At 25.2% G+C, this 72089-nt stretch overlaps 3 protein-coding genes across 3 annotated transcripts in view; all 3 read left to right on the forward strand.

Annotated features, from left to right (window-relative positions):
* The first annotated feature begins 19844 nt into the window (after positions 1–19844).
* On the forward strand, positions 19845–42134 carry LOC145836599 (muscarinic acetylcholine receptor M2-like). Its single transcript, XM_082944390.1, has 8 exons — positions 19845–20082; positions 21133–21277; positions 24773–24959; positions 25240–25340; positions 25450–26083; positions 41020–41181; positions 41824–41943; positions 42003–42134. The coding sequence occupies exons 1-8, from the start codon at positions 19845–19847 to the stop codon at positions 42132–42134; spliced, it is 1719 nt and encodes a 572-aa protein (XP_082800516.1).
* Positions 42135–48753: 6619 nt separating this feature from the next.
* Positions 48754–57791, forward strand: LOC145836074 (cytochrome c oxidase subunit 6A, mitochondrial-like). Its single transcript, XM_082943873.1, has 3 exons — positions 48754–48868; positions 56073–56212; positions 57481–57791. The coding sequence occupies exons 1-3, from the start codon at positions 48760–48762 to the stop codon at positions 57577–57579; spliced, it is 348 nt and encodes a 115-aa protein (XP_082799999.1). The 5' UTR covers positions 48754–48759; the 3' UTR covers positions 57580–57791.
* A 12636-nt stretch (positions 57792–70427) lies between these two features.
* Positions 70428–72089, forward strand: part of LOC145836086 (adipocyte plasma membrane-associated protein-like) — a 7740-nt gene continuing 6078 nt past the window's right edge. The window contains exons 1-2 of the mRNA XM_082943887.1: positions 70428–70703; positions 71064–71236. Coding sequence (XP_082800013.1) covers positions 70438–70703; positions 71064–71236 — 439 coding nt within the window. The 5' untranslated portion in view covers positions 70428–70437. The remainder of the gene's footprint in view (positions 70704–71063; positions 71237–72089) is intronic.

The raw sequence follows: 72089 nt of genomic DNA on the forward strand, positions 1-72089 counted from the left end.
TGCACTCGTGCAATTTTGTTCTCGTGCAGTTTAGTAACCTTGTGCAATTTAGTAACCTCGTGCAGTTTTGTCTTCGTGCAATTTAGACCCGTTCTCGTGAATACATGCTATGATTATAAATACAGACATATAAAAACCAAATTAACAATAATATAAAGTAGCAACTAAAATTAGCTAATGGTATTTAAGCTAAGTTTTAATAAATACTTTGTTCAGGTATATGATATTTGTTTATATAAACAATGTATAAAGATAAAAGTTTTTTTATAAACCTAGCTAGTCTTAATACTAATAAAAAATCAACAGTTTTAAATTAAGTAAATAACCTTTTTTAATAAGCTAATACTGTATTCTGCTAACAAATTGGAAGAATAAGTAAAATAGTTGAATTATAAAAATCAGAGAAATATCGTTAGTTAAACAATATACTCGCACATGTGAGAAAACCTTTTAATTTTTTAATGAGTCTTGTTTGTCTGAATTTTAAGAGTTTAAATTAAAGTTTAATACATTATCTTTGATAAAATCAAAAGTGTAAGATTAATAGCTGTTTTGGTTTGATAGAAATTGCCGAAAGTAAATAAATAAATAAACAAAAGACAAAACTAATTGCCATTTATAAATAAAACTATCGTTGTTTTTTGTTAAAATAAAGTTTCTAAAAAGTCGAAACTATTTACACTGGTCACTGGCCAGTTTAGTTCTAACAAGTTGAATTGTTTTTAAATTTGATTACAGCATTACTCTTAACGCCAGCTACCAGTTAAACATGTTTAACTACAACGTCACCATCAGTTCGTTAAGCTATTTTTTTTACAAATAATAAGTATATATAAACTTATTTATACATGAAAACGAAAAAAATTTAAAAACTTGTATGTTAAATTTATGTTAAAAAAACTAAGACTAAATATTAGCAATTTTTCTACACTTTTACTTAGAAATATTTATTTTCAATAATGTATTAGTAGTAGTTCGGTTATTATTTTTATTAGTTATAAGTTTTACCCCTTAAAATGATGTGAAACTATATTTGGGTAGTTAAGTTTAAAAAATAATGATTTATACCGAGTTTTATTAGAAGCACTGAGTTCAATAAGCTGTTTAATCTCTTTTTTGACTTCTTAGCGCACATTTTTAATTTTTAAAATCTTAAACTTATTTTGTTTTGTATTCTTATATATGAATCACTATAAGACTAATAATTTTCTATTGAACGAAAAAAAGAGCTCAAATATTTGGTCCAATGACCTGGTTTACGAAAAAACCTTTCGGTTATTGAGTCATACACCAGGATATAGTTTAAAGTCATGTCCAGGACAATTACTAATAAAACAATCAGTTAAACAAAATAAAAAATGAAAGAAAACAAAATAAATAAAATAAAATAAAACTGAACTGTTATATAATGAACAATGAACTTTACCGCAAGATCAACAACAACAGCATCCGAGACAATCCTACGACCGGTTTCGTCCTTATTAGGACTCATCAGGCAGGAATAGTCGCGAGAAACTGCTATTGTGATCTTAAACAAGCGGGCTTAAGTACGAAGTACTGAAGCGATCGCTTCAGTACTTCGTACTTAAGCCCGCTTGTTTAAGATCACAATAGCGGTTTCTCGCGACTATTCCTGCCTGATGAGTCCTAATAAGGACGAAACCGGTCGTAGGATTGTCTCGGATGCTGTTGTTGTTGATCTTGCGGTAAAGTTCATTGTTTATTATCGATTGCATAAAACATCTCAACTTCGTTGATGATGGCCGAAATGAATACTGGCTGTTATATAATGAAAATAAAAATTTACCTATTTGGACGATAGGTATAGTGCCTCAAGACATGTATGATGCTAAGATTATAACCTTTTATAAAAAAGGGTTCCAGGTCGGACTGCAATAACCAGCGGGGAATTTCTCTTCTTGCGATTGCTGGAAAAATTTTTGCAAGATTAGTTCTTTCTCGGCTTTAGAAGCTGACTGAAAGAGTATACCCTGAGTCTTAATGTGGACTTACGACTAAATGATCTACCACAGACGTGGTATTCTCTGTACACAGTCACAAGAGAAATGTAATGAAGAAAACATGCCTTTTTACATTTCTTTTGTTGACTTCACTAAAGCCTTTGACCACACCTTCCACCTACAATGCCTTCGTCGCATCCTTATAATTGCATAGCAACAAAAGATCACCAACGAGGAAGTTTTGAGATGTATTAGTCTTACCAACATGTACTTAACCATCAGTCAGTGCAGGCTTCGCTGGCTCAGTCATGTTCTGAGGATGGGTGAAAAGCGAATCCCAAAGTCTCTGTTGTATAGCGAGTTGGTCGTTGGCAGACGCAACCAAGGTCGCCTAAAACTACGTTTAAGCTTACTGATAAGTGGGGGTCGCTCGCAAACGACCACCTCTAAATGGCAATCTACTGTACATAAAAGACCGAAGTACAGGAAAAACAATACCGTTAAGAAACCGAAAAGACGAAGAAATAAAATCAAATGAAATTTACTTAGTTTTATTTTATTTATCAATATCTTATTCTGTTTATTAGTTGTTTGTTTTATTTACTATATAACTGTGTTTATAACTTATTACTATTTTTCAGAAGCTTTTGCACAACAGTATTGCCAATTTAGACTGGTAGCGAAATATTATTATTATTTTTGTTTTCCACAACTCTAGATATTTAATAGAAAAAAGCAACAGTTTTTTTTGAAAAACCTCTATATTTAAAAAATTATTTAAATAATGTATAGATTATGCTTTTCTATAAGTCTAATTTAATCTTTCCAAGCTTTACTTCTAAGTAATACGTTAGTATTTTAATGCAAATAAAAATTTTTAGTTTAATAAACAGAAAAAAAAAACAGTGTTGTAACATGTAAAATACGTTTTATTTTTATCAAATTTTCTTAAAAATGTGATATATGTTAAAATAATTTTATATTTAATCAATTATAGTATTTAAATCTTAAATTTAAGTCGATTAAATCAAAAATAAAAATTAAATTAAAATAAAATCAAACTCAAAATTTTTGTTAATTGACTTCTTTTTTTTTCAGAACTTTTCTCCTTTAATATTTAATAATAAATATTGATCATTTATTAAATTTCTCTTACTTCTATGGTAAAGTTATAAACAAACCTAAAAAATCAAATGATAAATATTCAAAAAAAAAAAACCTAAACAATATAATCATAGTTTAAATATGTTTTACAAGCTTAGTTAGTTTGTTATTAATGTAGCAATTAAGAAAAATTCGACTGTTTTGTTTTAATATCTAGCATTAATTTTTTTCTAAATTTAAATTGTATTTTTTTTTTCATAAAAACAGTAGATATCTTGAATTGTTTTTGTTATAGTTTAGATTTTTTGATAGACAAGCAGACGTCGACGGTATTTTTTTATTTAATAAGTTTTATTTAGTAACATTAGTAAGAACTACGTTTCTACGTAATTTTATTAACGTCCATTTTTTGTTAAGAGCTTAAAATTTTCTGAAAAGTTTAAAATATAATGAATATATCTCATAATTTTTAAACTCGTTTAATTTGTTTTTTACTGTTTTTTTTTTGTTATTCAAGTAATTCATACAACGATTTTTTTCAAAAGCTTTAATTAACTTTACTGTTTTTTAAGTAATCCTAATTTTTGATATTTTAATGCGTGTATTAAAACTTTTAACTGAATAAAGGTATATGCTTTAAAAAAATATGTTTTTCAAGTAGCTTATCTGAAATAAGTATGTTATAAATGTTATGTTTAGAAAATATTCTTACCGTAAAATAACGTTTACAAAATTATGTTTATTAATTTTTGAAACTTTTTCTTTACAGTTTTGTATTCATTCTACTAACTTAGTAATTAAAATGTGAACAAAAACTTTATCTTTATGTTTTATGTGGTTATTTTAAACAATTACAACTAAATAAAAAATATTGCAAAACTTTAAAATTAGTATTTACTAACTATATTGTATTACTATTCAAAAACTTTTTTTTTTATCTTGTTAGGTCAAAACTAAACAAACTGTATGCAAATTATTAATTAAACTTTTCTCTTTTTTTATATATACAAGGGGATTAAGAATGCCAACTAAATTATACATAATAAGTTTCGTTACTTTCATTATTATACTTCCTTTTTTTTTAATGTAAAAACTATTAAAATGTTTATACATAAAAAAAAATTAACGGTAACGATTGTTTAAATCAACATTTTACCTAAAAAAACATTAAACGATGAAGATAACAGCTACTATATTTGTTAATCTTTGCAAAGAATACACTCGTACATTCCTTACAAGTTTTAGAGTTTTCAAAGTTTTAATTAAGCTTATGTAGCTGTTAGGTTATACTGCAAGAAAAAAAAATTAAGCAAATAATTAACACGATTTTTAATATTTGTAGATGGCTAATGTTTGCTATTATTTCTAAATAATTTTAAACAAAAAAATAATTATAAGCCTTTTTGACACCTTGTTTAATTATTTTACAAAGGATGCCTTATGATTAAATTTTTAATTTTTTTATATATAAGGTCTGCGATGTTTTGTCAACTATTTAATAAATCAACAAATCAACAATAAATAGTATATGCGTTTACCGTAAGCACTTTTGCTATTATCTGTGATTGCTAATAGTTTAAGGTTCTCACTAAATATGTTTCAAAATTAAAATTTATCTTTGTAGCGTTTAAAAGTAATATGTAGTCTACATTATATGCTTATTTTAGATATAAACAAAGTAAGCGTTTGTTACGGTTAAATCGCTAAGAAAAAATGTTTAGTACTCTATAAGTCAAAATTATTTTATTTTAGTTTGAAGTATAAAACTAATACAAAAATTACAAATGATAAATTTTTCAAATCAATTTGAAAATTAAAATATAACATGTTACACTAGTATTAAGTTTTAAAATTAAAGTCTTAAACTTCAACTATTCAAACAATCAGTTTTTGAATTAAGTTGATTAATGTAACTTAAGTGATTAAACGAAGTTAAACAAAACATGAGAACATTTATGTTAAAAGTTTATTTATATCATAAACTAAATCGTCTACAAAAAAAAAATTCTGTAAAGTTTAACTACTAAAAAATTTACAACCGTACAAAATAGGTTTGATAAAACTGTTTTCGTTATTTCAATGCTTAGTAAAAAAAAATAAATTTCTCTAGAAGTTACAAAGGATATACATTTAATAAAAATTTATATTTGAGTTGTGTCAAAAAACTTTTGTTAAGTTTAATTTATTAGTTTTAGAATATGTCACAAAAAAGTGTTTGTTGATGTTCAAATAGAAATAATTCTATTCTTTGAATAAAACTTAAGTTAATGCTACGAAGAGTACGTATATGTTAAAAATAAAAGATAACAAAACTCAGAATTTATATTTATACATAAATTCATGAATAGTTTTAAAATTTATACATAAGTTTATAAAAGTATTTATGTTGTTAAGAATAAAGGATTGTAAACTTCACTTTAGTGTTTAAAAAGCTAATTAATTGTGTTTAGCTTTCAAAAATTATGCATTTGAAGCTATTCTAAAAACTAAGAAATTTACTACTCCTCTAAAACATTACATTAGTCAATGGTTAACAAAAATAGAAAATTTTTTTTTTTGAAAGCTGTTAACTTCTGTAGTATATTGGCACGCATAAGTTATAAACAAAAAATTTCAATAAAGTTATTATACTAAAACGTCTATTTGTTCGATTCGTTAACGCTTGATTGACTTAAATCATAAAAGTTATAAAGTTTTAATAATACGATTAAACTACAAAAACTAAAAGTGTGGTAAGTTTAATTATAACTAGAATACCCTTAGATTTATATTAATATATAGAATTAAACTTACCTTAGATATATTAAACTGTAATTTTAAACCTTAGATATATTAAACTGTAACTAAACTTATAACTTGAATAGTTAGCTATAAACTGTCCTGGACAAGACGTTAAAAGGTATCCGTGGTGTACGACTCGATAATTAAAAGGTTTTTCGTACACCAAATCCTTAAATCATACTTTTTGAGCGCTTTTTTTGTCGTTCAAAAAACTATTATTGTATTATTTTATATATATGTTTATGAGGTTAACACACAAAGATTAAATTTGTCTATGAAATAATGTTTTTATAGGCTTAAAATATTATTTACTAGAAAGTTGTTAACTCAAATTTTTCAAATTTAAGCTTTGTTTTCTTAAGTAAAACATAAAGTAGGTTTACAAAGAACCAAATCACAGTCTAGGTGCAAAGTATACATTAAGTATGTATACTGTATATGTATTGTTTTAATTACACATTAATTTGTTGTTTAAATAAAAATATCTGTAAAACTTTTGATTTTGATAAAACTTGTAAATGAGTATGCGAAAATATTTTTTTACTTAAATAGTACGAGCTAAAACTTAAGAAACTGAACTTAAAATAGTATTTTATACCGTCTGATCTTTTACTAAAACCACAAAGGATAAAATACTTTTTAATCAGTATTTAATACAAACTGAAAAATATATATGATTATATGCCTAATAAAAAATTAGTATTTCGTAAAAACGTGCTAAATTTTTTAAATTAAATTTAGTAAGGTTGCTTATCAATTGAAACAAAAACTTTTTGCTTGTCTAAAGCAAACACTCAAGCCCATAACTAAACAAAGAAAGTTCAATTTCAAGATCAAAAATAATAAATTTAAAATAAATACACACTTTACCAAAATAATATGGGTACTTTTTCATTTTAAGTTAATAACATCCTATATAAAACTTAAAAATTATTTTGAGAGAAGTAAGTTTTGTTGTTTTCCTCGGTTTTCAAACTTTGTATATATATTGAATGAAGATACAATTGTCGTTCGACATTTCGCTTTAATAAAAAAGTAGCGTGAATAACAGTATAAATTCAGTGTTAACGTAGCTTTTTTGTTGTTGAACATTCTGTTATTATAACTTGTAAAGTTTCATTTACGGCAGGATATAAAGTAATTTAAAGTGTTTTGTACATATGCTCAAAGAAAAATACAGTTAAAGAAGTAACAAAAGACAAAAACAGTTTTAGTTGGTAATATTTAAAGTATTCTAATAAAACTGAGCTAAAGTTACAAATTTTGTTTTCAAAATGTCATCAAGAAATAATTCAACGTTGAAAACAAGAGATTCAACAAATATTTCGACATTCAGTGATGACAGTGGAAATATTAGACCAGTTACATCAACAACAAACACTACTGTGAAAGTAAATAAGTTTTTCAATATAAAAATGTTATAAATTTAATTTTTCTTTAGTTTAGTTTTCAAAAGTTTAATTTATTTAGTTGGTTCTAATTATATCAGCATTAAGCTAAAGAAGTGTAAAAAAACATATTAAGGATCGATATTACAACGTTGTACAAACAGTACTAAATTATTACATAAGTTTAATAATAAGTTATAAATTACAAAAAAAACTACTAAACTTAAACGTTACAAAGACGCATATATAATAACTTTTTAATATTTAGTCGTAAAAATCTAAACTTCCTTCGAAAAATAGTATTTAGTTTTAAACTTTTATTTAACATTATATTTATAATTGTTAAACATGACTTTTTTAATATTAAGTACTTTTAAAATGTCAATGTAAAGTTTAAGTTCAGTAAAAATTAACTTTTGTTTAAAAACTTAAGATCAGAATAGTTTTAAAACTTGACACTATAAATTACTTTTTATAAAAGTTTTTGTGCTTAATTTGAAAAAAAAAATGTTTGTTTTAGTAATCCCGGTTAAAGTAATTCTATTATCAAACTGACAGAAGGTAATCCATGTAAACATTTTAAGGTAATTTTTGTAAGTTTGTTTTTATAAGGTACCGAAGTAAAAACAAAACTCCTGAGAAACTAGGTAAAGTTAGATTACTACAAATAAGAATTTTCATTAATTTTAAAACCTGTTGTTAAACATTAAAAAACTAGATTTTTAAGAACTATCTTTTTACGTGCAGCTAAATATTTGTTTGTGTCATATAAGTTTTATTTGCTTCTTGAATTAAGTTTCATAGCAGAGTTTTTAAAAATAAATTATCATACTACAATTTCTTTGTAATTCCGTTTTGTTTTTATACTATTGAAAAATTAAATGATGTATAAACAATAAATAGCTACTTTTTTAGTTAAACCTTTGTAAAGCTTGTGTGTAAAATAGACTAACTACTTAAAAATAAGTATTAAAAAAGTTTTACAACTTAGTAAAAAATGTTAATTTATAGAAAAGGTAATATTTAATCGAGTAATTTTCTTCGTGTTTTAAAATGATTGAATACAATTAAAACTATCTGATTATACTTAAACTCTAAAGTAAGTTCTTAATTTTGAAAGGATTTTATACAACCTTAAAATAGATTTTTATTACTTTGTTGTGAAAGTCTGTCTTTTGAATCTGTTTCAGAAGTTGTTATTTAATAAAATATGTATTAAAAGTCAATATAAAAGTTTTGTTTAAACAAAATTTAACTTTATATATTAAAAAAATATTTAATAACGAATTGTGAAACAAATTTATTATTTAGGTAGTTACGAAAAATAACTGTGCAAAAATAATTTTAATGTACTTTAATAGATGGTTATGTATAATTTTATTGCACACTAATACTTTTTTACGAGTAATATTACATCATTAAAACTGTTCTACTTTATTATTGGACATTTCTTCTGTAGTTTAACTTTATCAAATTTTGTTGATTTATGTTCAAAATATATAGCTAAACTATTTTTTGAGTTATGCACATAAGGTTAACTATATACTGTTAATGCCGACACAATTTTTAATCTTAAATCTTTTTACATGAACACTTACAAATACGTTTCCAGAAATATATAAAAAAGAGAAAGGATTCATTTCCTCCGTGGAAATCAATTGTTCAGTGGCCAGATAAAAAAGAAAAAATTCGCTTAGAACATTCTTTTATTCTAGATGGAAATGCTATCGACAATTTACAGGTGGTTAAGTCAAAAAAATGTTACAAAATTCTATAGCTAACTCTTCACCAAGTTTTATACTTTGAAAAAATACACACCTGCAAAACAAATTACTATTTTTTAAGAAGTCTTTAAAAAAACTTCAACTACAAACTTTTTAAACGTTTATTACTAACACGCTGATTTCTTCAAAACTAAAAATGTGTTACAGTTTGCTTCTATAGTCTACGATTACAAATGCCAGTATTTTTGTGAAAGATAGTCAGTATACAATACACTCTATGAAATTAATCAATTTTTTTACAAAAATACCCTTAGGTGAGTTACGGCGGTATACAGCCAAAACTTGGATCAGCGATACCTCCGTACAATGCTCATTACGATGATCAAGTAAAAAACTTTTTCAAAAACAAAGGTGTAAAAGCAAACCTTCGAAAAACTGGACAAGTTATATTTTAGCCATTATTTATAATTATTGTACGTAAACTAAATAACTAATATGATATATTTTGTTCTAAATGTAAAACAAGCTGGCTATGCTCTGTTGTCTTTTTTTTTAATTTTGAAAAGAAAATATTTTAACAAAAACAAATAAAATTACTGCTATATGTTACAGTTTTACCACAACAGTTTTTTGTTTAGTTTACATGCACTTTTAAACATTAAAAAACTTTATTGTTATAGATTAAAGAAAAAAGTGAGTCAATAGAGGGAAAATACGTTGATAATTTTCATCAAAACGGATGGAAAAATGATTATTTGACACGTAGAAATATTCATGGGGCAGGTAGTATACTTAAATTTTTTTAGTTTCTAGTTTTAACTGTAAGATGGTTTTAAATAGTTCTTTGTTAATTTTTACAAACTTTATTTTAAAATTATTCTTATTTAATATTCTTTTAGAATTAGAGAAAAAAATAACTTTGTACTTTTAAATGTCATTTTCTAACCAAGTTTTTATCCAAGTATTTTCAGCTACGAGAAAATTGTTAACTAATATAACAAAAAAAAACATTTACAAGCATTAGTTTTACAACTATACCCAGGATATAAACGAATATTGAGAATGTATTTTATCAAAACGTTGAACTTAAAGTTGAATAAAATACATTAAGAAAAATTTTAGCCTTATAGAGTAATACCAAAGTACATTTTTTAAAACTATGAAGTTAATGTTTACTTATTATTTCATGGAAAAACACTACAAAAAAATTACAATTTTACAAGTTGTTTTTAGCCATTTTATTTTTCCAAAGTTACATTATCTAGCACTCTAGCAACTACTTTTTTGTAGAAACAACTACTAGATAGTTTAAACTAGATAGTTCAAGTGACAAATTTAAATCTAAAATAAGATTGCTAACTTTTTTTTTTAACTTATTAACTTTTAAAACTTTGCAGATTTTATTTTTTCAACTACATAGTTATTGTAATAATAAAGTTTTTTGAAGCGATAAACTTTTTTCATTAAAAATGTTCTGGTATTTTTTAAAGTATATATTTCAAATTATAATCAATTAATTGAAAAAAACAAGTAACTAAGATTACATGTCTAATATTCAGGTCATGCAAGAGAACTAGTAGAGGGTCACAGCAGGTTTATGAAAGGAATTAAATATATTGCTGGGTATAATGGTGAAAATGGATACAGAACTAACGTACCAAGCTTAAGGAATAAACCTACTCCGTTTGGATATACTGACTTGACTTATGCTTTTTGATTATCGACATTTTAATTTGTTTAACATATTTTTTTGTTTGAATTGAGCGAAAATAAACTGGTAACTCCAATATATTAAAAGTAATGCTTGAATGTTTTATTTTCTAAGCTATTTCTTTGATGATTATAAATTTTAAAAAGTTTTGCGTTTGAAGTTAATTTTTCTAGTAGTGTAATTAAATTTCTGTTTTTGGGAATATAATGCTAACAAATAAAGCTTTTTATTAGAACTTTTCCTAAATGTAGACTGAAAGCTTTTGATTGTAAACTAGTTTTATATTCATAACATTAATATCTATAAGTAGCTACTTTAAAATGACTTTTGTGAAAACAGCTTTTTCTTTTGTTTAAATACTGCTTTTGCAAAAACTTAAGACGATGATTCCTTAATGAAAATAATATTCCAAAAAAGTAGTAAAGATATAAAAATTACCTTTTGTTTTTGTTTGTAAAACTGAAGTAGTTTTTTAACCACTCGATAAATAATAATTTAATTTTTTTTTTAAACGGGATGGACCACAAGACTTTTAACTTATTCAAAAAAATATATCTTAGCAAATACTAATTATTAAAAACTGTTTAAATTTATAACTAAGGAATTTAAAGAAATTTTTCTATGTTGTGTTGTTCCTTTTTTACTAGGAATATAATAATGGCATTAAAGCTATTAACCGAGGCACGCAGCGTTTTCTGGGAATTTTTTAGCTTATTACCTAAAAAGAGATTAGTTTAAAGCATCAAAACTTGGATGAACATTAAAAGAAACATTGCTTTTAGCATAGACAGACCACAATAAAATATCCATTAGATTCAAATTAGGCTTACTCAAAAATATACAAAATGATGTTCTGGTCAGTTTTAAACTTTATGGAGGTCTTAGATTAGGAGTCAGCAAACTGCGTCCCGCTGGCAAAATGCAGCTTTCAAAGCTAAAATATGCGGACCGCGAGGTTTATTTAGCCCAAAACATACCTTTTTAAAAACATTAATAGAAAAAATGTTGTGATAAAAGTATTTTATTAGGCTCTTAATTTAATAACTAGTCATTACTAGTGCTCCATTGTTGCCTAGTTTATCACATTTTAAGTTTAAAATAATGTTTTATGTTGATTACTACAAATATTTTGAAACAACTGCGGCCTGGAAGACTTTTACGGTGAGGCCCGCAAGCAAGTCCTTCTAGGAAAATTTGCCCTGAATTATAAAAGGCTACCCTGTTTTAGGTTGTTCCACATCTTGTTTTAAGGTAAAAAACTCATCTTTAAAAAAAATTTTTGGTTTCAAAAGCTGAAACTACATTAATGTAGAGGTCTGTGTTGATTTTAATTCCCAGTTAAACAAAAATCCACAGGTGACTTAAAAGATTGCGAAACTGTAACCAACACCATGATTTAAAACGGTAGTCTCTTCTAATAGAATTATAAACGATTGCTGAAAGTTTACGTACACTATTTCATTCTGATTATATTAATAGGTGTTCCAGTTTTGAATACTTAAGAAATTAGTTTATCGCTCAACATTAAAAGTCTTTTAATGTTAAGAAATAACCTTTGCTCTGTTTTTTACTGTAAGACAGGTGTGAGGTTTTATCGCTAAGTATTTTTTAGGAAAGGGATTTAAAATATTTTTAGTGACTTTTATTATTAAGCTCACACTCTCATCTTACTTTTTCTCGATTTCTACAAAATATATATTTTTTGTATTTAATTTTTATTTTATTTGATCAAGTAGTGATTAAACTTCCACTCCTATGAAGGTCTTCAGATGTACCAAGTTCTTTTTTTGGATTTTTATTTAACTTATTTTTGATAAGCGAAAAGATAAAATACTTCTGCTACTTTGCGTAGAAACAAACATTAGTAATATTTGTATAAAGTAAAACAGTCCGAAGAAGTTTTAGTTCACTCTGTATACTAACTTTCATACAGGAATATATAGTCAGTAAATTAAAGTTTTTTTTAATCTTATAAAATACTTTTAAAGTCATTTTAAATTAGATATATTGTATACATTTATATCAAAAAAGTACTACGTATAGTTATTTTAAGCTAAAATATATTTCTTTAACTTTAGTAAAAAAACTAAACACGAAAATAACTTAACAAGAAGATGCTTTGTTTTTGATAATTTTTATATGATTACAGTAATAAAAGTATCGAATTATAAATTTTTAGTTTATATTTAATCATTATAGACATCTAATAGTTTTATAACAGTCCGATTTAACATCATATATTGTATATATTGTTAACCATTAATCTATAGTAAATGTGCTCATTTTTAGTAAACACACGTATGCACCTACTTAAGCTTTTATTTTTTCCTTACAGTATTTTATTTTTTACAGAGCTGCGTTAAAGTTAACTTTTTAGCACACCGAAACATTTGTTATTAAAATAATAAAAAAGTTACTGGGAATTTTTTTTTTATATACTTTAATGAACTTGCTTCGTTAGGATCTCTATTAGCAAACGAATAACTTTAAATTTCGTATATTTACTAATTTGTTTATATATATATATATATATATAATACTATTATATGTTTTGGTTTTAAGAAAACAAATAGAGAGTTCTCAACTACTGGAGGAAAAATAATGAATTTATTCTTTCAAGAATTTATTTTAGAAATTAAATTTCGGTCAAAGACCTCGTCAGTGCTTAAATAAAACTAAAAAGATATGTGACAATCATGGAAAACAGCATTTAAACAATTAAATTAAAACCGAATTTTTACTTAAAGAACTAAACAAATCAAATTTTAATATTAAGATTGAGTTTAGGTAAAGTTTAAATTTTAGTTGAGTTTTAAAATCAATATAACAATAATAAAAGCTGAATGTAGCTTTCTTTTTTCTTGCAGTTAATTTATAAAGTAAACATTGCTTAAGCAAAAATGTAATTAATGAAGTGAGCTTAAAATTGAGGTGCATTTTAGTGTAGCTTATTTTAATAGTGACGTAACTATTAAAAATTTAAACAATCTTGTGCTTGCAATAGCTATAAAAATTTAAAATCCTGCCCAAATGCTTTATATAAAAACTGATAGTTAAAACAAATTTTTACCTTAAACCAAATTAAGTTAAATTATAACACTAAGATTAAATTTGTGGCAAAGTTTAAATTTTAGTTAAGTTTTAAAATCAAAGAACAACACAAATACAATAACCTCTCGCATCTTTACGCACTCTCGTTTCGTTACGCATTTTAGAATTCTTTAAGTTCATAATATATATTTTTTTTTAGTATTGCTCAAATTAGGTTTATTGTATATTTTTAATTTAAAATATATTTTTAAATGCTAACTCACCTCTGTATATCTTTAGACTTTGTTTACTTATGTTCGTTGACTAGTTAATGAACACTTAGTTAAACCTCAGTATATTAGAAATTTTGTTAACAAAAAGAGATTCAATTTAAGTTTTTCTTTATGTGGGCAAAGGTCAAATTAAAAAAATTGTAGTAACATAAACAATTTTTATTAAACATTTTTTTATATCTTATATATTTTTGTTCAAAAGAAGAAATCCGTTACAGCACCAAATGCATATTTTTGTAAAAGAATATAGAAACAGATTTCAATATATACATCACACCATTTCTTAATTGTAAACAAATGCTTAATTATAAACTGAATTTGCTAAGTACAATAGAATATAAATGTTACGTATCAAATAAGTCACATATAAATAAAGATTAAGATAAAATCTACTTGATATTAAAATTATAAAAAAAATTCTACAAGTATTATTATTTTATATAAATTTAAATCCTTTTTTTTAATAGATGTATAGTTTTATCTTTTGTTTTCATATTTATAAGTAAACAAGTTGTTAAAAGTGGTAAAGTCCCAGTCTGCATTTAACTAGAAGCAATATCAAAAAACAGGAACTATAGTAAGTATCCTTGGTACCTCTCGTATCTTTACGCACTTTTTCTGTGGACACAATGTGCGTAAATAAGCGAGAGGTTACTGTAATGTAAAAAATGGGTATGTAGATTTCTATTCTCTTCTATTTGATTTTCAAAGTAAATATTACTCAAAAAATGTAGTTGATAGTAATAAGTGAGCTTAAGTTAAGATGCATTTTAATTAAGGTGATTTTTATTGTGACTTGAATATTGAAAATTTAAGTAATTTTGTGCTTGTAATAGTTACAAAAATTTGAAATTTTACTTTAATAATTTTATAAAAAAACCTTTAGCTTTAAGAAATAATAGCTACACAAAAATTAAAAGCATGCATAAAACTTGTATTACGGGTAACTTAAGTTTTGAAGTGGAGTTTTCGGAAGTGCGGGCAGGAATAAAAGAGCTCGTACCGTTTGTTTAGATTGTCCCTTCTGTCTGCTTTAGCGATTGCGACCTTTTCTAATAATCAAGTACTGCAAATGCTTTGTGGGTTTTTGGCTTTGCCAATATGGTGTATAATTTCCCAATCTATTGTGTAGTCAGTGTTGTTAATTAAGCTTCCATACATACTTCGATATTTCTGTTCCGTTCTCTTTATAGTTTTTAAAGTCGCTAATATGGTTGTACCATCTTTTTTCGAAAGTGCCACCCGTTGAGCCCAAATAGTTTTTTGTTTCGTTATCCGATCTGATTGTCGCTTTATATACCACATTTTCAACTAAACATTTATTCTTAAGGGGACATTTGTTTTTTTGTTCGACAGTTGCAAAGTGTTTTGTTTTGTTCATCGTTTCTTGTTTTTAAGTATTTTCGATTATGTTTTTGGATTAATTTCTTAATATTGGTCATGCAGCTATATGAAATTTTACAATTAGTTCTGTTTATTATTTTGTTTAACTTGTGGTCTTCTTTAAAATGTTTATCTATTAGTTGCAGAAAAGCTTTACCTATATTGTTTCTTACTGACTGACAATAGGGTGGGTATAATTAATACGGTGACAACACAATGGTTTTTTTTTAACTTTAAAACTAAGTCTAACACGACAACTCTATAATATGCTATTAATAATAATTTAAAAGTGAACATAAAAATTATCCTACATAAAGCATTAAGTTTCTGTTTTTTATCATTATCTTTATTAATATGCTAATAATCTTAAAATGTTTCGCTAATAAACTTTTTTGGTTATTTTTGCTTCAGGAAATCAGCTAAAAAAAGTTTTATACGGAAATTAAGTTACAAGTCTTCTAAACAAAACAGTTTATTTTAACAACCAAGTTTTAAAACAAATTCTATGATTTTGTTCAGATTTTTATATTTTCAATACTAATATTAATGTATTTCAAACTCAATTCTACTCATGAACTATCATTTTTAAAGTTTTACTTTAAAAGCTAAAGCTTCTTAGTCACAATTGTGTAAAAAAGCTAGTATTTTTACTTTTCCGGTAGAAGTACTTGTAAAAGCCTATTACGGAAAACAAGCCTGGTTAATGAACCTCGTATGGATAAAAGCGATCAATAACGCAGAGAAAAGAAACGCTGCTGGACTAAACTTACTTGATTCTTTCATTAAATATTCACTAAAATTTTAAAAAGCCTGTTTAAATCTTAATATAGTTTGTTTTTTAGTTTAAGTAATGTCTTCTTTCCATTGAAATATGTTTTATAAAAACAGTTTAAGCATTTTACTTTTCTAGATCTTTAGTTAGTCTTTGTAATTGATTTTTAATAAGAATTAAGTTCTAAAAATTTCAAACCATATTGTTTAATTCTTTTTTTAAAGCTTTTAAAAAGACTGTAATATGTATATATTTATTTACATATATATATATTTGTTTATTTATAAATGTTGACATATAAACTAGTACACAAAAACAGAGTTAGTTAGACAAGTTACTTATTTTTAGTAGTTTGCTCATTATTTTTTTGTTTAATATGCATAGATTATTTTTCTCTTAGCGATTATGTTTCATATGTTAGAAAACATACTTCGTAAGACTTCTAGAATTTTTATTTTTTTCGAGTTTATGTAACAGATGTTTATGAATAAGTAGTAGTAATATTTAAAAATAAATTTGTTTGTATAACATTTTGTACTTCTAAACTTCATCTATATGTAATGAGTAAATTAAGAATATTAGTAACCCATTGCATCAACTTTATTACATGTAATATTAACTTAAATTTTCAATAAATTTAGATATAAAATGTTAAATCAAGTTTTTTAAATGATATTTTTATATACTTTTTGTTTATAATAAAAATTCAAGTTTAACTATTTTCTTTATGATTTACTTTAAAGTTGACATACTACTACTATTTGTATTAAGTGGTAATACCAATGCATCATACAAATATTTACATACGTTAATCAAAGCATGAATATTTGTATAAAAAATTGTTCGATCTATATTATTTTTAAATTTTATTCAATCTTTTACAAATTTTAAAATTATATATATATACCGAGAAAAATTAAAACTAAGTTGACATATTATTTTTATTTGTATTAAGTGGTAATACCAATCCATCATATAAGTATTTAAATACGTTAGTATTAGCTTGAATATTTTTATAAAAAATTGTTCGATCTTTACTATTTTTAAACTTTATTCGATCTTTTACAAATTTTAAAACTATATATATATACACCGAGAACTACCAAAATTAAAACAAGTTATTAATAGGTGGATTTTTTTTTAACGAATGCGAAAGTATTGTTTTGTTTTATATTTAAAGTAGTCATAAATTTTGAAACTATAACTATTTTTTAAACCTCTGACTATTTTAACTATGTTTTACGATTAATTCTTAAAAACATAATGTTGGAGAAAAAAACTTGTTACTACTGTTTAAACTTAAAACGGATATCAACATCATGAACTATTTATCTGTTTTTAATAAGATTTAAATTTAGATTATTGTATATGGCATATACTATAACAAATATGACATAATACTATATGCATATAAAAATTATAATATTAAGATTTATTAAACGACAAAAAACGTACAAATTATTTAATCCTAGGACATGGTGCACGAAAAACGTTTCGGTTGTCTAGTCTTTCACCATTTGGATACCTTTTAACGTCTTGTCCAAAACTAATAGTTTTTCAATACTTTTTTAGTCACAACAAAAGTTTATCAATAATAGCTATGTTTTTTTTAGATACATATTTTAAAGTCATTTGTTTTAAACCAAACTTTTTTTTGTACTTTTCAGTATTTTGAAAAAAAGTTTTTATTTAATTAAAACTTTTTGTTCTCGTTTTTTTCGTATTAAAAATTGTTATATAAGCAAAATATTTATAAAATATCTAAATACTTATGCTTTTTAATAACTATTACTAATTTAAATTTGTTATATTATATATTTTAGAAGATAATAAACGAGAGAAATTATCTAACTTCAATAAGTACAGTTTCAGATAGTATTAGCCATATTTGAAATGTAAAAACAAAAATTTAATTATACTTAAGGTTCAATAAAAAACAAAAATAATATGAAGCTTTAAAAATTTATCTCTTAACATTTAATTTTAAGTACTTACATTTCATCCTGTAATACTTAACTAACAAATTACTTAAATAAAAAATAGTCATTCAATGGAGTAAAAATGTTAACACAAATTTATGTACAAAAGTTTTTTTCACAGATAACTTAAAACAAAATAATAGTACTCTAAACTTTTGGTTAAAAAACAATTTTACCTTTTATAAATAAACAGTCTATAAAAGTGATTTATGAAAATTAAATGAGCTTTTATTTCTATTATTAAGTTTTTTTTAAATCGTTTTCGAAGCTTAGTTGTTAATTACTAAAAAAGCTTACTATACAAAAAAAAAAGATATAAATATAAACTTCGTAGTATTTTTTAACTTTAAAATTCGATACTTCTACGTATTTCGTAAATAGTTCAAAATATTAATATATTTATTAAGTGCAACACGTTAACTCAAATGTTCACTTAAGCTATAAAAAGTAAGAAAACGAGCTGTTATTGCTAAATGTACTTGCTTGTTTTCACAACAAAATTTTATGTTGTTATACAAATGTAATCAATATTTTTTGTCTGACAATAAAACTATATTTACCTTTTGTAGACTTTAAACTATTGTTACTATATTCATAATGGTTTTTTTAAAGGATAAAAATCATAAACTAGTCATAGAATTTATAAACTTTTTTTTTTTAAATTATAGTTTTCTGATATTTTAATAGTTTGTTATAACTGCAAACGTTTTTTTAAGCTTTAAAATAAGTTTATTACTTTTATATTTAATGTTTTTAATAAATTGTAAAATTATATCAATTTTTTTAATTTGTAAAAATTAATATTTAAAAAAAATCACAGCAATCAATCTTTTAATTTAACTTGTACAAAACACAGAAAAAAATAAGTTTGAAGAAACAATTATTATTGAAATGTTTAAGTTTATTTGAATTATATTTTTACTAGATATAAAACAATTACAATTACATTTGTTTAAAAGCTTCAGCTATTTCTACATACACTATAACTTTGTTGTACATATTTTTAAACTCACCACGTATGTAGCGTTTTGTTTCAAACAAGCTTACAAAATCATACACGATTTAAGAATCTCATGTTCACAAAGACAGATGAAAAAGATAAACAAAAGGAATTTTCTTTATGATCAGTGTAGTGTAGGTATTTATTTTAATTAAAACTGGTAATAAATTAAAAACTAAAATATTAACTATAGCAGTTTATTTTTATCAAGACATATATTTTAAATTATGATTTTAAAAAGCATCAGACTTCAGGCTCAATTTTTATCTTTAAAGTTTTTGAAAGCTATAAAGTCAGTTTTTCATATACAAGTCACATGGAAACAAGAGAAGACAAATAAAAACAAAAAAAGTCATCAAAATACAAGAACATTATTTAAGCAATAACAACCGTGAAATTTTTTAAAGTGATTTTAAAGTATTTTACAAAAGTAAATTTAAGTTTGTGTAGATTTTTTTTTAATTGGCATTGTTATTTTTATGGTTTATTTGAAGTGAGAAAATTGACATATATATAATTTTGTTGATTTTCTGTTAACTTTTTTATGTATTTTATATATTGTAGATATCTAATAAAAAACTAAGTTATTGTTTTTTTTTACTTTCTATATTTATTATAACGAAAATAAATCAGTTTAAAATAAAAATCAAGCTGTAAAATATCAAAGCATAACTTATCTCATTCTTTTAAAGATAACTCCTAAACAATTAAATTTACCATGAATTCGACTGAGGAACCTAGTTTAAATGAACCCGAAGTGAAAAACTTTACAACGCCAGAAGACACATCGTTAACTACTAATCAGGTCTACTTTATATCGACAGTGGCTGTTCTATGCAGCATTATAACTGTATTGGGTAACTTTCTTGTCATACTCTCACTTATCGTCAACCCAACTTTGCGATACTTCAGCAATTTTATAATCCTGAGCCTAGCAGTCAGCGATTTTATCATTGGTAAGAACTTTTACAGCTACTTTAGAAGTTTGAAATAATCTAAATTTCTAAAAGATTTAGGTTTACGACTTTAACAACTATGTATGCTTAAAGATCACGTTTAGCGAACTGTATAAACAAAGCCATATGACATTGGACAATATAAGTTTATAAACAAAACATTGCTCTTTTCATGTGTTTTATACTCTCGTTATTGTTATAGTATCCAAAAATGTAAGCACGACTGACCTAATTGCATTAATTTTTAACACTTTAACTTTTTGTTTAGTAAATAGCATACCTCGCTATTATGCATTATTTTTTTTGTTCAAAACATTTTAATTAAAAAGATAAAACACTTTTTAAAATTTGTAGTTAGTCTCAGAGCCCTATGTATATAAACTTATGTAAAATACAAACTTAAAAACTACTTTTTTAGTACAAAAAACATAAAAATAAGTTCTTTATATGAAGTGAAGCAATATTTAAACGATTTTAAAGGTTTCAATACTATAATTCTTGTTCAAAAAAAAGTTAAATAAAATAAGTAAAGCTTAAGAAATTATATGTTCTTTCAGTAAGGACAATTGGCAAAAAGTAGTTTGTAAAATATTAAAAACTAAAGTTTAGTTAGACACTAAATACTAGTGTTACTTGTTGTTTTACTTAAAAGGCTAATAACTTATTTAAAGGAAAAACATATTTAGGTTTTTGCAACTTCAACGTTGTAATTAAGTTATAACTAAAATTTTAACTTTTTAATGGAATAAATCTGGTCTAAATCTTATGTGGTTGTGAAGGTGTAATAATTTAATATTTTTTAAAAACCTACAATTACAATGCTCCAGGTCTTCATGGTAATTTGTATCTGTGCACGCTAAACTGTGATAAAAAGTTCTGTGCATCTTACTCTTGTCAAGTATGCTTTTTATATGTTCTTCATTATAAACTACTGAATATCTACTGTATGTTTCAAAGAAAATTTTGTGCACAATGTGAAGATAAATGCTTTACTTAATTATACCTGTCAGTTCTATATAAAACTTTTACTGTTTTACTTAAAATCTGTAGGTGCTTTTTCAATGAATGTATTTTTGGTATACAACATCAATGAAAAGTGGACAATGGGTGATTTCATGTGCAAGTTGTGGTTAGTTGTTGACTACACTGCCTCAAACTCATCGGTGATGAACCTTCTTGTTATTTGCGTTGACCGGTTCGTTAAACCATTTTTATATGATTTTTAGTTGTTTTTAAGTTCTAGCTCTAATGCTTTATGAAAAAAAGTTTTGCGAACTTATTAATAGCTAGTTAACTTTGTTGATACATAAATAATGTGAACTTTTAAAACATTATTCAGCTTTATTTACATTTCTTCTTTTAAAATAAAATACTAAAGTGACTTTTCAAACTTAAATTAACACTAAAAGAGTGTTTATTAACTTAAATAGTTACTTTTGCTATTTTTTTCTTATTTCTATAGTTTACTCATACTTGCGTAATCATTTACCATTGAGGATTTACAAGAGTATTTAAAAGCTCATGGTAAAAGCATTTTTAATTAATAATTTACGCGACTTTAAACAAAAATTTAAAGCTGACTTCGCATAACAAACAGTCTACAAGTATTAGAAAAGAACATTTGCACAACTTGTATTAGTTATTTCTTACAACAAATATTGAAAGTTATCATATAAAAGTTCTAAATTAATGAAATTTCAATACTTAATTAAACACATAATAATTTTTAAATAAAGTTCTTAAGAATAGCTAGATAATCCTTATATGTTATGCAATACAATTATTGAATACTTTATATATTAATTTTACTTTGTTTAAAATAAAGTTTTTTGGCAAACATCATAACTTTTTTTAGTTTCTGTATCTAAATGTTATAAAAACTGTATTCAGATTACTCTAGTTTAATTTCATCCAACCATTAAAAATAGTTTAATGTCCTTTATTTCTAAACACTTTATCAGCACTTTATCAAAAAACTATTCTTAAAAGGTTAACATAAAATATTTTTTTATTGACAAATAAATTTTTTCAAGTTTTGTTTGATATTTTTAGATATACTTTTTTCAAACAAAGTATGAAGCTTCATGTTATTACAATTTTAAAATTAATAAAGTTTAAATTTATTGAAGTATCTTTACAGCTCAGCATTGCATAAACTTTTAAACAAACTATAAACAAGTTATTTATCTAAAATGACCTGTTAACAACTTTATTAAATTTAAAAATATTTCATTTTACTTAAGTGGTAGTTATACTGTTTAGTGTGTTTGTTACAATGAATTTAATCGTAAAAAAGTCTTTATGTCCATATTTCACACGGATCCTTTGAACGATAAAACAGTTAGATAAATATCTTTATTATGCTTCCAAAACTAGTTAGCGATCGAAACATCCTCACAATTTTTTCAAAGGTTTAAGTTCTTTAATCTATCAAATTAGAATTACCAAAATGAATTAATAATATTTTATCAAACTTTTTTATTTGGAATTTACTAATTTTTAAGCACTACAACTGTATTTTTACAAAATAAAAAGTTTTCATTCGCTTTTTTGTTTAAAATTAACATTATATTAAGTAATTTGAACTAAAAAACAGCTATTAAGTATTTATTGTTTGTTTTTGAGACTCTTTTTAAGTGTTTAAGTTAAATAAGAAAGTTGAAATTATTTTTCTTAAATGAAATATTGTTCTCACCACGATAAAAACTTTTTTTTTGTCATACGCTTATATAGACAAGCCTATTCAAGTTATAAAACATAAAAACATTGGAACACTAATAGAAAACAATATATACGATGCGATGATTGATATTCTATTATTCTATTAAAAATAAAACATTTATTGTACACATAATTTTACTTTAATTTTGTGTGCTGAAGTTTCATTATTTTGCACCTGTGAATTATGTGTTTTTAAAAGCTATTTAAGATAAGTTTATACTTTTAGACTTTATGAATTTATCTTGTTCTTTTAACGAGTCGAAGCTCTAGTTTACAATCCAACTATATAACTTTACATGCAAGTACGTTTTTCAGCGGTGACCATGACATGACCTATAATTACTGTAAACATGTAAAGTCTAACCAAGCGCGTAGAGTTACGTCAAAAAAGTTTGAAAAATAATTTAAAAAAATAAATTTCGTAAATAGTAAAAATTCTTAACATTGCATATAAATTTATAATATAAGTTATTCAACATAAAACAAGATTGTTGTTATTCAAATTATCGTAGCTTACGAAGTTTTTTGCTATTCACTAAAACAATTCTAGATGCTTGACTTTTATCAAATATAGTCATGATCATCATGATCTAATAAATAATGTTAACATCTAATAATTTAAAATAAATTGTTGTTTAAAATTATTTTATGCAGTCAGTTGTTTTTTGTTTAGATTACTACAAAGCATAATATAACCATTTAACTATAGTTATTACATCTAGAATTTAAAAACTTCAAAATTTTTTGTTTTTCTTTATATCTTTAAAATAAAGGATGAAAACGTTTAAAAAAAATGTTTAAAATTACATAAAGACTATAGTCTATTTATTTTTTCTTTTTTTTTCGTTTTTCATAAATAAAATTTTTAAACAAGCATTTTTAGAAACTTTATACTCAAGACAATTTTAAATTAAATGATACGCAAAGTTTTATGACCTTTAAGTAAACTAAATATTCTTTGTTTGATTTAAAAACTTGAAGAAGGATAAAACTTTGTATTGATCTAAATTAATCGGAACGCATAACAAGGACGTACAAATATTTTTATGATGTAATAAAACTCTTGTACCTTGTACTTCTAAAATTGTTTCAGCTACGCTACAACATCATTTAAGACAAGGTTTGTACTTTAATCAATGCAAGGGATTTAATATTTTATTGAGTAAAACTTTATGTACTGAACTTGTTTTTTATTACGTTGAAACTTTATTATAGTTTACATCACTGCAAATAAAAGTTTATATATTTATCAAATTTCTAAGTATTTATTAGTTTAGTATTATAAAAACTATCGACCGTACTTTTTATAATGCTGTTAAAAGTCTTCTTATTTTTATAGACATCACCGTTATATAACAAACACTTTTTTTAGATAACCTAAAGTGCATATTAAAAAGCCTTTTATACAGGCAGCTTGTTAAATTTTTAAAATTCTCTTTTAGAAGACAATCTAACCTGATTAAAACAATCGTTTATTTTTCTAATTCAAAAAAGCTTAAAACATTTAGTAAATATTACCAACAAAAAATACAATTTCAAATACCTTTTTTGTTTTAAAAATTACAAAATGTGGAACATTTTATGCAAATATAAAGTTAGATGGAAAATTCATTATATAAAATCTCTGAAATATCTTTTAACTTTTAACTACTTCATCGCATGTACTTTTTTTATGTTTGATTCCGGCAGCAAAATTAGTTTGGTTGAACAAGCAAAATAAATTAACATAACATTGTCTTTTGAATTATATTATACTTCAAAAATACAACAATCATCAACATTTTTATCCATTTAAATTACAAAATAAACATAATAAATTTGAAAAAAAATTGAGCGGACAACCAAGAAATTGAAACTTCAGAACCGTGATAAAAACCATAGATATAATAATTATTGATGCTAAAGTTTTGTACGCAACTGAACAAAATTTCTGTATTTACTAAGATAGTACATGTAGCATTTTTTACAGGTACTTTGCAGTAACAAAGCCAGTAAAATACAAAATATGGTCTAGCCGTCGTAAAAATGCTCTTGTCGCAATCATTATCGTATGGTCTATTTCGTTTTTAATGTGGGGACCAACAATTATTTGGTGGAACACCGCCAATTTAATCGAAAATGACAGTGATTGTAAAGTTCCGTTTCTCGATAATAAAGTAGGTAAAACTTTTTTTTAACTATGTTGTTGAAATTTTTTTTTTAATTGTATACTTTTAAGAAATAACATTTTATTACTTATCTTACGTCAAGAGTTCTTTTTTAAATGGCAAGTATGCTTCAAGTAATACTTAGTTATATTGTTTTTATTTAAAAATCTTTAAGTGAATAACTTTTTTTGTTGTATTACAATGAAGTATTACGAAACGTAGACGAAAATTTCTAATTATTTTTCGTTAAAAACTTATTACTTAAGCTTCATTCAATATTAACTTTCAGTTTCTCGGAGTTTTGACGATCTCAGTTGCATTTTACCTTCCCGCTCTAATTATGTGCTTTCTATATTGGCAAGTTATTTCAAAGTTGAGTATGCGCAAAATGTAAGTGTTTGGAATTTTTTAGATACGTTTTGTAAAAACTAACTCTGACTCAGCTAACTTTCATAAAAGTAAGTACTATATTTTTCTTATATATCGTTTTCATTCACAGAAGCACTGCTGGGATTCTTATTGCGGCTCACAAAGCATCTTTAGCAAGTTCAATTCACCATTTTCCTACAGTAACAACAGCTTTACGAGACGAAAGTGTAAACAACAACAGATTGCCAACATCACAATCGAAGCTTAAAATTATGAGAAGTCAAAAGAAAAGTTTAGAAGATAAGATCTCTGGCGATTCAGACTATAACAGCCAAGTTGAAAGCTCGTCCTACAAAGAAGTTAAGGAAAAATGTTCAGTTAAAATAGCTAACAACAATCAATTAATGCGAAATGTATCGCCGTCGGAAAGCAAAAATGGCTCGATGAGTTTGACACGACAAAAAACGCGTACGATTATTACTTCAAGCTGCCAGAGACTGTCGAGAGAGAGACGGATCACACTGCTGCTGAAGTGCGTGCTCACCTGCTTCATAGTGCTGTGGTTGCCTTACAGCCTGATAGCAATCACGAAAGCATTGACCAATATTACACCGAGCAAGATCGCCTGGGTGGTCAGTTATTGGCTGTGCTACTTGAACAGTACAGTGAACCCGTTCTGCTACGGTCTTTGCAACGAAAATTTCCGCGTCACTTTCAAATTCATTTTGACCACCAAGTGGTGGAAAAAGTCAAACAGAGAAAAAGTTAAGCATTTTCGAAAACATACTTAAAAACAAAAAAATATAACAAAAAAGAAAAAGCTTTATTAAAGTAAAACAATTAAAAATGTGTAAGGTAGCTACCACACAAATCTAATCTAATTACCACACTTAGCTATTGATTTTATAACTGCTAAAACTATACTTGTATGTGTTTATATGTAATCTTATACTGAATGATCTTTGAAACATACTGTTATCGATATATCAAAAATTAGCCTTCATACAGTGTACAAGTGGCTTTTTGTTTTTTGGCAAATACAAAAGTTTTTAAATGTTTTTATCTGTTTTATCCTTGTTTAAAACAAAAGCTCTTAAATTAGTTGGTTTAAAATTAAATACGTTTTTTTTTTAGTTTTTAATACTTAATTTTTATGTTAGTTCTACCTGCTTGAACTTGAACTTAACATTTATTTTCATAACTTATGCTTCAATTAAATTTTGTCCAGCTATTTAAACGTTTTATGCTACATAAAACTTAAACAAAATGATAATAGTTTTGTGACTTACAATAAATTGTGAGCAACTATAAAAAAAAGAAAAACCAATTAAGCATTAATGCCTAGGTACTTTTAAAGGAAATTTATGTTTAAAAAATTGTTTCTAAAACCACCTAAAATGGTTTGTGACCAAAAGTTTTGTACACGACAGTATTAAACATTAAATAAATTTCTTATAAAATAATTTAGATTGCATTCTTATTATTTGTTAATCTAAAACGTATTTTGTACTCAGATATAATTTTAATTTTATAATAAATTATGCCAGATAATCACAGAAATTGATGTTTTAAACTTTATAACATTTTGTTTTATTTTGTTTTAAACATTATACTTGAATTTTATGAAGTTTTAGCCTTTAGTTTAATTCTTTAACTTTTTGTTAAAAACAATCAAAATAACTTACAATCAGCTTTCAAAGGCATATTGTTGTTAAAACATTTTGTTAAAATCTTCAAAACTATCATGTTTTTCCTAGTTTTTTAAAATTTATGGTTCGATATAGCAAAAAAAAAAGAAATTATATAGTTGAAATAATTAAATACTAAACTTTAAATTATCATTAGTTTTCTTCTTTTTTATCAGAAATTATCAAAACAACAAAAGTTTGTTTACAGAAAGAAGATCGAGTTATAAAATTTTAAGTTAATGTAATACATAATACAACGAATAATAGTTGTATTTAGATAAAATATATGCTAATATTGTCCACAGTGAAATACTGGTAGAGAGTTCGAAGTTAAAACAGGGTTTTATAGTTTAGATGTTAAAAAATTCTAAGTAAAAGTTTTAGTTTATTAGAATAGATCTTTAATGTTTTGTTTATTTACAAAAAGGAAAAATGATGAGAAACTATTAAATAAGTGCGTGGGATATGTTTTCAAAAATTTTTTTTTTCTTGATTTAAAATTATTAAAACCAAAATAAAAAAATCTTAAAACAAAACTGCTTGGTTAATGCAAAAAATAATGTAAACTTTAAATATTTTACCGATTGACGTAAATGGGATTTTTTTATTGGTTTCCTATTTCTATTTAAAATCGTTGCTTGTAATTTCGCAGAAATAAATATAGTGTTTTACGCTTAAATTTTTATTTATTTGATTTCCAACAGAATGAAACGGTTTTATATAAAATAATTTTCTATGTTTTATTTTTTTTACTTGATTCATTGTTATATAACATCTAAAGCTTAACACATTACAGCATAAAATAATTTGGTCTTAATGAAATTGTAAAAATTAATAATTAAAAACATAGCAGTTATGCTGAAATATAGAAAGGAGGAATGTATCAAAAAAAATATTAAACTTAATAGCATTATTTATAAAAACTTGAAAACAGCTTTTACTTAAATAAATAAACAACAATAGTAACTCGATTATTTACCAAGCAATTCTATATTTGATAAAAATGAAAAACTAGTTGTAACTTTAGGAAACTTTTATTTTGCTCTAGTTTGTTTTATAGTCTAAATAACGCAAATATTATTCCTACTTTGGGCAATGTCAGGTAATCAAGCTCTGACTGAAAGACACATTGTATTTGTTGTAAAAATTATATGAATGATTTTTTTTTCTCAAACATTAGGCTAAGTATAAGTTTTAGTTTGCCATAAGCTTTTTGTCCGATTATCCTAGTGAAAAGATTAATAATTTTTTTATTAAGAAATAGTTAGCTACTTTTGTATTTTTTTAGTTTTACTATAGTAAAAATAATGAAGTAGCAAACATTAATTAAAGAATTTGCACTGCTTTTTTGTATATTAAGCTAGTTACACAAAAGTTTTTTTTTCTTTATTTTAAGTTTTTGAAAATATCTCATTAATTTTAGAGGACTTTCGTAGCTATATAATTTTTAACGATGTACTTAGTTATACTAACCTACAATTTTTTTACGAAAATAAAAACCATTACCTTTATTACATTATTTTAAACTTTGTTTCAAGCTTACTATTTATTTTTTTATTCAACACTTTTACAAGAGTAAAAACTCACTAAACTTTAATGTTTTTATAGATTAAATTAAATTATAAGACTAAGTACTTGTAAACACTTTATACTCTAACTTTATTAAATCTAATACTTTTTTAGCTAATCCTAAATTAACTTCAAGCTTTGAGGTTCGTAATTTTTGTACAATTTTATCACTTCCGATATAAATTTACAATACGAAATTTTAAACTCATTTTTAGTTATCAAAAAACTACTATTTACGTGTTTTTAGTCTACAACCTGTGTCTGTTATAGTTTTGTTTTGTTATTGAATTCCTGAATTTAAAAAATGGAAATATATTTTATAGCTAATTCAAATAAAGTGTGAACACACGTTTTTTATATGTGTATAGTTTTTATGTGGATATTTTAAGCTAAATGGTATTATGTTTTCATTGTAACAATTTATTGTATAGCAACTAATTAACAAGATTTTGATATAGTTTGTTTTAGTTTAAAACATTAATATTAAAGTTGCAACACTTAAATTTAAAAAATTATTATTATTTGTACTTTGAGTCATATAAATGATAAATCAAATATTTGACCTGTAGCAAATTTAGTTATTTTAGAACAGTTATTGATTCATTAACAAAATGCAAGACTGCTTCTCAAACCTTAGAATTCAAAAAAATACATTAGTGGCAGCTCTGTTTGTTTGTTTTAATAAAAATCCGGTTAGATTCTAATGAGTCTAGCTGTATTGTATTGGTTTTAAATAAAAAACCTGGGTTTTTTTTTTATAATTTTCATTTTGCTTCTACAAACTGAAAACTTGAATGTTCTTTTTAAACTCTGTTTTGTATTAATAGTATAATTCAAAGTCTACATTTTTTTTTTAGTTTTAAAGCAGGGTTTACCAAAGTGGGCCATAAGCAGCAAAGAGGCCAAAGGGGTAGACATGAGCAGTAAAGGGGCCACAAGGGCAATGAGGTAATAATTTTAAAATTTCACTAGATATTCTGGAGTTGATGATGAAGAGCAAAAAAAAGGTATTAGGCGTTTTTAATAGTAGTTTTTTTTTTATCTTGTTGAAAGGTGTCATAGCTTTTTTAATTTCTTTAAAAAGAGAAAACTTTGAAAAAAAGTTTGGGAAATCCTGTTTTAGAGTTTAATATCATTTAAACGTTACTGTAGCAGTGGCGTGTTTAGACTGGTTTCTTGGACCCTGTGCTACCCTGAAAAATAAAAACAACAAAAAGTTTTAACAACTCAAAACGTTGTTATGTCGAAACTTTACTTATTTTATTAGATTTGCTTGTGTTTTTTTTCATTTTAAATGTTAAATAAACGAATACATACAACTACAATATGTAAATACTTAGTGTAAACATAAAAAAGTTTAAATTTCAGTGATTTTCTTAACAAATAAAACTAATTTTAAATTAAAGTTCAATAATAATGTCATAACAAGTTTATAATTTTTGAGAGCCCGGTTAACAAAGAAAACTCTTAATTAACATGCATATTTTTTAACTGAAAATGGAAGTAATAGTAAATATATTAAGATTATGCACTATTTTGAACTATATATTGCAGTTTTACAGCCTGTAAAAAAACTGAACATGTCAATTCAACTACTCCTCTTTTTCATCAATCTAGTTAAATTTCACCACTTTCTTTTGATTGGCATTTAAATTCTGTTCAACCAGTTTACTAACATATAATACCTATGGTTATTTAGTTCTTATTTAAAACTTATATAAAAACTTATTAAAACTTATATCTTTATTTAAAGCTTTTTTTAAGTTTTTAAGTAATAGTAAATATCTATTAAAGGTATCTGCACATCTAACAAATAATAGTTAATTAAACTTTGCAGTACGTGTTACCAACTTATTATTTGTTTCCTGTTATATTAAAGTTTAAGCAAATAGTTGATGTCTCATTAACCTGGGTTTTAAATAACTTACATAGTTTTTAAGATTTATTTATACTAATTACTTTATACTCATTACAAATAAAAGTTTCTTTAATATTTGAGTAGACTTTATACTTTTTTTAATGTTTTTGTAGTAAACAACTCTATAAAGCACTATATTATTTGACCAAAAAAAAAAGTGCTACCCCATTAGATACACATAGACACGCCCCTGTATAGTATTTTTCTTTTAACTTTAAAAGATCAATTTAGTTAGTTTTTATCTAAGTTAGTTATGTATAAATCTTATAAACTTATTACATTTTTCACGTTTAACTTTATTTTTTATATCATATAAATATTAAAAAACTTTTTTTAATAATTTTAATCCTACTTCTTACTAAGGTTTGTATAAATTAGGTTTACACTGTTTTATACTTTTGGTTAGTGCCAAACTATAACTCAAGCTATTCACATCATAAAACGTTGCACAGTTCAATAATTTTCGTTTATTGCAAACTTAATCAAATTAGATTTCAATGCTAAAAATTTATTCTTAAAAAAAAAGTTTTTATCAAATTTATTTATCAGTGTATTCGCAAATGAAGAAAGCCTCGTTTTTATTTTCGAATCCACTGTGTTTAAGCTCTGCTGCGCTAAAGTAACCATAAGTAAGAGCAATGTAGTTGTGATCATGGTTTTCATTTATACTTTCTATATGAGGTGGTGATAATGGACTCGCCCATTCAATGGTTGGCACAACTGGTGTATCATCTGGTCTTAACCACGTTTGGCGTACTTCTTTATAACCGAGCCAAAAATAATGTGTCAGGTGCTCTACTGGCAGATCCAAATTTTTTGAGAAATTTCTTGAGTAATAAAAAATAGTATATATATAAATATAAACAAAATATTTGAAATGTTTAAAAACAAGTAAAAAAAATTGTTGATGGTGTTAAAACTTTAAAGGTTAAGTAGATAAGTTTCACAGGGTGCACGACTATTCGAATTCGGACAATTCAAGTTCCAATAATTCAAACTTTTATAATTATGAATTGTTGTTCATATCTCTTTAAATAAAATTTGGAAACAAAAATATTTTGTTATCATAATCTTAATAATTAGATCTACACGATCTTTTTTTCTTGAAACTTAAACTATTTATGAGATGTGGCTAAAACACTTTTTTTAAATATAGTAGTTTTAGTAATTTTTAAAATCCTGTTTTCTTAATTTTTTCTTTCAAATATTTATTTACTACCATAGTATTACTATTTAGACCTACAAAAGTTTTTTTCGAATATATAATACTTTCTAAGATACATATAAAAAAAAATTTTAAGAACTTGATTTGTCCAAACTTGAGTTGTCATGTATCGTTTCACATGATATTTATCTGTTAGTTTTTTCTAACTATTGAGTTATATCTGTTAATATAAAAATATGTTAATCATTTTTCAATGATAACTCATAATCTATTTTCATTAAGCTCCCAACCGTGATTAGCTAGTTGACCATTAGAAAATTTTTTGAACAATATTCCTGAGCATCAGTCCAGTTTTTTAACACCCAAACCACTTTTGAAGTGTAATCTGTAACAGTTAATGAGAATACTTACTTTAATGTTATAATTTCAATATCATGCTTTAATTCTTTGCTACTATTTTCAATATACTATATTTATTACCAGTAAAAAACCACCATTGTTTTTTATGTAAAGCAAAAAGTTTTTAAAGGAAAAATATAACCGTTACTACAAATAGTCAAAACATATTAAATAATAGTCTATAAAAGTTAAAAAAACATGCTTTCAAAAACTGAAGTTTTATTGTTTGGATTACAAAATCTCAAACACCCCAACTCCGATTCAAATCTGTTGTGATTTATTGTTTTATCTTCATCACATCCTCCATAGATAAATTCATTACAGTTCCTAGAATCTTTATCGTAATGCCACATTCGATGAAGTTTTCTGCAGTGACCAGTGTAACTTGGTCTACTGCATATTTCTACATGTTGCTCATCTGTTTTTTAGGTTTTTTTTTCAAAGCAAGTTCTTTTCTTTGAAATCAAAGATTCTTTTCTGATTTTTTATAACTACAAATTCTATGTAGATTTTAAAAAAATAAAACTTATTTCTAATATAAGGAGTATTAGTACTACTATAATCCCTCCTAATTATTTCATTTAGGGTAAGTTAGGCGCACAAAAAACTTTTACTAATCATAATCAATTAAATATTTCTAATAAATTAAAATAACCAAAAATCTCTGGATTTGCTTTGTTTTTAGATATGCAAACTTCTTCAGACTCATAACTAGTTAAGGTAGTTTTTCCACAATATTTTGAATATGTTTTTTCACATTTGTCTTTTTCTACGTTATATTGCCAACTGACATTTTCTCCTTTTAAAAATTTGATGAGGTTGTTTCATGATAATGTAAGTAAAAACCTTGTTAGAAAAAACAATAATTTCTTATTAATGAATATTTTACTTTTTTTGTATGTGTTAACTATTTTATAAACTAAATACTAAACAGTATAATACTTTTTTATAGTTAGTATTTTTACAACAAAAACAAGAAATGTTTAAGTACCTTTAGTTTTATTTTATCTTAATTAAAAATATATGCATATTTAGTTTTTTGAGTTATTAAGCTCTGAATTTTGATGTTTAAGCTCAAAAAGATTTTTTTAAACGAAACTTAGTGATAAAGTATTTAGCTGGAATCGTTTTTGTTTGTCTATTGATTAGATGAGTTGTTTCTAATTTTTTTAACTAAGTAATTATTTCTAAACTTCCAAATTTAAAGCTAAATAAACAATTTACTAAGATCAATAGATGTCCATATAACAGCATCATTTTTCGATGATTTACATCTCACCCAACCAGGCAATTTTTCTTCGGCTTTTACTTTTTTTGTAACAAGTGTCCAACCATTCCGAGCTTAACAATTATTTCTAACTACTTTGTCTTGTTTTTTAATTAGAACATTTATTAAATCAATAGCATTGTTTTAATTGTATTTAAAAACTTTACTTTATTGTATACGAAATTTAAAAGAAAGGTTAAAATTAAAAACAAATATGACAAGTCAAAAATTCTAACATAAGTCTAGTATAGATCAAGTGGTTTAATACTTTTCAAATGTTAAATTAAAGCAGAAATATAAATGGCCAAGTTTACTGTACTTAGATTTTATAAGTTTGATAAACTTTTAAACCATTTGTCCATCTACTAGGTGAAGTAGAACAGTTTTTCTCAACAGCTCCAAGCTTTTTCAAATAATTTCGCTCATTATATGTAAACCGGTTCCACCAAGTTGAATCTTTTAGATTTATTATAATAAAAGAGTTATAGTTGACATCTTCTTTTAAGTACCTAATCATTTCTTTTACCTGTTTTTTTTAACTAATCTTATTTTCAAAAACTACTATTTATTTAATTGAAAAGTTTAACTGTTGATCTGTCGGTTTTATACTTTTTTACACATAAAAAAAGACTTTTTTTTAAACAAAAGCTACATCAACAATATTTACATGAGGTTTTCAAATCTGATTAATAAGAAAACTTTTATCACTGAGCTTATAATGCACAGTACTGTGAACAAGTTAAACACAATTATTACAATTTTTATTTAGAATTTAAAAGTTAATTTTTTTTATATAAAAATAATTAGCATCAAAACTTTACGTGTAGTTTTTTTTTTGGCTTTGCATTGTATTATGTATACCTTTATTTTTGTAATTATTTATTAGATAATCTATATACTATAAACTTTTTTAGTATATGTTAAAGTAACGCAAGTCCTTTACAAGACAATTTACTGTTACGTGGTGTACGACTCGATAACCGAAAAGTTCCTTTGTACACCAGGTCCTTAGACCAAACTTTTTTAGCGCTTTTTTTATCGTTCAATAAAAAATAGTGTTACCGTGTTGTATGACTCGATAACCGAATTACCAGCTTATTTTTTGTCGTTAAACAAGTATTTTTTGCTACTTATTTTCAACTAAATTTGTATTAAATACCACAATGACTTTTCTACTTACTTGGCTTCTATACCTGTATGTGTCAAAACTTTTATGTGTGGTTTCCCCAGTTAAATAGTCGACAACTACAACATGGTGACCTCGAGCCTTTGTGCACAAATTAATATCATTGTTGTTTAAGTATATCATACACAGGTTTTTCGAATAGTAACCAGATGATAAGCTAAATATATCCCATTTACCTGTAAAGTTTTATTAATTGATTTTTTTTTAAACAAATCTAAACTACAACTATCTTTTCAAACAAAAAAATTTAAATGTTTCTTTGCTCTAACGTATTGTATTCCTTAATTTCCAAAGTGTCTTTTTCTCAGTTTCTCAAATTGAAAAATTATATCAAACTTTACTGACTAATCTCAAATATAAGTGTTCCATTAATTTTAAAGTAAAAGTATGAAATTCAGTATTATAATTATATGGTAATTTTTAGTTTTATTTTAAGTTTTGCTAAAAATATTTAATTTACTTTCTCTAGTTGCTAGTATATTTTTGGGTTTTCTACAGAATTGAAAATGTTTGTTTTTTAATAAACGAAAGATCTCTTCAAAGTGGTTGTATAAGACTGTGACTGATTTTTTTAATGGTTCTTACCATTTTTATTTATATTTATCTAAAATTCAATCCTGTCCGGTCTTTAAAATCAAAAGAGGAAGACTACCTTCATCCCATTTTAATTTCTTAATTCTAAAGCTAGAAATTTTTTTAAACTTTTTATGTAGATTTTAAGTTCAATGCATGTCTTCGTTTTTTTGATTACTTTATACAAACCTTAGTTTTTATTTGTCAAAAATTAGTGGTTTTTTGCAGTTAAAGTATATAAGATTTAGCATATTCTATTCAAATGTATATATTTAACTAACGGCTTTCTAGAGTTTCATCTCTTCTAGTTATTGTAGTAATTCCGTTAGCTGTCCTGCGTTGTGCTATTAGAAAACAAACAAGCAGAACTAATATTCTCATGATAATTTTTAAAGCTTTTAAATTGTACAATTTAGATCAAGATTATTAAAAAAGCTAAAGCTAAGGAGTTTTGAAATTGAAAATCGCTTACCTAGTTTGTTTAATAAGATTAAACTTAATTTTGTTTAACAAAAACTTCTTTATTTTTACGCTAACTCGCTTTGTAGTTTTACAACACATTTACTAATCTTCAAACAATTTTTTTTAATTTATGTCAATCAATACTTAATAGAAAAGCAGGTACTATTTTTTATGAATTGATGTTAAAATAAAGTTTTCTTGAACCTCTTTTGTTTATCAATAAAAATGGTTTTATTATTCTTAGTTATGCTTGTTTCTGTATTGTTAATGTTTATAGCACTAAAAGTGTTTTGCATATAAAAAAATGACTATTTTATAAACTTAAACTTCAGATTCGGAAAGAATAATTCTTTTAAGTTTTAAACTTGAAAAAACTAAATTTGGTGCCAATAAAGTTTCTTTTTTGTTATCAGCCTGGTTTATTCTAAATCTGAATACTTTTAATTTTTTTTTAATTAAATTAGAACAATATGTTTAGTTTTACAACCTAGCTTTTTATACAAACGTTTTTTTATTGTTCTTCTCTTTTTTAAGTCTAAGCCAGGGTGCAGAGTATATATTTGAAACTTATATATATACATAACTTAAAACAATAAACTTTCCTTTACTCATAACTGAAAATTAAATCAATATATTAATAGTAATAATATAATTAGTTACACAAGATATGGTTCTAAGTATATACTTCAGTACAGTATTAAAAAACTGTATGTTACTTATTAAAAACGACATTGTTTTTTCGTTTGTTGTTTTTTAATCTTTTAGCAATGCTTTTTATACCACTATATTATGGTAGGTGGTTCATTTACTGCAGTTATTTTCAATTTTTAGCAATTGTGTAAAAGTTAAATAATAATTTTTATTTTTTATAAAATAATTATTTTAATGACAATAGAAACTTCTTTTAAAACTTTATAGATTTGTAAGCTGAAAAAATTTTAATAAAAGTTGTTAAAAAAAACTGAGTCGAAATGTAAAATTTTATTATAAAAAACGATGGAATAACATAGTTTGTTAATCATTTGAAAGATAAAACAGTTAGAACACCAGAAAAATCCTTAATATTTTATTAAACGTAATATTTGTTTTCTATTTTTTGAAAACTAAAAACTTTTAATTGTTTTTTTTTACCAAACCAATAAAAAATCTAATATGTTATACCAGTACACAAAAAAGTTTGCAAATACAACCCTTCAAACTGAAGATAAATTTCTTTGAAAAGAAGATTTCGTAGAATTTCTAAACATATAATTTATTCTTTTAATATCGAAAACATAAGCCTACTATAGTTTTTTTTACCTATATAAATAACAATAAATGTTTTTCAATAAAAAAATTTATATATTTTCACTGCAACTCATCAGAAACTTACTGCAAGCATTTGGAGTAAAACAATGGTTTTATTTATCTAAAAACATTAAACTTTAAAATACTACTTAAGTGATTAATTAGGTTGCTGTAAAAAACCAATCAACAAAAATCAATTTTTAGGTTTTTCTAGATTCATGTAAAATAGTAATGAACGCAAATAAACATTATAGGTTATTAAAAAAATATGTTTAAAATATACAAAGACACTTTTAAGTAAAGAATATAACCAAAGAAACTTTTAGATAAATTAACCAAAGACATTTTTAAATAAATAAAGAAACCCTGTAATCAAACTTTTTCTGCTTACATATTTTAGGTTTATTTAAAAACATTAAGATTGCTTCTAATCTAACCAAATCAATATAATTTATAAAATGTTAATAACCGTAAATCTCGATAAATCATAGTTGTTTGCACAATCGACCTTGGTAATCAGATGTTCTGCTATCGAAGATATTTTTGTCGCATTTATTACAGCTTTAGTCTTATTATTAGTATTTTCTTATATAAAGTTTAATACACAATTAGGTATATGTTCATTCACTCTCGTTTTTAGATGCCTTGATGTTTGTCTAATATAAGTTCTTTCGCAAAAGCAATTAAATTTGTAAACAATACAACTTTTACCAGGGTAGGATATTGGGTCTTTCAGTTCCAATCTAAGAACTGGTTTAGAATCAAATATTACTCTAGACCTTACTTAATTATAAGTTGACTGTGTAAGTTCTTGCACTTTCTTTTCAAATAAACTTGATACGTTACCAAAATATGGTAGTTTAAGAACCGCAGGAAATTTCTCAGGTCCAAACAATTTAGGCTTCCTACGGCTGTCATCGTGTGGTTTTATAACTTTTTTTATCAGCTCTGATGGATAACCATTTCTGACTATAATTTCCTTAATCTTCTCTCTTTAAGTATAAAGCAGTTCAGGAGAACAAATTAAAATTATACAAGCCCAATGGTATAAGGTTCTTATCAGGTTTCTTTTTCTTTTTTTTTGGTACAAAAAAATTGAAAATGCAAATATTGCCCTGTAAATAAAGGCTTTGGAAACACACTGGTAAGTAATTTCGCTTTACTCTTTGTAATTAGTATATCCAGAAAAGGAATTTGGTTATTGATTTTTATTACTTTAGTGAATGAATTTTTTTCATGTAACATGTTTGACTTACAAAACAAAGTCTCATTAATTTTCTCTGTTTGTGAAATATCTAGACAATCGTCTATGTACCTTATGTAAAGAACTTGGGATGATAATTCATCATCCAATTGAGATTCTAGTTATCCCATAAAGATCTTAGCAAGAGTAGGCCCAAGAGGAGACCCCATAATCACTCCGTCTATTTGACTATAAACCTCGTTATCAAAGCTAAACTGAACTTCGCTTGTAGCTATTTTTATTAATTTTATAAAACTTATTTTCTTGATACTTAGTTTTTTTAAGCTATTTAACACTTCACCACAAATTTGTATAACCTCATCCAATGGGACACTTATAAAGAGTTTTTTCACATCAAAAGAAGATAAGAATATTTTTTCCGGATTAGTATTTCTAATCTGCTCAATTACTTCAAAGGAATCTTTGACAACAAAACTTGATAAAATTTGTATTATTTACAAATTTAATTGCTTTTGCGAAAGAATTTATATTAGACAAACATCAAGGCATCTAAAAACGAGAGTGAATGAACATATACCTAATTGTGTATTAAACTTTATATAAGAAAATACTAATAATAAGACTAAAGCTGTAATAAATGCGACAAAAATATCTTCGATAGCAGAACATCTGATTAACAACGTCGATTGTGGAAACAACTATGATATATCGAGATTTACGGTTATTAACATTTGTACAAATTATATTGATTTGGTTAGATTAGAAGCAATCTCAATGTTTTTAAATAAACCTAAACTATGTAAGCAGAAAAAGTTTGATTACAGGGTTTCTTTATTTATTTAAAAATGTCTTTGGTTAATTTATCTAAAAGTTTCTTTGGTTATATTCTTTACTTAAAAGTGTCTTTGTATATTTTAAACATTTTTTTTTAATACCTATATTATTTATTTGCGTTCATTACTATTTTACATAAATCTAGAAAAACTTTAAAATTGATTTTTGTTAGTTGGTTTTTTACAGCAACTTAATTAGTCACTTAAGTAGTATTTTAAAGTTTAATGCTTCTAGTTAAAAAAAAACTACTATTTACTCCAAATGTCTGCAGTAAGTTTCTGATGAGTTGCAGTGAAAATATATAAATTTTTTTATTGAAAAACATTGATTGTTTTTTATACAATTAGAAAAACATAGTTTATTTTAAAAAACATGAACTTCGTTTTGGAATAACTTCTTTCACCTTAACAATTAGGTTTTTTCTTTTTACGAACATCCTGTTTTAAATTATTGGATTACTTGCACTTATGGTAGGTGTTTTTTTTTTGAGCAATAAGTCTACAAAGTTAATTTAATTAGCTATTCGAAAAGCTTTTGACCCTGTCTCTCATTTCAAAGTAATTTAAATGTTATCTTAATACAAAACTCATAATAGTCAAGTTAAATAGTTCAAAGCGTTTTTTTCAGATAGAATTCAAAAAGTAGTAATAGGTAACAAATTTTCAGAATCTTTACTTATCTTTAGTGTAGTGCCTCAAGAGGGGTTATTGGCGCACTCTCCTATAAATTATGTAGCTTCAGAAAATGATGTTAGAAGCAGTATCAATCTAATCCAAGATGTCACAAAAAATTTAGCTACTCTAACACAATTTTACATAAATCTTTAGATAAAGTTTACCATTGGATAAAAAAAAGAAAATTAAATTTAAATTCTATTAAATGTCAGGTTCTAAGTGTTCAAAAAAGTACGTATGTCTAAACTCTTGACTTTACCAAAACAAGCGTATCTTCAATTAAAGTTTTTGAAGACCTTAGAATTCTTATTGCTGAAAATTTAAATTGAACAATGTACTAACTACGTTTACTAATTTGCATCAACTAGATCTTTTTCAAGTTTTAAAGATTTTTAAACCTTCAGACATAAGCATTATTGAAATGTTATATATCGATACATTCGTCCTAGATTTGAATTAAACACACCAATCTGATCACCATACTTGAAAAATATATTAACTATCTATAAACTGTTCAAAAAAATATACCAAAGTAGTTTTAAACCGCTTTAATTATTCCTTACGTCTCACATTAATAGGCTAACAAAACTTAATATTAAATGTTAAAATACAGAAGACTTGAATTTGACCTTGTAACATTTTTTAAACTAGCTAACGGTGAAACTACAATTTAATTAAAACAATTTTTGCAAATCATAAAAAGGTATTTACTGAAAGGTAATAACAAAAAAATTATATGTAGACATCATTTCAATAACGTTTGGCATAAGTATTTTTTTTATAGTTCAATTGAAATGTGGAACAAGCTTCTTTCTGTGTTACGAAAAGGTATACAGTCTCGATTAAAATTAAAAGGTTTGTTTAAATAAAATAGTTATCTGTAAAATTTCCAGATAAGTTATTTTTTTTCAACTACTTACTTTGTTTGTAGGATTTCGGATTAGTATTCGGATTAGTTTGTATATTTTGATTTAATTTGTTAGCAGCGTTTTTTTTTTCTATTAACAACAAGTCCTTTTTTTAATGTGTTTGAAAAATATTTTTTTTTGCATGTTTATTGTTAATGTGCTTAACTTTGGGTTTTAAATATTGTGGTTTCTCAGTGTACTTATTTTTTTTACTTTTTTACAATTGTCTGCGCCTTAATTCTGATTTTGTACCGTTTTAGTTGTATTGATAATGCTTTGGCAAAACAGTAGAATATCAAACGGTTGCACAAAAGTGCCGAGCCAAACTCTGAAAATTTGGATGAGAACGGATTGAAGTTTGTTAGTAAGAAGAAAGTTCAGTCCTGTATCTTGTTGTCGATTTGAAATTTTGTATTTTGATGTGTTATAAATAACTTGGATAAACGTGACTCAGAACTTTATCTTGATGCAGAAGTTCGCTATTCAGACTAAGTTACTGATTTTTGCATTAAACTCACTTAAATAATTAATTTCAACGTCTCAGTATGTTTTGCTGAACTTTGCAGAGAATGTTTTTTGTTTGTGAGAAGCTGAAAGTTTATGACAAATTGAAAGATGGTGCAACTGTGTTTGCTATTATTAAAACTCACAGTTCACTGAAAGTGTTGATGATTATGGAAGCGAAACGACAAATGTGGGAAAACCTTCTACTAAAAAGCGTAAATAAGGTAATTAGTATTAGTTTAGTGTGTTAAAGCTTTTGTTTTTTGTGTTGATCAATACCATGAATCATTTTTGAACCTTTTTTTAAGTAGCTGCACCTTTTCCTAACTATAGTTTTAATTAAGCAAATAAATATTGTAAGCAAAGTAGAAATTTCACAAAATTACAACAGCTCAAATAAGATTAGATATAAATAATACGCCGAAACTATTTTTATCTTAAATCTTATACAATACAAAATAAATTAAGGAGTTGTAGCTTAATAAAGGAAAGTTGTCTTAAATAACATTTAAGGTGAAAAATTTTTTGGCGCTATATTTATCTTTAGGTACTTTGACGACAGAAGATTAAAAAAGGAAAGTTTAGTGAAGTTTAACATACTTTTTTCAAACTATTGCAACGTGTTGGCTGTGGGAAATTAACAAATCATGTAGTCTAATATTTTTCATCATGAGCAGTGACAACGTGAGATCGGCGGGACACTTTAAATTTCACCCGCGATCAAAATCCACCCAGTCAAACACGAGAACCGCTTACCGATCGAGGGTAAGGGTTTGGGGTAACAGTGATAGTGAAGAATAAATAAAATATAAAATTTTAATTAAAAATATATGAAATAAGTTAATAAATATACAAAAAAAAATCAGGTGGATTTTGAACGCGAGTGGATTTTGATAGTGTACCAGATCGGCGGAGGTGAAAATCTTCATCGAGTCTATTCGCATCATGAAAATGCAAGCTTGGACTTTGTTCAAATCCCTATGGCTGTAAATATTTGCGATTATATTGAAAGTTTTTGTCTTGAGCGGCGTGAACCATATGTCAGCTTGTATTTTCCCGCAAATTTTTCGGTAAATTGTACGGCACGACAGCCGCAATGTCTTCTGTAGTGTTGATAGAGATCCCGGTGCTTTCCTTCGCTTTGCCGCTTGTCATTTGCTCGAAACTTAGAGGATAAACGAAACTTTTAATGCAGTTACTTTTTAATACATTTAAGCTTTTGAAATTAGAAAAGTTATGAAAGTTAGTTTTTTGTAAAACTAACTTTTGAATTCCAACGTCGAAAGGAATATTGTTGTATTGTTTAAGTACAACTTGCAACTTAACATAACTATATTTTTCATTTCCAAACATTTTTTATAAAACTTAAAGCTTTTTGAATCTATCACTGATTATTTTGCTACTGCAAGATAGTGATAAATTCGAAAATTTTTAAATTTTATTTAAAAAAAATTGAAAATTAAAAATATGTTTATGTTAAGTTGCACGTCGTAATCAAATTTTGAATATTCTATTAACGTTTTAAAGATGTTTTAAATTTTAAAATTTTGAATTTATATTATTGGACCATTAACCGTTTTTGGCACTTGTTTAATCTTAAACTTTTATTGTTTCTAGTATTTGAAATAAAAACCACTATTACTATAAAAACATTAATATAACTAATCAATATAACTCAATAAATTGAGAATTTTCACCAAATTATAGTTATTTATATGGACCGTTAAAATATAACTATAGAAATAAATTTTTTCCACTTCTTATAAACCTAAATATTGAGCTATAAGCAATTGCAGAAAAATATTTTTACAAAAGTTTAAAATTTATTTCTAAATTTGTGTGTACAATATTACTAACATTTGAATAAAAACAAAAACCTTTTAATATATTTCGATCCTTTTTTAAATAATTTTTAACTCTAATAAATATATTGTTTTAGAAAACAAAAAATTGTTTTTGTGTAACTTTAGTTTAAAAAAGTTACGGTAACAAAACTCTACTAACTTCAAAAAATATATTCAACAACTCATTAATTTTAAAAATAAAAACTGCCAATTGTATATAGAAAAGCATAATAATAATTAATTTAAATCAGATTTCTGCAGGCCTAAAAAATTATTATCTTTTATATGCTTGAGAAAAACCTACATCTAAGTGTTTTTTTTTTGATTTATTTTGAAAAATTAGTTTTAAAAGATAACACTAAAAGTCGTATAATCTTTAGAAAAAAGTGTTTACTTTTGAGTCCAGCTAGCCGACCGTAGTTTGCCGATCCCTGATTTAGATGTGTTGTAAGTAGCTTTCAATTTTATGTCAATATTTTCTTCCAATAATATCTAGTTTTTTAAGGTTTAAAACACAGAAAATATATACAAAATTAATGTTAGAAAAACTTTATTACACGACTAATATTACTTGTCGCGATAGATATTAAATTTAAATTCTGAGTTAAATAAAAGCTAAATAAGTTGATTATTTTCTTTAACAGCTTAATAAAAAATTATTTAACTTGTTTATGTAGCTTAATGAAATAAAAAATCAAAAAATGTTTATCGCAAAAGAAAGAAAGAAAGACAACAACCCCGCCTAGTAGACATTGCCTACAAAATCAAATATTTATTATAAAAAAAAAACTATAATTAATTGTAATTTTGTATTAAAAAAAGGCTAACTATGATAGCTTTATTTAATATGTCAAAATGTACATTTCTATAGAACTTATTACTTTTGCTTTAAAAATTGATGCAATTAGCACTGAAACAACTGTAAGAAAATTTTTGAAAAAGTTGTTTTTTTATAAATATATAGTTTAATTATGCCACAGATGTTCTTGTGCTAAAACTTTATTTCAACTAACGGCGTTTCACTGCTCTCAAATAAATTTAAGAACAGATCTACGGAGTCTCAAAAAGCTCTAAGAATAGTTTTTGTTTGAATACCTATTCTTAGAGCTTTTTGAGACTCCGTAGATCTGTTCTTAAATTTATTTGAGAGCAGTGAAACGCCGTTAGTTGAAATAAAGTTTTAGCTTAAGAACATCTGTGGTATTTATTCCGATAAGCTTAGCTTATCAGGATCTCCAGGATTTAACGCCTTTTAACGTTACATCTTATAGTTTAATTATATATATTTCTTGTCTTATAATACTTAACGATTATTTCAAACGATTATAAAAACAATATAAATGTAGTAAAATATTTTTTGAACTAAAGAAATCTTATATGTTTGTAAAAATTATTAAAAAAAAGTAAAAGGTTCAAAATTTGTTTAATAATACTTTTTTGTCAGCATGATGAATATAAGTTTTTTAGTAATACAATTTTACCTACTACCAAAATAATTCGATCAACATACTTACAAATCATACAAAAACTTTTGAACTATTGTTGATGTCAACTCATTTGAACAACTTATTACAGCAAAATATATGTAAAGCTAGATTTTATTGAAAGCACTTAAAATTTATCTTAACAACATCAGTAAAGTCTAAAAAAATATTTATATATCGCACAGTAATTTTTAAACATAAAAAAATAATGACAACACAAGACAAGACCCTTTACTAAAGTTTAATGCTTAACAATAACTTTTAAATTTTTATAGTATACCATTTTGCCGAAACACGTATTACGTAAAATACTCGATGATTTAACTTATGATAAAACTATTTATTAAGTATTTAGTATCCATATCTTTTTCTTTTTCAGAAATATTGCTTTACAATCTTTAAATGGTTTGAAAAAAAAAGTACCTAAGGTGATAATAAATCGTTTTAAGCACTAGCATCATAACCTTTTTTGTCCAATACTAAATATTATAATTCTAAAAAATCAAGTTTAGGCTTTTTATCTTATTAAATTGTATTAGATTATTGAACGAAAAAAAAGTTTAGTCCTTAGACCTGGTATACGAAAAAGTCTTTAGGTTATCAAGTTGCACACAACTAGAATGCCTTTTAATGTCTTGTCCAGGGCTTCTTGTCATAAACAGTTCCTGATTTATAAACTTTTCAATAACTATGCATCGTATATAAAAAACTTAGAGAATTATAAAATAAAACTATATTGAGTTTTTTTCACTTCAATTATACTTATGTAGAATTAATCAAAATTTATGATAAATAATAAATTAAACTCTAAAGTAGTTTGCTTCGTATTCATAAAAGTTCATTCTAAATTATTTAAATTTAAGTAATCGAATTTTTCTATATCAGTTTTTTTAACATTTGCTAACACATTTCTGTTTTTTTCTGTTTTGACTAAAGTAATCTTTTGCTATTTTATAGTATTGTTTTATTTAATTCAGGGTCTGCTCTATAATCACTATATCAATAGCTTTAATATTAGTTTTTTTAATAAAGATAGTTTATCAAAAATGTGTTTTTACTTAAACTTAAAAAAATTAAGCTAAAACCTTGAAAATTATGTATACTTGTTTTGAATAATTAGGCACTGACCGTTGATAGTTGTAGTTTTAAGAGTTACTAAGATAATTGTGAAAAATGAATGTTAGTGATCTACACAAAACAAAATGTCACTTTGAAAGATAAAATCATGTAAGAAATAACAATTTTCCTTAAAAAATAACTGACTATTGAAAACTTACATTTGTGTAAGATTATAATATATAGAAAAAATCGAAGACAAGTGAATGCAAACTGCGACCCATAAGGACCCAACATTTTTTTTTACTAAAATTAACTTTGGCTTTTATATGAAAGGTTAAAGTACAAACTACAAGCCTGTTTTTATAGAATTCAAAAATATCATTTAACTTTTGAGATATTTAATTTTTTGTAAAAATTTTCCAATATAAACGTATGGACCGCAGATTTTTTGAGGTCAATTTTCTCGAAACTTTTAAAATTCACTAAAAATCTATCTCCTCCTTCATTTTTCAAGCAATCTTTTTCAAATTTTCAGGATACGTTCCTTATAATAAAAGGAAAAAACGTTACTTTAGAATTTTAGTAATTTGAAAAATTAAAATTTTATCACAAAAATTAAAAAAAAAACTGTTTTTTTTTTCAAAAAAAACATATTATTACAAAAAAAATTTTTAATTCCAAAGTAACGTTTTTTTGTTATTATATAAAGATTAGACTGTGAAAGTTTGAAGAAGATTGCTTGAAAAATGTAGGAGGAGATAGATTTTAAATGAAATAGTCTTTTTTCGCTGTTTTAGTTATCCCTTCTCATAGGGAACCTATTATGCGGCCCAACTTTGACTGGTCATATCTCAAAAATTAATTTGAATTTTTTAAAACAATAAAAAGCATCTTGAAGCTTAGAAAAAACTCTATAAAATAAGATCAACTTGTAAAAAACATGGTTTACCCCCCCTATGGCCTTAAATTAGAAGCCTAGAAGTATTTTGTTAAAGAATCCTGTTACATGTAAGCAAAAAGATTTTGACTATACTGTTTCTTTATTTTCGTAACACTTTATAAGGATTATTTTCATTTTATTTATGTTAAGTTTTACTGTAGATCAGGCACGTAGCTTGATATTACAACTAAAGTGGCAAATAACTAGAAATCACTAAAAGTCTATCTCCTACGTATCTCCTACGTTTTTTGAGATAACTACCTCAAATTTTTAGGAAATGTCCCTTGTAATATTTAGAAAATTCTGTCAGAAAAAAAATTTTTTTTTGTTTATTTTTTAAATAAAATTTTTATTTTTTTCAAATTCTTTCTTACAGAATTTTTTAAATATATCAAGGAACATTTCCTGATAGTTTGAGGTAGTTATCTCAAAAAACGTAGGAGAAGATAAATTTTTAATTAAATAGTCTATTTTTGTCATTTTAGCTTGCGCCTCCCATAAAGAACCTATTGTTGTCTCCGACTTTGACCGGCTATATCTTAAAAACTATTTTTAGTTTTTAAATGTATAAAAAGCATCTTGTAGCTTGGTAAAAACTATATAAAATAAGATTAAATTTTGAAAAAAGTGTTTCACACCCTCCTTATGCCCTAACAATCAATTTCCATAGTTGCCCACTTGGCAGAAATATTAAAAATGAGAGCCCTTTTATTAGATGTACCCATTACTTAATAATTGTCAAAATACTTATGCACTAACTTACTAGTTCATGCTTACAAGGATGTGATATATCCTACTTTAGGAAATTCTTATTTATTTAATACAAAAATGATAAAATAAGTATAAACTTTTCATTCTGCAATACTAAATGTCTATAAACAATTTTTAAATTGTTGTCATGTATTTTATCTCTTAAAGTTTTTCTATTTTTAACTTAAACATAAATAGGTTTTTAAGTATTATACTAAACTTCTTAAAAAACAGGGTTGCTGAAGAACCTGGGTTTCTGGAAAAACTTGAAATTTGAAAAATTTTGAAAAAACCTGGAGTTTTGAACAAAATCACTGAAAAACATAAATTAAGTTATTTTTTTGATTTAGAATTAATGAAATTTCAATTAGTTACAAAACATTTATAGAAAAAATCAATATTTTATTTGTTTATTTAAGAACACATTTAAACTATCTTTACAGTATCTTTCAATGTTCTTTTACTATTTAAGACAGTTTTTTATGTAAGTTGTACCCTCAAAGATTACCATTCATGTAGTAAACATTGCTTATCTAGGTATTTTGTTATAAGTAACTGTTATAGAGGCAGGTAAAATTATAAATAGTTTAATTCAATAGTGTAATTTTTGCAAAATGTATATTAGTTTGAATGTGATGCAGTAAGTATCTTTAAAAGTAAAACAAAATTTGCTCCAACCTGACGAGACCTAAACAGTTTTTCCACTTAACCTACAAACAATCACTTCAGTAAGCCCGCTTGGTTTGATCTCAACAGCAGTTTTTTGCAACTCTGTCTACCTCATGAGTCCTAATAAGAACAAAACTTTTTGTAGGTTGTTTTGGATGGTGTTGTTGTTCATTGTGTGGTGAAGCTCATTATTTATAGAACTAAATTAAAAGTTTGATTTAATACATAATTTGTATATATATGAAAGTAAATATAGTTTGAAAAGGTTAGCTTGCCTCACCAAAACCAATTGTTTTTGAACCAACAAATTTTACATACCATTTAAGTCTGTAATTAAGTTTTCAGAATTTAAGAAAAAAACTTGTCAAAAACTGTTATCTTCTATAAGACTTTTTATTTAGTTAATTAATTTTTTAATGAAATTTGTCTTGATAAATTAAAAAACTTGAGAAAATTGTAGTTAAATATTAAATAAAAACTAATGAAAAAAACTTCAAAAATCCATGGTAAAATAAATAAGGAAACTTGAAACTAGTCATTTTTATGATTTCTTGGAATAAATGGAAGATTATAAAAAACGCCTCATAGCTTACAAAAAGTCTTTTAGTTTAGAAGTTCTTTGGCCTTTTCGATTTGCATTTCTCTTTTCAATCAACATACTTTAATCAAAAAGTAGTAAAATTTCATTAGCTATAGCAACTTAAATATTTTTAAGTTATATATTAAACAATTATTTTTGAAATAAATAATAAAAATATGTATAAGTGTTAAAATTCACAAGTTAGTATATAATTTTCAAAAGCAAAAATTGCAAAAAGCTTTTTTAGAAAAAGTAAAATTAATCAACAAAAACTTTTGCTCAACAAATTAGAAATTATGTTAATTATGTTGAAAAAGAACGCACTTTGTTTTTTACTTGAAGCTTTAAATAAATTAAAAAAACTTAGTTATAGAAAAATCATTATAAAAAAAAACTGTTAGTTCTGTTTAAAAAATCTTAATATAACTATGATACAACTCAAAATGTTTAAACTTGATTATCTTAGATTTTATAAGATGTCTTCTGTACTGAATCGTAGCAGGCAACTGCTTAACAAGTTTGCTCAAGGCCCAGGAAGGAGGTTGATGCACATTGAAGACCCTGTTCAAATGGAAAAATCTATTGGTTGGTTTTCAAGTTTTAATTAATTCGTTTTAATAATACTTGATTAAATTATGTAATGTAGTAATATAATTTGTGTAAAATTATATTTTGTTAATTTTTGATTAAATTCACCCATTTTGTTTTTGTTTGTTGAGTGTTCCATAAACAAATGCTTAAGTGCTTATATACTTAAGTCTAATTGGTTAAACTTAAAATTCCATTTCACAATTATATGTGCGTATTAAGTGTGAATTAGGACATATAATTGCAGTAGCAATGATGAGTAGTAATAGTATTGTTGATAGTCTGTGAAAAATTTACAATGTTTAAAACCCTCTAATTTTAATAACAGATTTAGTCAGATATAAATACTACAATTAAAGACATATTGTTTGAAAAATAATTATTAAACAGTTTTAAATATTATGATAAGTTTTTAGGTTGATCATCTGCTTCAATACTCCAGCCTCACAACGCCTCTAACATTTTGTCATGGAAACTGTTGCTGATAGTCTGGCACAGTCTAGTGCAGGGTTTCCCAAACTTTTTTACAAATGGTCCCCTTTAAAGAAATTAAAAAAGCCATGGCTCCGCCCCCTTCAACAAGATTACTCATAAACTACTTTTTTTTTTGTTTTTTAATCTTCACCTGTGCAACTCAAGAATATCTAGTGTAAGTTTTTAAATTACCATAAAAAACCCCTTTTAAAAAAAAGACCTTTTTTCTTGTTCTTTATCTGCAACTCAAGAATATCTATTGTAAGTTTCAAATTATAACCTCATGGCCTCCTGTGGCTCCTTTACTGCTCATGGCCCCCCCCCTCTTACCCCTTTGCTGCTTGTGGCCCCCTGAGTATCTGTCATGGCCCTCAAGGGGGCCACTTGGCCCACTTTGGGAAACCCTGGTCTAGTGCTTATGATGGCAAAATATATCAGCCTTTTCAAATACGAACAAATATTGCTAATATTAAATTAATCAAATAAGCCTGAACTATAATATTATCTTAGAACTGATAATGTTGTAGAAGTAGAGTTGTGAATAGTTTAGTGGCTGTCAATTTTTTGATCTTCCTCAGCAGGTACTATCAATACATCAGCGCTAATGTAACCCACTTTAATTATACTTAGTTAGTTTTGTTACAACTAAGTTTACTTAATAAAGAGTAAACCAGTTAGACTGCTTCATAATCTGCTTTTGATAATCCTGCCATACAGTAGAGTGCAGTAGATTCTATAGTTAAGGGGCGACTTTGCCCCTTTTTATAAATTCTGGTTTAGTATTTATTATGAATAAAAACATTTCACAGGGTTGCCACAGTCTAGCTAAGTCAGTTTTTTAGGTTAAAATGGCAAAATGTTAGTTTTTCAGGTCAAAATGTCAGAATATGTCAGTTCTAATTTACAAAACTCCTTAACTTTTGAAGCCTTAAATTGTAAAAAAAAATAACTAAAAGTCCTTAAAAGTCAGACTAAAATTACAAAAGTATCCTTACTTACAAAATCATTAAATTTCAAAGCCTTCAAATGTTAAAATTAAATAAAAAAAATCTTTCTCTACAAAGTCAGACTAAAATTGTAAAATTTTTCTTTATTTATGTTGAACTATTACCCTATCTAGTTGTTGTAAGTAATCTTTTTAGTATTGATGATCTGTGGCAAGGACAATTTCATAATGAAACTTATAAAATATACACAAAAGTCTACTTTGCAAAAGTTTAGAAATAGACTGATTTTTGTTTAAGTAAGTAGTTCATGCGATTTCATTACATATGTTTTTATCTTTAATTTTGTTTGTTTTGATCTCCATTTTCCCCCCTTTTAGCTAACTGGTTTGTTAGTAAGTTAAAAACAGGTATTTAAGTGAAACTGAACCCAAAACTTAAGCTAGACATGTTAACGAAATTTTCATCATAATCTCTAATGAAAAAACGGCAAATGAGTTCAACCAAAAATTGAATAATCTTCATCAAGATCTTATGTTTACAATGGAATCCTGTACATTGAATAAACTTCGCTTTCTTGACATAAATATAAAACTATATGATTTATTGCCTCAATTTACAAGAAACCATCAAACACAGACGTTTTACTAAATTTTAAGTCTTGCACTCCGCAATCATGGAACAAAAGCTCTTCAGACATTTGCTCATTAGAATCAAAAGATTAGTATGAACTACCAAACCAAGAAATAAATAGAATAAAGGATCTTCTTTAAGAAACAGTTATCCAATTAAGTTTATAGTTAATGAAATTGAAAAACTACAAAAATTAGAAGATGAACCAAACCTTCCTAAACAACAGTATATAACAGTTCCTTACATAAAAAAGGTTTCAAAAAAAATTAGCAGAAATATAACAAAACTTTAGAAATAATTGGTATTGATATTTAAGTAGCCTTAGGAACAGCTAAAGTTGGAAACTATTTCTCATTGAAAAATTAGATAATTTTAAAGAGTTGCATTGTTTGCAAATTTTAAAATCCATGTGACCTGGATACCCAATATATTAAAGAAACGGAGCGACAACTATTTGTCAGAGTTAAAGAACACTCAAGGCCCACAAATAGTGCGGTATTTTCACATATTGAACAATGTACATTTTGTCAAAATTATGATAATATCTTTAATTGTTTTGATGTAATTAAATTTTGTAAAAATAAAAATATTTTATTAGCAGTAGAGGCAATTTTGATTAAAACTATTAAACCAAAACTTAATTATCAACTAGATCCTGATAAAGGATCTAGAATTACACTTAAATTTTTTTACACTTAACGTTTTTAAATAGTCTGTTTTTGTTCTAATTATCTTTTTTTTGTTTTATATGATTATTTCTTAAGTTTACTTGTATTTTGTTCGATTTATTAGTTTTGTGAGTATTTGTTTTGAAAAGAAAATTAGTTAATTTATTGAAAACCCTGCTCAATAAAATTGTTTAATGGAAAAAGTATGGTTATTAGCAATAAAGTGGTACATTTATTATAATTATTATTTAGTTTGTTAAGTATTTAAAATTGGAAGTATTTATTTATTTTTTAATTTAAAGGCTTTATTTTAAGATATATGAAATTAAAATGGGATGAAGATAGTCTTCCTCTTTTGATTTTAAAGACCGGACAGGATTGAATTTTAGAATAACATAAATAAAAATGGTAAGAAATATTAAAAAAAATCAGTCACAGTCTTATACAAGCACTTTGAAGAGATCTTTCGTTTATTAAAATACAAACATTTTAAATTCTTATTCAAATAGAATGTTCTATTTGAATAAGAATTGAAAATTTTTGTTTACTAATACATACATTTTTACTTATATGAAAGTTTACATAATATGATTAAGTTTACTTATTTCTAATATTTAGTAGAAATACTTAAGTTTTTAAAATAATAATTTAGTTGAATTTATTAATTATAGTTACTACTTCATTACATGTGTTGTTTTTTTAATTTCGTTTTTTTTTTGTAAGGTTTTATTTAAATATTTTAGTAAGGTCATGGTTAATTTTTTAGTATACATCATGATATAGTTTTTAATTAAGTTTTAACGAAGTTAATTACAAATGTTCATTTTTAATACCATTTATCGTTTTGCAAAATTAAATATGATTTACTTTGAGTATTTTAATTAAAAGTTATCTGCAAGTAGTTAACTTCATATTTGTGACACTTTGAGATTATTTGCAAAGAAGAAAGCAGTGAGAAAAATTTAAACCTAGTTCAGTGCATTTTTTTTGTAATTAAGTTTATATTATTTATTTTTGCATTCCAATAACTTATTATTATTCTTTTGCTGAAGTTCACATTCTAAACACAGCAGCTACTTAATAGAAAGTTTGTAGCTAAGAATTACTAGTCTAAATAAAAAAGAAACCTGATAGAAAGTTTTTATTTCTATTCAAAAATGTGTTATGAAAAAGAAGTCTATACTTGTAAAAATATGTGTACTCAAAATACGTACTTACCAAAATATGCTACTCAGAATGCGTATTTAACTTGAAGCACGTACTTAAAACGCGTACCTAATAAAAAGGTAAAAGTCAGGCTAAATTTACAAAATATTGCGTGGCAACCCTGATTTCAACTTTCCTAAAAATAAGTTAAATGTTGATACTATGAAATTGAGTTTAGATATAGAAAGTTTTAATTGTTTAGTATTTACCTTATAAGTGTAAAATAATTTTTTTATCTGCTATAATACATATTTTAACTTTGATTTATTATTAAGTCTGTATTACTAATGAATAGCGTAAGTAAATAAATATAGATCATAAAACTTTTAACTATCAGTTTTATGAAATTAATTAAATTTTTTTTGTTTTTATAGTTTAACAATAGTGCATCCATACGTTAAACAGAATAGTTTAGTATCAACAGTAAATATAAAAAATCAGTGTCAGGGTTGCCAAAAATCCTGAAAAAAGCTGGAACTTGACAATTTAGGCAACAATGTCTTGTAAAAACCTGGAATTTGAAAATAAAAAATTTGAACATCAACCACTAAAAAGCCTGGAATTTAAACAATTTTTAGATGTATGAAACTTTGATTCTCTATGATATCATAAATTTTATTTTTAGTATCATTCATAATTTTGTTCACTATAAAACACTTTAAATGAATATTTTCAAAAATTTTATTTTGAAATATCATTTAAGACTTTTTAAAAAATCTATATAAGACTTTTTTACCTTTAATTTCAATTTATACTAAAAATAAACAAGAAAACTTTAATTTTTTTAAATCAGGAAGAAATTCAGAAAACCTGGAAAAAATTTTAAAAATTCTTTAGCAACCCTGTCAGTGTGTTTTTTGTAACATTAAGTTTGATTATAAAAATAGTTTTTAGTACATTGCTTATTCACTTATCCGGACAGTTTCAGTCAAATAGAAAATTTTAATAAAATTCAATATCAAATACTAACATTTTTGTTTGATACAAATGTTTAAGCTTTCATGCTGTTTAGTTAATGATTATGACATAATAATACCACTAAAGCTTTTTCAAAACTTTGTTCAAAACTAGTTTAGTTATGATTAACCTTTGTATATAAAGTAAGTCGTTTTTTTTTTATATAATCCTATTTAAAATATGTTATAAAGTTTTTTATTTAATCTTTCAAAGTTTTTAGATTTCTAGTTATTTATTAAATTCCAAGTTGGACACACTCAACATACCAGGTTTTAGAAATGGACAAGACATCAAAAAATAAAGCAAGACGCACTAATTATTAAAAATAAGCTAGAAGTTTGTAAAGTAGTATAAAACAGTGTGCAAAAGTCTTTTATAATTGAGCAGTTTAGCATAGGCAGGTTAACTTTGTACTACATTTTGAAAAATGAGGAAAAGTTTAAAGCAAAAACTGAGGAGCTGAGCTTTTATTATTTATTACGAATTGAATATTATACAGCAGTTATATTATTTTATGAAAAAAATATTATTTGTACTTATCTGGAAAATGTTTATTCGGACATGTTTTATGAAAATCTCGCCCAACATGTCCGGATAAGTGAATAAGCACTGTATTTACATATTTAGACTGAATATATAACATTGTCTTACATAATAAATTCTAATATTCTAAATAATTTATTCTGATTGATCGCAATTGTCTCAAAACTGAAAAATAATAATAATTAGAATACTAATATTTTTTTTTGTTTAATAAGTAAATTGTGTATTTTTGATTAAAACAATCAAAATTCAAAAAAATACTTTCTCTCTTTTTTATTCTTTTGTAATTGTTTAATAAAATTTTTACTGTTCATCTTAATTATCTTAAATACTTAAAGTTAAATTGCAACCTCTTATAGTTATTTGAAGTTAATTTAAATGACAAAACAGCCATCTAAAAACTTTAAACTTAAGTTATTATAAAACACAAATTTTAAAGATTAAAAAAAATTGATAATGTTAATTATTATAGTATAATACAATATAATAAATTCTTTGCTTTTCCGTACTAAAAAAAGTGCTTTTAACATTAAAAAAAGGCATGAAGTGCAAAAAAGATGTTGCAAAATCATTATGAAGTTAAAGTCTTTTTTTGTAGTTTTTTTATTTATCTTATTTTTTTTGTGTTTTTAATAAAAAATCCTAGGTTTTTTTAAATACGTTCAGTTAACTAAAGTATTTTTTTAAAAATATAACAAAATTGTTTATTTACACAAAATGTTTTGTTAGAAATAAGAGAAAGTTTTGAATTAATGACTATGACCTTATAGTTGCTAATTTTAGTCATATTTTAGAGAAATCACGTAAGTTTAAGTGTTAATTAATTTATTACTTTATTATAATTATTTCATTTAAATATTGTATGTTAACTTACATGTATTTATTTTATACAATATGTTCTACTTCGGTTTTTCTGAACACCAATCTCCAACACCTCTTCAAACAAACTCTTATTAACTATTTTTGAATATAAAAACGGCATCTGATAGATAATAGAATTTTCTAAAATTTAAGTCCATATGTTATTTTTTGTACCTCCCTAAGGCCTTAACTGACAAACTACCAACTTGCAAATTTATACACCAGCTGGTAGTGGAGAGCTTGTGGCACAGCTTCATGCCAATTTGTTTAATTTTTAACCCTTATCCAAATGCATACCCTAACCCATGGTCGGCAGGTGTTTTGTGGTTACTATGCAAATTTCAAAGATTAAAATATTCGCGGGCCGCGATAAAAGTTTCAGTTTTTGCTCTACATTTTGTAAGTTTCAAATCTCCTGTACAGTTTACCTTAGACCTTTTTATTTTGCTTTGAACTTTAAACCTCAATATATTTTATTTAAGTTTCAAAATATTTATTTGCAGGCCAAATTCACATGCTTGCGGGACGCAGGTAGTACCTTTCATGGGCCGCATCCCATTTAAATTGAAAACATGCTCGTAGGTCGCACTTTTAACCTACATGGACTGCATGGACTGCTCACGGGCCACAGTTTGCTGACCCCTGGTCTAACTCTAACAGTTTTACTAAAAAAGACATGTACATGATTCAGTCAAATCTTTTGCTACTAGTAGTGCTCCGGACTCGTCTAACACTTTGAAACCTCGACTAGTAGTACTAAATAGCGCCCTCTAACTTGTTACTTTGTAATTTAGTTTTCAATATAGGAAAGTTCTGTTGTGAATTTTTTAAAGTTCATAAAACATGTTTTTGTAAAATAAAAAACTTATTTTATGATTGTAGTATTATATAATAATACTTGGTAAATTATAACAGAACGCTGGAGGATCTGTTCATTTTATGTGTGCCCATTAGCTATTGCAATCTGCAGTTACATTGGCATCAAAGAAGAGATGTCTCATTGGGCTCATCGTGGAGAGTATGTTGAGTATCCTTACCTTGACATCAGAAATAAGGTTTGTAGTATGTATATAAAACTTGTGCATCTAAATTTTTAAAATAGCTTTATTTGTAAATAAAAATTTTGCTGATCTAAACCAGCTGTAAAAAAATATTAATTATGATTTTTTTATAATTAAAAAATATAGCTTTCCTAATATTGAGCTAGTTGAAAATTGAGCAAAATCATAAAAATGAAACTTTTAAAGTTATGTACCAATCATAGTATTTGTTTTCTTAGACAGTTTGCTTAATTGGAAACTAATTTTTTTTACAAACTTGTTTTTTGGGTAATTTTAATCAAATAGAATAATATATTTATTTAATAACAAGTAGATCGTTAATTTGTTTTATAAAGAAGTTCTGTCATTGGTGTAAAATTGAATAGACTTTTTAGGGTATATTTTTAAGTCAATTAAAAAAAAATCTTTGAATGTTAAACTAGATAATAAAGCTTTACAAGAAATAATTTTATTTTAACTTAAATGTACGGTATGTAAATTTAATTATGTAAAATAACTGCTTATAGGAGCAGTAACAAAAAACAAATGCTTTTATTTTCAAAATTCTAAATACAGCCATATTCTTAAACTTTGTTAAAAATCTGAATAAAACGTTTTAGAAGCAGTAAAGGTAAATTCACAATTGTATTTTTTTTTAATACGTATTTTGTAAACTATCAATTTTTGTACCTGTACATTTATATACATATAGTTACTTTTTTGTAAAAAGTTCCAAATATCTATTATACTAAACATTAAACAGTTCTAATTCATTGTAGAAAAAGCAAGCAAATAATCCACTGAAGAGTTTACAGTTTTTAATTAATTTTTATTAGTTTTTCAAATAAAAAAAAGAACACTTATCAATTATTTTATATTAAAAGTATCTTATAAATGATATAAAATAGTAACTTTATATTGTAAATACTCTAAACACAAAATACAATTGTCAGATCTTTAAGTATCATGTCTATGAATGTATTGAATAAAATAAAGTCATAGTATTTTTCGTTTTTGCGTGTTTTGTTTACTCCCGTACTGAATGTTTCAGTGTTTGATTTTAAATTAAAATATCTGATGATTGTAGCAATAAGCTACATGAAACATTTGTTCTATTATCATGTTTTGAAACTTGCAACTTACAATCAATTATAATATAAAACAATTATAATAAGTTTCTGACTTGTTGCTAAGTACTTTCTTCACCTTTTCTAATTATAGTTTTTAAATATAGATTCTGTTTATTTTCACAAAATAGAATAATTTACAAGTATAATCAACAGAAATTTCCATGGGGTGACGGAAACCACACACTTTTCCACCACCCACAAAGAAACTGGGTTCCTGGAGTCGGTTATGAAGAAGACCTTGAGGATCATTAATTGATTTGTATCTATTCCGTTATACATGTAATTAATATAAAATATAGCAGCAAATAATTAAAAAGATTGTGCAAATTTAAAACAGTTTGTTTTTTTATTCACCTATCAAATATAAAGATAGCAAAAACATTTACATTACAAATTTACTTTGTAAAATTACATTGCTAGTTTTAGTTTCTAATTAACAAATAAAAGCAGCAAAAATACCTTTTTATTAGTCTAATTTTATTTTTGGAGTAGCAAAGGTAAAACTATTATGGTATTTAAAACATATAGTAAATTAGTTTGCAAATAAGTTAAGTAGTTTTTATTATCAAATTGAGTTTATTTTAATTTTTAAAGCCTTAACACGTAAACGTAAATGAAAAAAAAACTAATGACTACTTAAAATATTTTTATTTATTTAAAATGTAAAATTTAAATTATTAACTTAATGTGAGTTGAAAGCGATTAGATTTCAGTTTCAATAAATCTATCACATTCAGCAAATTTTTCTGTTTTCAAAGTTCCGACATTTCATGTAAACATGTTTCTCTTTTTCTTTATCAATAAGTTTTAGCATAGCTTCCAGAATTCCAACTTAGGGACACCTCTTGTCTCTAAATCTTGTTTAAAAAAAACGATTACGTTTTTGGTAGACTTAGCAAAGAATAAATATATCTTAGATTTTTGTTATTAGACATGCGTATAAAATAAGTATATTTTGAATTGCAAACAGTTATAGGTGCCAACTACATATTAAAAAATATTTATTACGAATTCAGGAAATTATTAAGTTTCTCTGCTGAATGGATTATCAAACTGTGACCCTTGTTCAAATACTTTGATTTTTTCTATTTGAATACGAATCACAGTTTGGTAATCTTTTCAGCGGTGAAATTTAGTAGCTGTCTAAACTTGTAATAAATATATTTTAATAAAGATTCTTCAAGTTCAATTGATTCCTTTGATAAAAATGTTATTTCATATTTACATAGAAATAAAATACTTTTTAGAACTTTTTATCTACTGAGCAATTTTTTATGGTCAACACAAATAAATATATGTCTATTCTACTAAAACTTTTTCAATAAAGTTTATAGTTATTTAACTAAAAGTTTTTTTATAAATAGAAAGCTTGTTCAATCTTTAAGTAATCAACTTGATATATCAGTACTGCTACGAAGCTCCATATTACTTGAAACAGTTATATCAGATAAATCCAATTTTTATTATACCGCTAATTTTAAGGTATTCACTAGGAGTGTTAAGGTATTTCCAAAAATTAGTATTATGTAGATACTTGAAAGAACTTTTTTTCTTAATTTATAAAATTTTATTTAAATACATTTACACATATTTAGATATAGAGAAAACTATAGTTGGAAATAAACAAATTAAAAAAAAACCATTTAAAATAGTTGTCTTTTATTGTGAAAATAGTTACGTTGTAATTCCTAAATTAGAAAATTTTATCCAAAACTCATTTTTATTTCAAGCTATTTCTTTATTGATTTTCAGTCTATTAAGTTAACTTTAATATGTGTTTTTACTATTGCTGTATAAAGTTTTTTGCTATCTTAAATTTACATAATAATATTAATACTAAGGTTTTTTTTTAAACTATTTCCGTTAATCAAAGACTATCCTTGTTTTTCATGTCATAAAACTGTTACTTAATTATTAAGAAAAAACTTTTTGTATGAACTAAGTTATAAGCTTATAGGGTCAAAACGTCTGTTTTTTTTTACATTAAAACCGACAATGTAAAAGAATACTTCTTTGCGTTTGGTTGTATCTTAGAAGTTAGATTTTTGCTTTATAACAAAGTATTAAACAAAATTTTAGCTCGGTTATCTTTAAGATTCTTATTCAATCAATTGTGCAAAAAGTACCGGTAATATTGTATGGAATGTTGCAAAACAAAAAATTAACAAACGGTGAAGATTGCAGATCAATTTATTTTCAATCATTTTTTTTTTACCGTTTAATAAGGTAGTAACTTATAAAACAACAAATCTGGTGTCTAAAACTTTTTTTTAACTTACATATTTTGAACTGAAGACAATTTGCAAAATAAACTTAATGCGCGTAAAGACGTCGTATATAACATCACAAATGTCAACTTTTATTATTAGTACATACAAATATAACAGACAGTTGGATACTAAGTAATTTGAGAAAAGTCCAGTGGTCGTTATGTTTTTGTATTCTAAAACTTCTGACAAACGTCTTTCACGATTCAAAGGTTATTTGGACAATAAATTAGATAAAGCGGAAAAGGTACTGTAACACTTTTAATTATTTACAAATGATACAATGTAATTTATTGTTGTTCATTAATATAAAGCTTATACAGTAGTACATTTTAAAAGTAGGAGAAAACATTGAAAAACATAATTTCTACTTTGTTAATATAAGGAGTCGGGAAATGCACCTAGTAAAGCAAATTATGTAGTCCGCGAGGTACTTTCTGGCTGAAACCAGACATTTTAAAGATAAAAAAAAACTAGAAGTTAGGCTCTTAAGTTAATAAATTCGTATTACAAATGCTCTATTACTGCTTGATTTATTACATTTTTGGTTTAATACAATACATTGTTACTACAATGGTATTCAAACTTTTGCAGCCTGCGGAAAAGTTTTATTTCTATACAGTGCGACTAACAAACAACTTTTTGTTGAAAAGTTGCCCAGCAACTTGTAAAAACTTCCGACCTCGGGTTTTTATTCTATAAGTTTCAATGTCATTTCTGTATTAAAACTTAGCGCTTTGATAGATTACGCATTTTAAGTTTTTAAGTAAAAATATTTTAGTATTTAAGTAAAAATATACTAGTTAATTGTTGCAAACAAATTTGTTTTATGTGTTGTATAATGAAAATGTGAAGCTTGGGTATTTAATTTATTTTAAATAACATAAAGCTTTTTGTTTTTAAACATTTTATACCTATTATAAATAAATAATCAGGGTTGCCAAAAAACCTAGAATTTAACAATTTAGGCTAAAAAACCTGGAATTTGTGAAATTTTGAAAATAAAACCTGGAATTTTTAGCAAAAATCACTGAATAAACCTGGAATTTTAATACTTTTAACATGTTTAGTAGTAAAATTTGATTTTAAACAAAAAATATACTATATAGATAAAATATTTTTCATCATCAATTTTTTTAAACACATTTAAAGTAGCTTTACAGTATCTTTTCAATGTTTTTACTACTGTATAATTTTAAAACAGATTTGTTACCTTATACTTAACTTAAAACTAAAACTAGACCCAAAAATGTGTACTATTAAAAACTTGGAGAAAACTTGCCAAAAACATTTGGCAACGCTGAATAATACAAACTAAATTTAATGATAAAATAAATCTATTTAAACTGACAAAAAAATCTGTATTTATATACTTAATTTTCTATTGTTGAACAAATTAAGTTTATCTTTAGTAAGATACTTCAATGAAGTTTTAGTAATTTAGCCATTAATTGTAATAATAAAACAAATACTTTGTTAAAACGAGATATTTATTTTAAAACAATGTACAAAAATTCGATGAGAACTACCTAAACTTGCTTTTACAAATAAATTAAGACGTGAAAATTTATAAGTTTAAATATAGAAAATATTTTACTATTAACTATACTTGTATGCACTATGAACAACTTTTATTCACGCTAATGTGCATATTTACAGTGCACACTCTGACAAAAACTGAAGTAGACAACTAATTAACATTACACATCCAAATTCACATAGAGAAAAAGGCAAATTTGGACTAATCGACCAAATAATTTTTCAATGTCATAAGTAAAAACAAATTCAGTTATTTCTTTATCATTTAAATATCCCAAAAACACGGAAACTTTATAATAACATACTTAACATCCAATTTGACTTAGAGCCTCAAAACTAAAATGTTTGTTTTACTCGAGTAAAACTCAACCGATGGTATTTCTTTATTTTTATCTAAACCACCGATAATAAAAAAAACTTATTGTTGTTAACTACTGAACAGTGACCAAAACAACGTTTCTAAGAAGTAAATCGTATGTTTCTATTGTATTTAATAGTTTTTTATTTGAAAGACCACCGATTTCCCAGGTTTTATCTTGAATGTAAACCAATGTAAATGCACATCTGTTTGTATTCATGTTTTAAATTTTAGTCCATTCACAATACTCTGTACTGTAAGCTTCGCATTTATCAAGATTGAGATTAATTTTATCACTAAACTTTACCACCGGCAACATTAATACATCCAGCAAATGAGAACATTTCAAACTTGCATCTTTTGTCATTCATTGGTGGAATTATTAATGTTGACTAAGATATTTTTTGCTAAATGGTATTATCTCAGTATCAGCTAGTCTTATACCGTTTTAGAACCTCCAATTGAAAAAGCATTACCTCCAATAATTAGATTGATGACAAGTTCTTGAAGAGTTTGAAGTAAAAAAAAATAATAACTGTTTTTCCTTGGATTTGAATAAATAAGTAGCTTTATTGTATTCGAAAGGTTTTGATCCGCTTTGAGATTTTTCTATATATCCACCAAATATTACCATACTATTTCTATAACAAATATTTTAAAGTGCTTTTTCTGCTAATTTTAGGTAATTTGTTGAAAAGTAGTTAACCTTAAGTTACAAAAAGAGGATACAAACCATTGTGATTTTTAGGTTGTTAAAAATTTAGAAACAGTTAAAATTCTTAATAAAATTCATTTCCAAATGTATCTTTAGTAGAACGACTGTAATTTGTTATGTTTCAATAAACTTAAACTTTTAAGCAGTTATTTACTTGTATGAAATATTTAAACATCCACCAAAATATATTGTTTTTATATATATACCTTCATTTGCTAACCACTTGTTACTGTAAATATTTACATGGTCTTCTTTTGTTATTTTTTTTTTCTTGGCATTTCTTCGAAGTGCTTATCTAAATTATCAAGCTGAAAAATCATTGTTCTTTTTTTGCAGCATTTTATAATTTTACTTTAAACCTTTTACTCACTTTTGAACTTTTCTCAGTGAAGCGTTAAACATTTTAAGATCAATTTTAAAATTTTCGTGTTGTTATTTTAGTATTTTGTTCTCATTTTCAAAAAAAAATTCTTTTCTCTAATAATTTAACCATTTTCTTTTCATAATCAGTTGAGCCTTCAACCTGTCTTTTGACTTATTTTGAAATATTCTTGTTCGCAAGTTTCTCTGGTGAAGTTAAATTCAGTTTGTCATCAAATGTATTTAAATTCATTGTAGTTTCTTCTTTTTATTTTCTTCACTTTTATTGAAGTCTGCAAAAAATTATTTATTAAATTTGATATGTTAAAAAAAACAACTAATTGTATTTAAAAGATTTATTTAATTACTAAAAACACAAGTTGTTGAAGAAAATAACAGCTATTTTGCTAATTTTCACAGCATAAAAAATATTTAAAAAACAAAAAATAATGATCAATAATATGAATATTAGGCACAGAATATTTAAAGTAAAGAAACCTTCATTTCGCAAAGGTTTTATACTGCTTGAACACTATCATTACAAGAAATGTTCTTTTTGTGATTTCTATTGTTCACGTTTAAGTGTTGAGGTACGTTGTCAGCTTCTTTATCATCATTATGTTTTCCTAAGTCAGTTTGTTGGAAATCGAAGTGTAAATTTTATTATTTTCATTTCAATAGTCCAAATGTCGAGTTTCTACATAATTTAATTTTAAAATCTTTATCTTTTATTAATAACTCTTAAATGATAAAAACACTTTGATTTTTAAAAACATTGTTTCGAACAAATAAAAACAGCCGCTAGTCGACGCATTTTGCTTACTGCCATGTAGAATTAACTACTAACCATGCCGGGTATCATGCTTCAATGAAAGTAAGATGTAATGATTATGAATTATGTCTTGATCAATCGGAATTGTTATGCAATCTAGCTAGATAGTCCCCGGCAAAATCTTCTTATTCAAGTATTTACTTTCTGCTTTACTTCATAACTTCGTAGTTTTTATAGCTTGTTCTATATACATTTTGTATACCTAATTTAGCAACGTCGACGGGGTGTACAACTCGATTTGAGTTATTAGCGTACCATACTTATTAGGCTATACATACTGTAGCAGCTAAGCTGTCTTCCAGTAATAACTTCCAGATTGGGTCAATTTGAACATTGAACTTCACGCGTAAGCCCACGCATTCGGTGGCATAAACTTTTATCTTTCATTTCTTTATTTCAACATTGTAACTTTTTATCTCGCGGGCTCTACATTCGGTGTCAACGAGGAAGTATTAGTCTCTACGTCAGAACCAGTAAACTCTAAGAGCAACAATTTGTTACAGCACAACTAGAATCGTGAAATGCAAGAAGACTTCAAAAGTAGTAAACCTTTCTTTTTGTGTCTTTTATTTATTGTATAAAAAAGCATATAGATACTCGTTAAACTATATTTAAACTAATCTTATAAGTAAAACTAATAGAGAATTAGCTCTTAAACCCTCTCGCACTCAATCGACGACCGAGGTAGCAGCTAAAGATAAAGATGGCCCCGAGTCTATAGCGAATCTGGCTCCTGTCGAAACTGCTGAACTTATTACAGAGGCGGTTATACATAAAGCTAGAGACCCAATTAGTTCGGAGTACATTAAGTTAACGTGTTCTTCTTAAGCTTCAATACGTTGCTCTTTTTTTTTTGCAACACTTTAAATTCTTTCTCGGAACAGTTTAGAAAAAAATAAAATTTTTGAGATTGTCTAGATAGCTTCTGTTAGTTTTTTTCAGACTTGTGTTTTCTTGGTCAAGCTTTTTGACTATTTTAATCAAAGCTATTCCTTTATCTCTTTCATTGTCAAAAGCTTCTTCAAGAAATTGTATTGTTTCACTTGAGCAACTACTGTAACTGAGTTCATCATAAACATCTGGATTTATTGTTTTTACAATGCCAGTAATTTCAGTTCAACAATTAGGGGATTTTTTGTTAGTCTTCAATCTTCATTTAACCTTACAAACAATATTTGTGGTATATGTGACCACATTGGGTAGTATTTGCTGAAAACAGCTTGTCTAGACATCTACTGATTTAAACTCCATTCTTAATATGAATTTATTTTTTAATAACTTTAGTTTTTCACAAAAAAAATAAATTTAAGTAAAATATAACTTGCAACATAGTATAAGACAGGCCATATACAGGTTTTCTGGAGACCGTGCTATACTAAAAAATTAGAAAATAAACAAAATAAAGTTTATGTTATTCACTAAAAACGTTTTTTAATTAGAAACTTTGCGTACAGTTTGAGATTTAATAGTTCTATTTACTACTCTTTTGTATGTTAAAATTATAGAACTTAAGTATTAGGTTAGGACTAGAATAAGCAAAAGTTTAGAATAGCTGTTACTAATTTTAAATTTTATAAAATATAGTTTAAAGAAATATTTTAAAGAAAACCTTTCTTTAATTATTTCATAATTTTTAAAAAATTAAAACTATAGTACAAGTCAGGGGTCGGCAGCCTTGTGTAACTCGCGGACCAATTTACCTAGGAAAAATTGCTCGAGGGCCGCACTATTTAGAAAAACACCTTTGAGGACCGTATTTATTTAAAAAAAAGTTCTAGTAATCAGTAAAAAAATATTATTTAAGATCAAATATATGATAATTTAAAAATATTAGAGCACTTATAAAGAGCATTAATTGAATCAAGAGCCTAACTGTAAGTTTTTATTACAAAAAGTATGATTTCTATTGTTTTTAAAATGTATGTTTTAGGCTGAAAGGGAGCTCGCAGGCCGCAGATTTTGACTTTGAGGGCCGCATTTGACCCGCAAACCTAAGTTTTTTGACCCCTGATGTAAGTAAACAAATAAAAGATGCATTTCAGTTGATCTAGAAACTGCAGTTTGACTTAGAAAGTGACGATAATCATTCTAAAATAAGATGAAATTTGTGTCTTTTTTCATGAATTAAAAAATTTAAAACACAGCAATTAATTTTGTTCTTAAAGAATATTTTAATATAATTTTTTAGCCTTATGATACAGCTAAAATAAGTTTTTTTTTTGAGAGAGTTTGGATTTATTGGTGGGTGCCAGACTCATACGAAAGGAGTCTTGTTGAAACGTTAAGGTGTTTCCCCTAATATTTTATGGGTCAGCAAAATTAAAAAGTTTATTTTCAGGTTTTTTTTAGTTATTAAAAATTTATTTTTTGATTAATTTTTAGTATGTTTTGGTAAGGTGGGTTAGGGATAAGGGTAGGGGTCGGCAAACTGCGGCCCGCGGGCCAAATGCGGCCCTTTAAGTCAAAATCTGCGGCCCGCGAGCTCCTTTTCTGCAAAAAATATACATTTTAAAAACAATAAAAACTATATTTTTTGTAATAAAAACTTATATCTTTAGGACCTTATATCAATAAATACTCTTTATTAATGGTGCAATATTACTTAAATTGTATATTTCTGGTTCTAAAAATATTTGTCTACTTATTACTAGAACTTTTTTTAGTTAAGTGCGGCCCTCAAAGGTTTTTTTTCTAAATTGTGCGGCCCGCGAGCAAGTTTTTCTAAGGAAATTGGCCCGCGAGTCACATAAGGCTGCCGACCCCTGAATAAGGGTATAAACAAAAAAATATTTTAAAAAAACTTTAAATAAATTTACTGATTCAGCAAGATTTAGGGGAAAAACTTTTACGTTTCAATCAGACCCTATAAAAAGTGGGAGATTTTACTTTTTTTTTTAGTTCTCGCTACATATCTCAAAAAAACATTAATTTTTATTTTTATTTTAATTCTTTATTAACTTAACGTTATTGAAGTGAATATTTATTGAAATATATAACATTTTTGGTTTTTTGAGTTTTGGTTTTTAATAAGGGACTTGTTGGTTAGTCAAATAATTTTTTTAAAGAATACATAATTTGACTAATTAACACTAATGTTTTTGTTGAACATTTTGAAATTTAAAAAAAGCTTTTTTAATTTTCTTACAATGATATGTTTCGAGAACTAAGAAACATTTATAAACCCGTTTGTGTTTCTTGGTTCTCTAAACATATTTTTTATCAAAGATTAAAATAAGCTTTTTATTTTTTTATGCTTAACAAAAATATTTTTATAAGTGAGCGGATTGAAATTTTATAAAAAACGTTTTCTTAATTACAAACAAGACCCTAATTAAAACCCAAAACTCAAAAAAAAAAAAAAAAAACGGCCTATATCTCTAAAAATATTAAGTTAATACAAAAAACAAATTAATTCACAAATGAAATTAAGTCCCTAGATTTTTTTTAATTTGTTAAAAAAATATATTTTTTTTAAGAAATCTTATGAGAACTAAAATAAATAAAAAATTGTCCCACTTTTTCTATGGGCTCTAGCACCGACCAATTAAACCCGAACTCAAAAAAAAACTTTAGGTCTATCATTTAGCTATTAAGTTCTGTAAAAAATTATACTTTAAAACCAAAGAACAAAAAAGCTGTTGTGTTTTAAAATTTTAGAGTCAAGAAAAATGACTCAAGTTTCTCCTTATTTTAAAATGATTGTTGTTAGGAGTCTTCAATACTGTGTTGTTAATATTGATTTATATAACTTTATTTTTAAAAATACTTTTGTTTGCAGAAAAGTTTTACCTATATTGAAAAAAAAAATTGTATTATATAAAGCAAGTTGCTTCTAGCTTTTAGGCATAACAAATTATTTTGATGGTTTTTACACATTATATAGAACTTTACAAAACAAGTATAAGTTTGTGCTAACCTACTTGAATAATCTTAGAGCTACTCTTTGTGTAAATAAATTTTAGATAATATATCCTACTTGTTTTTTATGGTGTATTTTAATAATTATCTACTTAAGAATTTTTTTATAAAGAAGACCTTATTTTGAAAAAAAATGTTTATATACTAGCATAAAACAAGATTAATCAGTACAGTGCTTATTAACTTATCTGGACTTCACTTATCCGGACGCTCACTTATCCGGACAGTTTTGGTCAGAAAATTATTCAAAAATTTTCTACATTAAACACTAACATTTTGTATGATACAAATATTTAAGCTTTCATGCTGTAAGAAAATTTTAAACATTTTGTAAATTATAAAATTTTGTTCATTATTATGATGTAATACTACTTCTAAAGATTACATTCTATTATTGTTCAAAACTAGTTTAGTTATCAAAACTTTTGCATGTAAAGTAAGTCATTTTAGAAAATTTCAAAGCAATGTTATTTAAAACATAACTTTTAGTTTTATCTAAAATTTAGAAGTTTTTTTTATTGGCAATTATGTTATTATCGGTGTCAGCCAAAAGTCACGCCAGAAAAAAATTCACAATTTATTAAACTCAATAAGTTTTCTGCTTTTAAACGTGAAAAAACTATAAAACAAACGTTTATTTTTTTCTATTTTAGTAAAACTTCCAATAAAAACTAGTTTGTTAGGAGTGATATGTGTCCGTTAAATTTATTTAACTTAGCCAAGTTTTTTGTTTTTCTTAATATTTGTGTTTTTTATTTTTTATTTTAGAAAGGTAGTTTTAAACTATTTTTTGTTTTAAAAGATAAATTTAATTTATATTTTCTCTTATGAAAATTTGTCTCTTTTTTAAATTAAAAGTTAGGGCAGATGGAATAACAAATAACAAATTTTACTTGCTTGACCCTAAAAAACGAATATTGTTGCATAGGGTTAATGAATATGATGTTTCTCTATCTTAGAAAAAGTTAATTTGTTAACCTAAAATTTAGCTTTCGTTATTTTTCATTTTACTATATGTTACTCACAATTACTATGTAATTGTTTTTACCATAACACTTTTATTATGCATTGCGTTATATGCAGCACTTATATAACTATATGAAAAAATTGATTTTTTGTACTTATCCGGATTTTAGGTTATCCGGACATGTTTACAGAAAAATCTTGCCCAACGTGTCCGGATAAGTGAATAAGTACTGTACTATAGTATATTTAAGTAGTAATTGTTTACTGTTAGGATCTTTGGTAAAAAGCACGTCAAAGGTTGAATTAAAATTTTAACTGTACATAACAACATTTTTGAAAATTTGACAACATTAAAGCATGTTTCTAGCGTCTTATCATTCATAAATAAAACTGCAGACAAAATGACAGCTTTTATTAAAACTTAATAAATTTATACAAATATAGCAATATCGCCTTTGATAAACATCAATAGTTGAAATGCCTTTATTATACTTTAAACATTAAAACTAAAAGCACAAACAAAAACAAAAAACTAAACAATATGCGGAAATCTGCTTTTATAAATTCAAACTTATTTATTTTTCTAAGGTTGTGTTTAATATTCCAGATTTAATCCGTTTTTAAAAATAATAACAACTTTTTGATTTACAATGAACTTTTAGTCAAAGTTTTAAAACTTTTTGATTTTCCACTTTTCAAAGTTTTGATAGTAGAGATTATGACATCATCATATCATAAACAAAGTGAAATAAAAGCATTTAATTGAAATTTATTGCAATATAATTTTTGAGTTAAAATGTTAAGGAATCTGCTTTAATATAAAAATTATATTATATTAAAATTTGTGCTTGATATTCTAGGTTTTTACTTAATTTTTCAAACAGTATTAATTTTCTTGGTTTTCCATGAGCTTTTAGCCTAAACTCTAAAAATCTCAGATTTTCAAAAAATCTAAAGTTTTGGAAAAAAGATAGAAAGAAAAGTTTAAAAAAAAACATATTAATGAATACTTAAACAATATTTTTTTACTTTATTTGATATGTCGTTATACAAAGCCTTTACTAAGTCTATAAAACTTAAATACTAAAAATGCAATCCATTTAATAACTTTAATTAATTACATGTACTAAGAATAAGAATTAGTAAGAACTTAATGATACGACTCTTAAAAAATATATAAATGTGTAACAGCTTATCAGTACCATATATAGTTTAAACTACAAGTAAACATAGTATATTGAATTTTAGTTACTGATATGAACTAAAATATATCAGCCTACGCCCTATAATTTACAAAAACTTATATGCTTAAATTGCTTTTTGGTCTTATTCTGTTTAATAATAGTTTTTACATGAGCTGTTTTAATTTATTCAGTTACCATAACAAGGGCATATACTTTAATGTTTCCTTTATGAATTATAAAAAAAACAGAAATAAAAATGCTCTCCTCCGCTAAAACCGTTTAAAAAAATTTAATAAAAAAAGTTAAGATTATACCTGTAAAAAATATAATAATCTTCAAAATTGAATTTATAAATAGTTAGTAGAAACAATAAAATATAATTTCATCGTTCAAAAGATTAATTTATTTTGATGCGTAAACTCCATAAAAATTAAGAACAGAAAGAGGCTGAGTGAGGTTATTGATCCTATGGTAAAATTATTGTAATTAATTCTCTATTACAAAGAAAACATACTAAATTTTTGTAAACACACCATAAACCTATCTATAAATGTAATGCAGTGTATTGCATACTGCTAATATAATATAGGCCTCGCCTCACTGTACAAAAAACTAATTAAACTATAAACTTTATTATTTATCTGAGAGTACGTTTAGCTGTTTTACACAAATAAAAACACTGCTCTCCTGTAAGCGTGGCTTAAATTTCTGATTTTTTCTTCTGAATAAAAAACTATATATTTTCTGTGTATAGTAATTAAGTAGAAATAAAGCTACTAGACTTTACTAAGCTTAACTAACTAAAACTCCACCATAATAGATTAGATGTTTACCCAACAATACAAACATATTAGTATGAAGTTTAAACTTGGTAATTACCCTAAGTAAAAACTTAAGTTTTGAAATCAAACTTGTTGGTAATATGTAATACTTTATAACTTTTATTCTATAAACATATATTTTGATTAACCATGGTAAAAAATGAATTAAGAAAAAGAATTAACATCAACGTTTGTGATAATGATAGTGAAATAACTGAAAACAGAATGAGGTTGGTACCTGCAGTTGAAACTCAAAAAAGCTGGAGTGTTTTTGGTGTTGCTATCCTAACACTTTCTTTTATATCTCTTCTTGGATATCTGCTTTCTCCTTTTACTGTTCAAGTACCAGAAAATATACAGTTTATAAAACTAAAAGGATTTTTTAGTGTAAACTCTGATCTAGCTCAAGGAAAAAGGTAAGTTTATGAAACTATAGTTTTTTGTAGGATTTTTTGAGGTTGAAAAACATCAGTCTCAAATTCTACCCTTTGTAACAACCATTGTTTTCTAGGCAATTTTTTCATAATGATATTAGTACTTTTTGTAACTTCCTATTGATTTGTTTGCTATGCTATCTTCGTTTAAAAATTTTTGTTACATTAAATGAACTTAAAAAGTTTTCAGTCTTAAAGTTGACCAATGTATGCAAAATCCCAAGTTTTTTTGTTGCTATTGTTTGTAACATGCTTAACATAAGTAGATAATAAATTATATAATTAGATTTTTAAACCTGCAAAGGATAATTTAGTTGCTTTTTAAAAGAACTTTTAAACCAGAGTTAATGGCTTAAAAGGGGCTGAATCTATTGTAGAAATTGGTGAAACAAAAGTATTAGTAGTTAGTTTACTTGATGGTAGAGTTGTAAAAGTTTATCCAAGTGATGATGGTTTAGTTGATAATGGTATTGTTGAAGAAATTGTCCCAAAGTCTAGTTCTTCAAGGCCATTAGGTTTATTTTAAAGCTATTTATTTATTTGTAATACTTTAAAATAAATTCATAGATAATTGTATTTTTTTATAAAATAAAAGTATGTTTACTTAATGCTATTTCCCAGCCTAAATCAAAAAAATAATCTTTAAAGGACTTATGATATTGTCTTAAATGTAGATTGTTCAGTTTTAAAAAACACTTTTGCAAAAAGTGTCAATTTTGCACTAAGAGTCACTTTTACACAAAAACACTTTTGCACAAAAAGTAACTTTAATGTGAAGGGTTGTTTTTGCACTAGTAAAAATTTTGCACAAGAGTAAAAACTAACAAAAAAAAAAAAAAAAATCTTACCTAGGGTAAGAGTTAGGGGTAACAGTGATAGTAGAAAAAATCAAACATAAGAAGAAAAAAGTTACCGACCTAGAGTAAAGGTTAGGGGGGGGGGGGGGGTAATGTATAATAATAAATAAAGAAAAATAAAATAAATAAAATTTACTGACCAAGAGTAAGGGTTTTGGTAACTATGAAAGTAAAAACAAGAAAATAAATTAATACAAAAAGACATAAATTGAAAAAAAAGTTTCAACCTGTGCAAAAGTGACACTTGCAAAATTGAAAACATGCAAAAGAGTCCATTTGTGCATTTTTGACACCTACCCATATGAAAGATAAATAAGTTTTATATTGTACAGTTATTTTCAAACTTGGCTAGCAGTTTATAAAATATTATTTCATATCATCTTTTTTTGTATAAGCAGTAAATTTATCTTCTAGTTTAACATTAAACTTAATACAGATGATTACTTAAAGCTTTATACTTTTAATGTGAATCATATGAAATCTATTGTTTTTTGTTTTTTTTTTGTTAATG

This window comes from Thalia democratica, chromosome 5, assembly GCF_965202585.1.
Source record: "Thalia democratica chromosome 5, ktThaDemo2.hap1.1, whole genome shotgun sequence".
NCBI lineage: Eukaryota > Metazoa > Chordata > Thaliacea > Salpida > Salpidae > Thalia > Thalia democratica.

Excerpts from the sequence above, each read along its gene's own strand:
- LOC145836074 (XM_082943873.1), top strand. The coding sequence starts at position 48,760 with ATGTCTTCTGTACTGAATCGTAGCAGGCAACTGCTTAACAAGTTTGCT. Across the intron at positions 48,869-56,072 it reads TCAAATGGAAAAATCTATTG|AACGCTGGAGGATCTGTTCA; the intron begins GTTGGTTTTCAA and ends AAATTATAACAG. Across the intron at positions 56,213-57,480 it reads ACCTTGACATCAGAAATAAG|AAATTTCCATGGGGTGACGG; the intron begins GTTTGTAGTATG and ends TATAATCAACAG.
- LOC145836599 (XM_082944390.1), top strand. The coding sequence starts at position 19,845 with ATGAATTCGACTGAGGAACCTAGTTTAAATGAACCCGAAGTGAAAAAC. Across the intron at positions 25,341-25,449 it reads AAGTTGAGTATGCGCAAAAT|AAGCACTGCTGGGATTCTTA; the intron begins GTAAGTGTTTGG and ends TTTCATTCACAG. Across the intron at positions 26,084-41,019 it reads AAAAGTCAAACAGAGAAAAA|AGAATGTTTTTTGTTTGTGA; the intron begins GTTAAGCATTTT and ends TGAACTTTGCAG.